At 38.7% G+C, this 70,640-nt stretch overlaps 6 protein-coding genes and 2 pseudogenes across 8 annotated transcripts; 4 read left to right on the top strand and 4 right to left on the bottom strand.

Moving 5' to 3' along the window:
* Positions 1-11,323: 11,323 nt before the first annotated feature.
* On the bottom strand, positions 11,324-15,791 carry LOC110752722 (TMV resistance protein N). The gene is made up of 5 exons (XM_021953441.2): positions 15,094-15,791; positions 13,852-14,953; positions 13,457-13,732; positions 12,433-13,359; positions 11,324-12,350 (listed from the first exon to the last, which is right to left on the bottom strand). The coding sequence occupies exons 1-5, from the start codon at positions 15,591-15,593 to the stop codon at positions 11,667-11,669; spliced, it is 3,489 nt and encodes a 1,162-aa protein (XP_021809133.2). The 5' UTR covers positions 15,594-15,791; the 3' UTR covers positions 11,324-11,666.
* A 6,455-nt stretch (positions 15,792-22,246) lies between these two features.
* On the bottom strand, positions 22,247-30,998 carry LOC110752727 (cytochrome P450 CYP749A22-like). The gene is made up of 7 exons (XM_088246193.1): positions 30,620-30,998; positions 29,564-29,947; positions 29,265-29,491; positions 28,941-29,173; positions 28,324-28,412; positions 22,782-23,068; positions 22,247-22,675 (listed from the first exon to the last, which is right to left on the bottom strand). The coding sequence occupies exons 2-7, from the start codon at positions 29,832-29,834 to the stop codon at positions 22,247-22,249; spliced, it is 1,536 nt and encodes a 511-aa protein (XP_088102319.1). The 5' UTR covers positions 29,835-29,947; positions 30,620-30,998.
* On the bottom strand, positions 24,729-27,870 carry LOC110746108 (uncharacterized). Its single transcript, XM_088245315.1, has 3 exons — positions 27,825-27,870; positions 24,967-27,503; positions 24,729-24,867 (listed from the first exon to the last, which is right to left on the bottom strand). Exons 1-2 carry the CDS (start codon positions 27,868-27,870, stop codon positions 25,594-25,596), a joined length of 1,956 nt encoding a protein of 651 aa, XP_088101441.1. The 3' UTR covers positions 24,729-24,867; positions 24,967-25,593.
* An 11,405-nt stretch (positions 30,999-42,403) lies between the features above and the next one.
* VIP1 (VIRE2-interacting protein 1) lies at positions 42,404-46,491 on the top strand. Its single transcript, XM_021953454.2, has 4 exons — positions 42,404-43,278; positions 43,608-43,740; positions 45,668-45,752; positions 45,913-46,491. The coding sequence occupies exons 1-4, from the start codon at positions 42,698-42,700 to the stop codon at positions 46,152-46,154; spliced, it is 1,041 nt and encodes a 346-aa protein (XP_021809146.2). The 5' UTR covers positions 42,404-42,697; the 3' UTR covers positions 46,155-46,491.
* Positions 46,492-48,925: 2,434 nt separating this feature from the next.
* On the top strand, positions 48,926-50,617 carry LOC110752731 (pentatricopeptide repeat-containing protein At2g20710, mitochondrial pseudogene; annotated as a pseudogene).
* A 3,061-nt stretch (positions 50,618-53,678) lies between these two features.
* Positions 53,679-55,516, top strand: LOC110752733 (pentatricopeptide repeat-containing protein At2g20710, mitochondrial pseudogene; annotated as a pseudogene).
* Positions 55,275-58,998, top strand: LOC110752732 (abscisic acid 8'-hydroxylase 3-like). 3 transcript variants are annotated; one of them, XM_021953451.2, is made up of 10 exons: positions 55,275-55,414; positions 56,473-56,629; positions 56,758-57,076; positions 57,173-57,325; positions 57,446-57,712; positions 57,799-57,885; positions 57,965-58,043; positions 58,138-58,244; positions 58,335-58,453; positions 58,679-58,997. In XM_021953451.2, the coding sequence occupies exons 1-10, from the start codon at positions 55,330-55,332 to the stop codon at positions 58,767-58,769; spliced, it is 1,464 nt and encodes a 487-aa protein (XP_021809143.2). In that variant the 5' UTR covers positions 55,275-55,329; the 3' UTR covers positions 58,770-58,997. The 3 variants fall into 3 exon arrangements, with proteins under 3 accessions (XP_021809143.2, XP_088102384.1, XP_021809144.2); XM_088246258.1 differs by lacking the exon at positions 55,275-55,414 and adding an exon at positions 56,156-56,219; XM_021953452.2 differs by lacking the exon at positions 55,275-55,414 and having other exon boundaries at positions 56,286-56,629; positions 58,679-58,998.
* Positions 58,999-59,859: 861 nt separating this feature from the next.
* Positions 59,860-62,564, bottom strand: LOC110752735 (serine decarboxylase). The gene is made up of 5 exons (XM_021953455.2): positions 62,082-62,564; positions 61,758-61,989; positions 61,457-61,650; positions 61,208-61,344; positions 59,860-60,630 (listed from the first exon to the last, which is right to left on the bottom strand). The coding sequence occupies exons 1-5, from the start codon at positions 62,392-62,394 to the stop codon at positions 60,064-60,066; spliced, it is 1,443 nt and encodes a 480-aa protein (XP_021809147.1). The 5' UTR covers positions 62,395-62,564; the 3' UTR covers positions 59,860-60,063.
* Between the last annotated feature and the right edge of the window lie 8,076 nt (positions 62,565-70,640).

Raw genomic sequence — 70,640 nt, 5'->3', positions numbered from 1 at the left:
ACATTCCTTCAAAACCAAAAGAACTACAAGCTTCAATTTACACACTACAACATTCAATTTACATAACAGATGGGAATGGTGCCAAAGTTCAATTTTTTACCAACTTCATAGCCACAATCACAATCAACAACACAGAAATTAATACTAGAAATCCACAAATCAACAACAACAAATCCCTAATTCCATTTAATGAATTTACGGTAGAATCTCGCAACTTTTTGGGCTTCTGCAATTCATCTTCCAAGCAGCCATTAATGCCTTCGCCTCTTCTCACTGCTTCATTCTCTCTGCTTGCTTGATTGAATGTAATTGGTTCATCATCCCATATAAATCCAGCACAATAAAGTGTTCCCTGCATAGCACAATTCCAAAATTAATAACACAAAACCAGATTCACCATTTATACCCAAAAATTGACAAAAATAAATTTGCACTTACATAAGATCTAGTGCATTTCCAGAAACGTCTCCCACGAGTCCTATCTGTCTTGGAGATTCCCAATCTCATTTCGCCATTACAGAATTGACACCTTGGAGCTTGGCCAGAGTTCGTCATCTCCTAACTTCCCCCAAATTTGCCTAATTCGAATGGGAAAGGCTGAGCCATCGTTTTAGGTTTATAACATGGCTCGATTTGACCGTAATCCCCCTCCATGTGAGGGGCACATGCTGATGCCCTAACAGAACTAAAAGAGATTTGACGGAAATTGAGAAGTGTCCTCGAATTGCTTGGAATCTTAAACCATAGTGGCAAAAGTGATGAAATCGAAACCACAGGGACCTTAGTGGTAAAAGTTGGAAACCACAGGGACCACATGTGTCGTTTTGCCAACAAATAATGGAAGAGAGAAGGGAGGGCCCTTAAAATTGGGATTGTCCACGGGTTAAGGTTTTTGGGAAATTTTCCGGTATGATGTTCGGGGCGAGGCAGGAACGGTATTCTAATCTCAACTAAGGTCTAAAATATTGATGGTATCGAAAATATCGGTAATTTAAAAACATGGAAATTTCGATGAAAATATTGGGATATTATCGATATCGATAAAAATTGAATAAAAACCACGAAAATTGTAAAAAAAAACTTTGAAATTTTTATAAAAACTTTGGAGGATGTTTATTTAATCAATTATTTATTAGTTTATCACAAAAAATTGGAAAGAAATGCATTGCATGATGGGTTTAACTGATTTAAGTTGATTATATAGCGAGCTGACAAACACTGTGAGTGTAGAAAATATGTAGTAATTAATAAAAGAAGATTAAACACACCATCATCATTTATATATAATGATTTACTACAATATTTTACACTTTATACGTTACATGATAAGATACATGAGTGACTTAGTACCACATAGAGTTCCTATGAGATTCAAAATTTTCACTCTCTTCATCATCTCTATGTGCAGAGTAAATGTATTGTGAAGAGTAGTCATCAAATGATAAATCCCCAAAATAGTTTTGCATGTAATTATTAACATGGCACCCATATGGATCCGAGAGATTGGTTGACGTTGTCCATAAGCAAAATCATTTGAAGATTGGTTCTTGAATTCTTTCCATGAGCCTTGAAAAGGAAAGGTCAAACATTCTCATGTGAAAATCTAATTCTTGCAAAAACAATTCAATACAAAACAAAATAAATATACATATTTTAGCATAGCTGTGACCCCAAAAAATGATAATATTCTCGATATTTTGTCGATATTATCGATATTTTAGACTATGTCCCAACCAAACTCACTGAATTTGGAATATTTATTTATTTATTTATCATATGAATACATTATTAAGTGACTTCTAGTTTTGTAGGATGACTCCCACCAATAGTTTATAATATAACTTTTTTCCTCATTTAATATTATTTTCTATTAGTTTTTTTTTAATGGGACATAATGGGGAATCACCAATTCAAATATTACTAGCATGAAGGCGGGAATTGGAAAAAACCTAAAGGAGTTGGTTGCGTTAATGAACCCTAAAATTAATTAAGTACACCCTACTACCAAACTATTTATTGAATTACTAATTTACCCTAATATAAAATGACCAAGGAGGATATAATGAATAGTGAAATAAATGTAATTTTAATAAGTACACTGTACTCAATTAATTTTAGGGTTTGTTTAACAACACCTCTTTTTTCATTTCATTGTGTTGAGGCCCAAAAAAGTCACGAGAAGCCCAAAGATATTTAAAGCCCAATATAACATATAATGTTGGTCATGCGTTAATCCAAGCTATATTTTGGGAATTAATTCATTAAATAAATATAGAAATAGTGTTCATGTCATGCCAAGCCAATAATACATTTTTCATATGTCAATCACCTACCAAGCTCACATGAACCCAAGTCATGTGGTTTACGGGGCTTGCACAAGGGAATGTGATGTGGAAGGTTACGTTGGTCCACAAGGCCCACGGAAACTCTTGGATAATGGAGACTTTGGGCTAGCTACTTGGGAGCACCAAAGTCCAAGCCCATTACTTAGAGTTCTCCAATGTGGGTAAGCAAATGAGATATTTTCCAAGCATTTCCTTTTATCCATAGGAAATAGTCATTTTCCAAATGCCTAGCTTTACCCGTTGGAAATAAGCATTTTTCAGCACTCCCTATTACCCATTGGAAACAAGCCAATTCCGACACTTCCCTTTACCCGTTGGAAATAGTCATTTTCCAATGCCTAGTTTTACCTATTGGAAAATAGCATGCCCCAATACTCCTTTTCAACCATTGGAAATAAGCTGGTTCCAGCACCTCCCTTTACCTATTGGAGATAAAGGAAAACCCTCACCCTCTATAAATTGGGAGGCATTTGCCCAGCCAAAATCAGTCTCTCTTGGTTGCTGGAAGCTTCTCAGCAACCATGAGAACTCATCTTCCTTCCTCCCTTTGGCCGCTGCAAGCATTCCAGCGGTTATCCCAGCCCTTCTTCAACCATCGGCCCTTCCTTCAGCTGCTGGAGCAGCACAACAACTTCTTGTTTTGGCTACTGCAAGCATCCCAGCAGCCAGCAACCTCCTTCAACCATCACACCTACTTCCTAGTTGTTGCAAGCACCCTAGCCATAACCTTCTCTCCTTGAAATCCATCACCTTCTCTATAAAGCCCCACCAAGCATAACTCCAAGCTTTTCCTTTCCTTCCTTCCAAGCTATAAACATCATAACCTTCAAATCTCAAGTTTTTCCTCTCATCCTCCTCTTGAAACTCTTAAATTCCCATAGCCATAGCCACAAACAACAAATTATCAACATCCAAACTCAAGCATATCCAACACCAAGCCAAGCACATGCATTCTCATTTGCTAAACTTGTGGGTTTTTAGCTCCCACACTCCAAGCTCTCATGCCAAGCTTACGTAATCTCAGTTCAACATCATGTTCAAATCTTCGTCAAGCTGCCGGAAACGTCAGCGCAAAACACACAGCCACTGGAAGAAAAACAAAGTACTCCCCTGGGACATGCTTTTCCCTCGGGATGCTTTGGGCCTAGTCCTCGCTGACAGGACCCATCCCGAATTCCTCGAAACTCGAGACGAATCTTGTGGAAATTCCGACATCACACCGATGCCAAGCCCACTAATTAAAAATTTAGTTTCTTTTCCAAATTAAGAGAAAAGAGCACGAGACTTTCTACCAAAATTTCGGCAGTCTCCCCTATAAATTGAACATTCCCCAAAAATTCCAACCTGCATAAAACACATTTAACAATACCAACCGACAGCATGCACAATATAATCTCATGCAAATCACATAATGTTCTCAAGTCAATTAATACATAAACTATACCATTTATGATCTCAAACAATCATACGATTACTCCCAAAATCATTAAACCGAATTCAAGTCCCTAAACCACAATAAAATCCATTCATAAATTCAGAACCGTTCAAACCTTTTACACGCAATATAATTCGCGGCTGCACCTAGGTGAGACCCCAGGCTGCCTACGTACCCTTGGACGAGGGATCAAGCCACACGTAGTTCTCATCATCAACGGTCACAACTCCGGTAATAAACCAATATTTACAATAGAACCAACTATACATTTAAGATCAATCACAATTCCAAATCCGACAAAAACACATTGAAACATTATCAAATTCTTCCCAAGGCATCGTATTAAGAAGACATCCGAAGGGCCTAGACAAACTCCGACGGGCCTGGGCAAAATAAATCAATCTCCGAAGGGCCTGGGCAAACTCCGACGGGCCTGGGCAAAATAAATAAATCTTCGAGGGGTCTAGGCAAACTCCGACGGGCCTGGGCAAAATAAATAAATCTCCGAAGGGCCTGGGCAAACTCCGACAGGCCTGGGCAAAATAAAGCAATCTCCGAGGGGCCTGGGCAAACTCCGACTGGCCTGGGCAAAATAAATAAATCTCCGAGGGGCCTGGTCAAACTCCTACGGGGCTGGGCAAAATAAATAAATCTCCGAAGGGCCTGGGCAAACTCCGACGAGCCTGGGCAAAATAAAGCAATCTCCGAGGGGCCTGGGCAAACTTCGATGGGCCTGGGCAAAATAAATAAATTTCCGAAGGGCCTGGGCAAACTCCGACGGGGCTGGGCAAAATAAATAAATCTCCGAAGGGCCTGGGCAAACTCCGACGGGTCTGGGCAAAATAAATAAATCTCCGAAGGGCCTGGGCAAACTCCGACGGGCCTGGGCAAAATAAAGCAATCTCCGAGGGTCCTGGGCAAACTCCGACGGGCCTGGGCAAAATAAATAAATCTCCGAAGGACCTGGGCAAACTCCGACGGGCCTTGGAAAAATAAATAAATCTCCGAAGGGCCTGGGCAAACTCCGACGGGCCTGGGCAAAATAAATAAATCTTCGAAGGACCTGGGAAAACTCCAACAGGCCTGGGCAAAATAAAGCAATCTCCGAAGGGCCTGGGCAAACTCTGACGGGCCTGGGCAAAATAAATAAATCTCCAAAGGGCCTGGGCAAACTCCAACAGGCCTGGGCAAAATAAAGCAATCTCCGAGGGGCCTGGGCAAACTCCGACGGGCCTGGGCAAAATAAATAAATCTCCAAAGGGCCTGGGCAAAATAAAGCAATCTCCGAGGGTCCTGGGCAAACTCCAACGGGCCTGGGCAAAATAAATAAATCTCCGAAAGGCCTGGGCAAACTCCGACGGGCCTTGGCAAAATAAATAAATCTCCGAAGGGCCTGGGCAAACTCCGACGGGCCTGGGCAAAATAAATAAATCTCCGAAGGGCCTGGGCAAACTCCAACAGGCCTAGGCAAAATAAAGCAATCTCCGAGGGGCCTGGGCAAACTCCGACGGGCATGGGCAAAATAAATAAATCTCCGAAGGGCCTGGGCAAACTCTGACGGGCCTGGGCAAAATAAATAAATCTCCAAAGGGCCTGGGCAAACTCCGACGGGCCTGGGCAAAATAAAGCAATCTCCGAGGGGCCTGGGCAAAGTCCGACGGGCCTGGGCAAAATAAATAAATCTCCGAAGGGCCTGGGCAAACTCCGACGAGCCTGGTCAAAATAAACTCTCAAACATAAAACCCATAACCGGGGAGGTACCTAAGGTAGTGCTAATAACACTCAAATTAACCTTCTAAGTACTCCATACAAAATCAACAAAGATAGCACTTCCTCAATTATTGTAAATCTACACTCAAGATATTCAAATGTATCCAAACCCAAATATACAACACAAATACTTCATACTACATCAAATCCATTAATCAAATATATAATATAATTCAAATGAATTATTAAAACAATATGCATAAACTTTCCACATTTGGTCAACTGGGCCCGCGGGGCCCACGACCTTCGTTTTACGATCCAAACGTTCCTATGGATTCCTCAAGGTTTAGGGAACACGTCCTACATGTTTGGTTCAGATCGGATAGTCGGATCGCTCACGATCGCACGATCGGACGGTTATCGTAAAACACAAACTTTAAGTTATTGAATCGGAACATCCAGGGCTCCGATTCACGATCCATCGAATCCTACACAATCGTAAGAATACCTAGATCAACATATATTAAATGGGAAGCGATCCAACGGTTCTAACATATCGAACCCGGAATTCACACAATATGTAAAATCCGTTCGGGGTTCAAACGTTATCCAAATTGAGATCCGTAAAATCCTACGCGCTCATGACAACCAGGGGATCCAATTGGGACAAAATGCCCCTTTGAAACAGTACCCACGCGCCACCACACGCGCTGGCAGCGCGTGGGTGTCCAAGCGATATCGCATCGCTGGAAAATCTCAAAATCACGGCTCCAAACTCCTACCCTAGGTAATACACCTAATTTGGAGTCACTTTTGTTCTTAGGCTATGGCCAAAAAGTGGCCGGAAGTGGCCGGAATCGGAAGTCGAAACTGGCAGATTTTTCAATTCGAAAATCGGACTAACAGCGCTCAAAATTTATGAAATCCTACCCAACCAGCAGCTAGAGCTCGAGGAATAGATGAATTTCCATACCTGGATCGCCAAAAATGGCGGCCGGACGACGGAGAACGGAGCCGGCGAAGTTTCTGTCAAAACCGGCGCATTTCTCTTCGTTTTCTGGGGAAATCACAGCGGTTGGCGGCGGGGCCTGGCTGGGGTTGGAAGAGGACGGCGGTCTGGTCATTTTGGTACCCTGCCTCGTCAACTTTGGTGGCCGGATGTGGTGGTGGCGGCCCAAAATCCGCTCGGATGAACAGTGCCGGGGGGGGGGGGGGGGGGGGCGCGCGCAGATGGAGAGGGGAGGAGGAAGAAGAAGAAGAAAAAGTGACCAAAATCCATATACGCCCCTTTCGTTTTCAGACTTTTCCTCCTTCGTTACAAGTCGGAATTGGGCATGCCACATGTCTACGAACTCGTATTGACGAGCTCTACGCAATGGTACCACTCATTTTCCCAAAATCCTTCCGAATTAAAAAGTGACCAAAATACCCCTATCCCCAAGGGTAAAATTGTAATTTCTTAATCTAATTAATTAAATAATTAATTGGATATAAAAATTAGGGTCGGGGTGTTACACTCGCTAACTCAGAAAAGGGGCAACGAAGGCTTGATCCACCACTCTGTGGCGGTCCGAGAATCAACAAGCCTGAACGAGCCTTTCGACGAAAAAAGACCCTAACACATTGTTTTTCTTTTTCTAATTTTTTTAAAAGACCTTTTTTTTTCGTTACAATTCCTCAACAACCTTTCTTTGGGGTCTTCTGGTGGAAGAGTTAAAAGTGCCTTCGGATTCGTAACAAGACGCAAATTATGAGCTTTGCTCAACTGGGTTTGATGAACATTATTCGTCAATCCCTTTTGGGTTAAGACAAAAGTCAAATAAAGTTGGAGTTTTTACACTTTGTTTTCAATATTTTGACTTTGAAATTGCGTACAGTTCATGTCCTCCTCCGTTCTTTATTTATTTCTTCCCATGTGTATAATCTTTTGGGAATTTCCTTTTAACACGTGAATGATCCTATATCTAAGTGATATTAATTTTTTTTTTCTTCCTATTTTCCTTGGGATCTTTTCCTGCCCCTGCCAAATTCTGCTTTGAATTTAAAGAGTAAAGGATTGCTTTTCTTTTTATTTTTCTTTGTTTCTTGCTTTTTATTTTTCTTTGTGTGATAGAGTGTATTAGAGTGCACCATGGTATTTTTGATAATTAAATAGGGTGTACTTAGTTAATTTTATATTTTTTTATTTAAAATATTAAGGTATACTCAGCTAATTTTAGGATTCGTTTAACTACACCCTTTATTTTTTGAGTACAAACATATACCAAGTACGACCACAATTTTGGCCTTTGGATCTTCTAATTTAAATCCATTGGTTGAGAATAAGTCTTAAGAAGAAAAAAAAACCAAATATGCAAATTAAATCTATGTGTGTGTCATTTTGTCTTTTTTTAAGTAAAGCAATATTGAGGGTGGATGGTTTTCACACACACTGTTAATGTGCCATGGGGGTTCGAATTTGAGACCATTGCTTTGTAAAGTCAAGTCCCTTTCTACTGAGCTAGACCCCGTTGATCATTTTGTCTTATTTAAGAGCATTAATCCTTGCATCCAAGATTCTAGGTTCAATTCCCCCTCTCTCCATATCGCTTATATCAAAAAAATAAAAAATAAAATTTTAAGCATAATATCTTTGAAATTGTGTACAAATAAGGTTGGTTGATGATACTAAGCTCAAGTTCAGGACCTATTAGTTTGGAAGTAAAATTAAGGCTTTTTATCACAAAACGTCCCTAACGTTTGCGAAACTATCAGATTGCATCCTTAAAGTTTTTTTGTATCACTCATGGTCCCTAACGTTAATATAGGTGCTCTTAAATAGTCCCTCTGTAAAAAAAATTGTTAAATCTAGGGATATAATCGTCAAATCAATCCAAAATTATAAAATATATATTTTTTTTTTATTTCCTTCCCTTCTCTCTTTCTTTTCTTCTTCTTCTTCTTTCTCTCCGCCAGATTCCTTATCTCTTTCTCTCTCTGTTTCTCTTTTTTTCCCCCTAACCTCTGTCACTCTCTCCTTTTTCTTCTTTCCTAGCAAGGTGGAAGAAAACAAGCACTTTTTGTCTGACGTGAGAAATCCAATCTGGATTCTCATATCAGAAATTTATCGATCAAACAACTGGATGACATAAAATCCGACTTTGTTATTTTCGATTTTTATTATGTGTGGCTGCAGCTCAAAATGAAAAAGACCAAATTGTGAGAAATCTTGGGTTTTGAGGTCTAGGAATGGATCAGTTTATGGTGGTGTGAAGAAGAGGCACGACGCACCAAAAAGGAGAGAAATTTTGTTTCTGAAACTGGTTTCTCTCGGCCATGGCAGATAAGCTTTGTTTGATGGCTTCTCATGGCTACCCTCACGGCCTTGTTTTACAACAATAGCAGGGCATGGGTATTATCAAGGTAAAGTAAAGGTTTTGAAGCTTTAGCTTATTGGTTTTCATTGGTTTGATATTTCGGTTGCAGATGAGATTTTTGTATTTGCATTCGAATTTGATTCATTTGGGTTTAATTTTCATTTCTAAATGTTATTTGGGTTGCCTTCATATTAATCAAATTCGGTTCCTTGAGTTTGTCTGGCATGTTTAGCTCTCTCTGGGGCTTCAGTTTTTCTTGTTTTGATTTATTGTTCTGAATGGAATTGAAGTTCTAGCCGACGTCGTGACTTTTTGCCCCAAACCAACCCCAGCACATTGTAGCCAAATCATTCTCAGAGAATGAAGAAAAAAAATGAAAGATAGAGGGGAGAGAGAGAAGGGGGAAACGCCCAGTTTTCCAGCTGAGAGAAGAAGAAAAAAATCACCCATGACAACAGGAAGAAGAAAAAAAGAAAGAGAGAGAGAGATAAGAGTGAACTCGGGGAGAGAAAGAAGAAGAAGAAAAGAAAAGAAAGAGAAGCAGAAGAATAGATAAGAAAGAAGAAGAAGAAAGAAAGAGAGAAGGGAAGGAAAAAAAAAAGATATATTTTATAATTTTGGATTGATTTGACGATTATATCCCTAGATTTAACAGTTTTTTTGACAGAAGGACTATTTAAGAGCACTCATATTAACGTTAGGGACCATGAGTGATACAAAAAAACTTTAAGGATGCAATCTGATAGTTTCGTAAACGTCAGGGACGTTTTGTGATAAAAAGCCTAAAATTAAATTTGAGACACTATTTTTGAATCTCACTAAGTCACTACTTGGATGAACGTAACATTTAATGACTCTAAACTACTCGAAGGGAGTGGTACATGGTCCAATATATTATTGTCTCTCCCTAGGGTAGTTATTTTTTTTATGACAAAGTAATATTGTAAATTACTCTAATGTATTGAAAGGGAGATCAAACTCAAAGTACAATAGGGCGGACTATGACTTGGCCGACTGGCTAACCTAGGCACCTAATGTAAGACCCGTGTCTTGGGGAAACAAGAACGGTGAGCAATCCCACATCGCTTGGGGAGGGAAAGGTAAAGTGCTTTAAATGTGTGGGCACTTCTCTTCCTAGCACGAGGCCTTTTGGGAGCTCACTGGCTTCGGATTCTTAGGAACTCCGAAGTTAAGCGAGTTGGGGGGCTAGAGCAATCCCAGGATGGGTGACCCACTGGGAAGTTGCTCGTGAGCTCTCCGAAACAAAACCGTGAGGGCAGAGAGGGGGGCCCAAAGCGGACAATATCGTGCTAGGGGAGTCAGGTCGTGACACCTAACGTCTCCTCATAGTAGTTAAGTTGGCCAAAAGAGTATATTTTCAACCGATTTACGAATTAAGCAAAAGTAGCACATGGTGAGTGAATGTAATATATGATTAGCCAAGAAGACCAATACAATGTTATATTAGACTCTTGAAGTGGCTTATACAACTCAGTATGCTTCCTCCTATTTTGCACAAATAACATTTTGACCCTATAAGCATTAGCTCATACTTACAAAACTATGAATTTGAAAACATCTATTTATATAATAATGTACTATTTTATGTTACCCCTTTTAGTACAGCCACACCCTTGCATCTTGTCACCTAAACAAGACTCACAGAGACTAGACAACTCCTATGTAGAAAAAGTGATCTTTGAATCTTTGCGCATTTGAGTCAAACTGGCATTAGAAACATGTTTCAATCGAAGATGTCACAGTGAAGATTTAACTTCTTGTCCAACTAAAGCCTTTGGAGTAAAAGAATCTGGTGGAGATTTCTGCCAACCAATCTTTCCTTGGTATATAAGTGTATTGTTGCCTTGCCCTGCATATACACATTAGAGCAAGTCCACCCTTGCTTCAAAGCCGAGCAAAAGGCAGCCCAGGGGGGAAGGAAGCAGCTCCAGCGCGCAGGAAGAAGCCCAGGCAAGGCTTGGGTCCCACCAGCCCGGGCTAGCCCAAAGGCAAAATTCGACTGGGCTTCAACCCGACGTCAGCGATCGTAAATTCAAATTTTTTTTACATTCACGCGCCAACAGTAAAAAAAAATTGATTTCACCGCGCTGACAGCTCCCAACGGGAAGATGCCACGTGGCACTTCCCGGATGCTTTGATCGTTTTTTGTCCAGAAATCCGACGGACTCGATTTTTTGGGTAAAAAAATTTCAAAAAAATCCGAAATTTTTTATAAAAAAAACCAAAAAATTCTGGATTTTTTCCCTATAAATACATAACCATTTTATTCATTTTCGACACCAAATCTTCATACCAACTCTTCTCCTTCCAATATTTTTTACTTTCCACTCACATTTTTCTATTACAAAATTCCATTTGTGCAAAAATATAAATGGCCTCTTCCATTGAAGCCGGAGGCTCGTGGACAAACTTTCGAAGAGGGCAAAATCTTGGCGACGAGGTAAAAAATAATAATTTCCTTTTTATTCAATTTAATGTCATATATATATATATTCTTTCTTGCATTTCTAATTCCATTTTTTAAAATAAATTATTCAAGGCAAAACAAAAAAGAGGAAAACCATTACACATGGCTCCTCAAGTGAGCAATGCCCGCAATCGGTTCCAGTGGTGCGTTCCGTGTCTGAAAGAATTGGCACTATTACGTCCTCCGAAGGAAAATACTCCCCCACGTCGTGATCCGATGGAACCACCTCCGCCAATGATTAATTCGTCCTTGTACTCGATTAACTCAGACTATGAAGACCGGGAGTGTTAGCAATACCAACCTTTCAAGTCTTCCTTTGAGGCACTGGACAGTTAGTCTTCTTTCATTCTTTTGCAGAGTGATTCTTTGCCAAGGTTACCAATACCGCTTGGTCCTGCCTCATTACAGTACTGTTCACGTGTTCGCTTAGTGATGGCACCTTGTACCTTGTCTGATTTGTCAATATCACAATCTGTAACCTCCTCATAAAAAGAATTCTTTCTGTTGGAATATTGTTGCATTGTTCGGTTGAGCTCTTCCGCGTCTTGTTCGTACAGTGCGCGGACTCCACACCCCTTCACCTTCACCCATGTCTTCTCTCCTCGACCAGATCTTGTGTAGAAACGAAACCGAATCTTATGATCGCAGCATTTCTCCCTCCAATAGGTCCCACATCTCCCTCCTGGTCCCCTAAAGCAATGTTGCCTAGACAGGAGGATCAACCAAAGGTGATCGGACGACGCTACAGCGTCTACGATCATACTATAAACCGGGCCCGCAAGGGTGTTTGAAGTATAAAGGCAACGAAAATCGATAAAATTACGTTTCGTAGCAGTAGCTGAAATTTCTTGAACAGGTACAAATAGAGCACAAATAGCAAACCCCATCCACTTGCTATTAGAATCCGAAGGTAGTGTCTCAATTACTGAGTCTCCCACACTTTGATTATTGAACCACTCAGGAATTTCACTTCCAGGAATTACAATAGTGAAGAAGCTCAAAGAACGAGGACTTTCCTGCACCAAAGGAAGGATATAAATAGTACTACACAACTAAAGAGGGAAGGAGGGAGAGAGGGAGAAGGAGAAGGAGATGTACCTGAAGGAATTTCTTCAGCGTTGAATATATTACGAAACTGGAACCTTGATCGTCAACCAAACTGAAGCAATTGAAAGAAGTAATCCAAGTCTCAGTTACGCCGCACATCCTAGATGAATCTGGGAATATTTTCAAGGAAGTACAATTATCAGTGAATACATAAAAATCTAGTGGTCCGTTTGATGGAAGGCTTGGCAATTTTTGAAGCCTTTTGCAATTCTTCAATGTGAACATCCTAAGCTTAGAAAGCCCGCTGATGCTTGCAGGAAGGCTAACAAAAAGGTTTCCCTCAAGATTTAATGTCTCTAAAGAGGACAATAAACCGATATCTTCAGGTATTGCTCCTTCACAAAGATTGCAGTCCTTCAGATTTAGATGCTTCAAAAAGCGTAAATCTTTTAAGGAAGCTAACACCAGACTCAAGGGGTCAGGATTCTTTCTTGGAAATAAGCCAAAAGTGAAGAAAGAATGCCATGATCTAGGCAGTTCGATATTTTTCACTGAAACCAGGGAAGATGGGGGATCTCTCATAGAAATTCCACTCATATCAAGCTCCTTCAAACTCGCCATGGAATGTATATTTGATGAAGGCATTTGCTCAACAGCAGTGAAGCTTAAAGAAAGCTTCGAAAAATTCTTCATTTCTCCCACAAATTCTGGAATCTTTTTCAATTTTGAGCACCCAGAAAGATCAAATGTTTCAAGAGATTCCAGTTTTACTTCACTTGGGAGACTCTTAATGCTTTTACAGTTTTTAAAATTCAAAACTCTCAGTCTTTTGAGAGAGGCAATGGATGGATGAATCTTAACAAGATTAGTACAACCTTCAAAAGCCAGCCTCTCAAGATTCTGAGTACCTGTGAAATCTGGAGTCCTTGTCAAGTTCTCGGAGTAACTAAGATCAACAGATTTCAACTTCACCATGTACTGTACAAAACATGAAAATGGTAGATTAAATTAATTAACTTCCAAGAACCGTACAATTTATTGAGATTGAAAAGAAATAGCTCTGCAAAGGTCTTACCTTTATTCCATTCCAAAGGTGATCAATTTTGCTATGCTGCAGACGAAGTTCAGCAAGCTCAACAGGTTGAAAACTTGGTGGCAAACATTTGGAGGGATACCAACTCCACTCCAGAAACCTTAAGGAATTGGGAAGATACTTTGGGCCCAAAGAAAGGCACAAATTATTAATCTGGAGCAACTTTAGTTTACACATCTTAGTGAATGCTTCAGGATTCCAGTGTGCAGCTTCAAATTCATGCAAGCGTAGGACTATGCCTTCAATGGCTTCCGTTCCCTTGTAAATAGGAATAAAAGAAAAGTTAATGTCATAATCAAGTCTCTCTATTCATGTTTAATGGAATTATAGTATGTTATCCAAGGCTTTGGTATTTTATTTTTTGCGCAACTTCTTACCGCATTGTTCGTGAGTACATGAACGATGTCACTGTAAAGCCACAAGCGACTGCGACCACCTGGCTCGTCAAAAGACTCTTGACGAACAATCTCCCATGCCATTTCTTGTATCAAATCATGCATATACACATACTTGTCACTTTTAGACAAGAGAGATTTCTCCATAAGAACATGTATCACAATACGAGTGCCAACAAAACCACAACTGTCTAGTATTTCAATCACTTCTTCCTTGTCACCAAACTTATGGAAACATGCAACATCAAGAAAAATTTTCTTCTGCATTTCCTCTAGTCCATCATAGCTTATTTTCAAAATTTGAAAACTTTTTCTGTCAGGAGCTTGCTTCAGTTTATCTAGTGCACTCTTCCATTCATCTCGACTTCTTTTGTACAAAAAAGACCCCAAAGTTTGAAGAGCTAATGGAAGACCTCCTGCATAGTTTATGAAATTTTTAGACAGTTCTAGATAATCTTCTTCAAGGTCATCTTTTCTAAAGGCCTTCCTACTAAAGAGATAAAGAGCTTCGTCTTGGGTTAATGGCATGACCTTATATACTTTCTCTATCCCATGTTCGACCAACAAACGTTCATCTCTAGTTGTAATGATGATTCTACTTCCCAAACCAAAGCAGTCTTTTTCTCTGATCAACATTTCCAGTTGGTCTGAATGATCTACATCATCAAGAATGAGAAGAACCTTTTTATTACATAGACACCTCTTTATCATAGTAAATCCACTATAAGCATCATAAACTTGTATATTTGTTTGGCCCAAGATATTGGAAAGAAGCTGTTTCTGTAAAGGAACTAGACCATGTGTTGCATAAACCTCCCTGACATTTGCAAGAAAGCTGCTACCTTCAAAACTACGAGAATTTCTCTCATAAACTAATCTAGCCAGGGTTGTCTTACCCATTCCGCCCATCCCCCATATCCCCACAAAGCACACATCATTTGCGCTTGTATCTAAATGCAGATCTATTTCCTTTAGTTTAGTATCAAGTCCGACTAATATCTCTGAGGAATCTAACAATGAAAATGTGGGATACACTTTATCCCACACTGCATCAACAATTTTTGTGATAAGCTCTGTATCATACCTAGAAGTAGAAGAAAAAAAAAATCATCAGATGAGGTTATATGAATATATCGTAGATAAAGTGCATGGCAAAACTGAAATGCAATATTCAAGAATTGGTCTTTTTAGCTATGTGTCTGTTGTTGCTTCATGCTTGCTTACCTATAATCCTTTGAATTCCAGCCAGCGAGATTAGCAACTTTTTTTAAAGAATTTCTCCACTCAAGCACCTCCTCTCTGTCTTCCCCACAATTCCTTTCATGGTTAACGAGGGCTGTCCCAAAACTTCCCCGTTGATGTCGTACATCAGAGGGATCCACATCATAAAAGATTGGGAAAATTCTCTCCTTCTCTTTCATGGACTGAACAATATGGGTTAGTTCACGCAAACACCAACTTGACGTAGCATAGTTTGTTGAAAGAACTATGATTGCAAACCTTGATTGTTCAATCGCGGTCAGAAGCTCCGGATTGATATCTGTCCCTCTTTCAAGATCTGGATCATACCTGAAAGTTCTAATTCCTCGCCAGTCCAACTGTTTGTATAAATAGTCTGTAAAACCCCTGCGAGTGTCTTCACCCCTGAAACTCAAAAACACTTTGTATTTCCATGGACAAACTGCAGTAGCAGAAGTGAAGGCCCTTTGGCTGCTCAATGCCATTGGAAAGTGGTTCAAAGAAATCTTCTCTCAGCACCGAATTGCAGAACAAGAATGATTAGAAAGATGAAAATTCAATGGCACCAATTGAAATATGGAAAAGAAAAATCAGCACAGAGAGAGGTGCCAGGCAGGCAAAGACAAAGATGATAATGAAACTGAAAAACAAAATAAAAATAGTGTTGAAAGGGGCTTCAGCAATGTTTCTTCATGGTGTGTTGCGAGGAAAAGATGCCTTTGACGTTAACTAATGAAGAAGAGGATGATATGTAGAGAAGAAGACAGAGGTAGTAGTTGGAGTTGGAGAATGGCGCCATGACACAAACCAATGTTGTTCTTTAATTTTTTTATTTGAAAGGCTGATGACAAGTAGATATGTTTAATTAATTTTGTGTTAGTGTCGTTTAGTGTATTGATTTCAATACCTGCTACTAATTTAAAATTTTCCCTGATCACAATTCACCGTCCTTAGATAATATGTTAAACTCAAGGAGGGGAGTATACATCAGAGACGACGCAGATTTCAAGTAGGGGTGGCCCTGTCATGGTGCAAGTGGATTTCAAGTAGGGGTGGCACCAGTAGGGGTGGCCCTGGCATGGTGCAAGTGGATTTCAAGTAGGGGTGGCCCTGGCATGGTGCAAGTGACACCTTTGCACAGGCCCCAAAATATTTTTATTTTAGAATCAAAAAAGATAATGGGTAGTTATGTTCCATAAAAACAGAATCCATTATTTGATTTTTCTTTTAATTTTAAATTTTTTTAATATGAAAAAGTGTGAATTTACCATATTATCCTCATTTAATTAATAATTCAATTCCTAATGTTTGCATTAATCAAGGGTATTTTCTGGTATTTTGAATGTTTCACCATTCTCTGCCTTTTGCTTTATATATATAGATAAAACAACATTATATATCACACCCAAACAAAAAAAATGTACTTTCTTCCACTCAAAACAAAACCAAAAAAATTTTCATGACTTCTTCTTACTTTTGAACTCTTATTTGTTTTTACCGAATATACTAATATTTAACTTTATCAAATAAAAACATTTTAAAAAATTATGAATTTGATTTGTGATTGTTATTACATGCTAATTGATGATGAATTACAACTCGATGACTAGTGAGTAAAGGAAACTTGACAGAAAAACCAAAAAATTAAACCTACAACTTAATTAGAACCTTAAACTTAACAACTCTTCTAGGGACTTTAGGCTCTGATACCAGGTACTGGCCCAGACTCTTAAGAGCAAAAATTTTTCAATCAATTTTAAGCTTTCGTGCGGAAGGTATTGTGGAGACGTAGAGAATAAACATAATTATTATGATGAATTCAAACATACAAAGCCAAAACCAAGGATAACAATATAGAGAAATTAAATACGATATCAAACGTAATATCATTAATATTTAGCAAACTTACATAGAAGCAGGGAAAGCAGTAGTGCTTAACAGAAGCTTCGCAGAAGCAGCACTTGAAAACACTCAAAAACAATCCAAAACACTCAAAATACAAAGTTTATTTTCTGCTTGAGAGGCGATCTTTTTCGGTGCTCCACCGAGGAGGAGAAGGCCTTCATTTAAAGCCTCCTGGCTGTTGACGTGTCAATTAGAGACAGAAGATCACAAAGCAGCCTACAGTAGAGCGGCATCTTCACTTTAATGATTCTGGCTGAACTTTCACACAAACGGCCAAAAAAAGGAAAAAGACAAACTCTTACAAAAGGAAAGTAAAGACAGAGTAAAAGCAGGAGCATCTTGCTTTTACCAGAGGAAAAGTAAAAGTAAAAAGCTTTATCGAAAATTACAGTAAACACAAATTGTCTTCTTATCAGACATAATATTACTGAGGCCCACCATAAAGATCCGAATGGAGATCCGGATGAAAGTGGTCAAGCATGTCTTCATTAGCAAAAGGGTCCACCTCATCTTCAGGTTGAGTGGCGGAAGCTGATGCCATCGACTCATCATCTAAATCCAGGATCACGAGGACTTTCTTTTTCAAATCTTCTTTTGATGAAGAAGAGCCTGGCTGGTCTATCAGCATCTGTAGCCTTTGTGAAACACTTAGACTGGCAGAAGAAGTGACCAAAGGCTGAGCAGCAACAGGATCAAAGGAGGGAATAATTGCTGGGGTAATCTTGACAGGAACTAAATGGTCTCTTGTGAATTTATCCCACCAACGAATTAAGATACTTCGGACTAAGTTAGGAATATAGGTCCATTCTTCATCAATGTCTTCCGAGATAACATATTCCCATTTTAATATCCAAGGTAGTTCATACATTATCATGAACCACATGAACAAAGTCCTCTGATCAGGATGATTCTTATTCCATTTACAAAATTTCATTTGAAAAGGCTCCTTAATTTCAGGAGAAAGGTATTCCATAGTAGGACCCCAGATAAGGAAAAAGCTCTTAAACCAATTCGGGAGTTCTTTCAGAGCTCGAAGCTTAAATTGGATAAACCAAGTATGAGAATAGTTTTGATTTTGAAAACATGAGACATATTCCCATGCTTTTTTATAATCCCAGAAATTATATGAATATGGCCTAATTTCAGGATGGATAAATCTTTTAGCCCTTTCAGGGCTAGGACCCCATTCTTCCAAGGAAATAACTTTTAGAATTTGGATTTTGGAAAATGCTATCATGTTGGTATCTTCACCTCTATGATGATGAACTATATTAACAGATTTAGTTTCAATTAGGAGAGTTTCATAGAATATATATATATATATATATATATATAGTATTTTCATATTAGATTATGTGAGGGCTCCAGTTTAAGTTTCGGATAGGGCCTTCCAATTCTTAGGACCGGCCTTGATTTCAAGTCTTGCAACCTCTGTCCTGTAGGGACTTTGAGGATTAGTTATGTTGTAAATGTCGAACAAAGTAGGGCAAATATTCAGATAATGGTCATCTATGCTCATATTATTAATCTTCTCCAATATGGAGATATTTATACAAGCACAAAGATGTGTTAACCCTAAATAAAATAGAAAATATATCTAAATTACAATAGGAAATAAATCTCTATTACAATAGGATGAAATAATAATTGGTAAGTAACCAAAATTCTAACTAAATAAGGAACCAAAATCCTAACTAAGTAAGGACTCGGCAACACGCCCCATCAAGTTGGGGCAAAGATATTTCGCATGCCCAACTTGACAAGCGAGTCATAGAACACCATACTCGACATTGACCAATCGAACAACTGTAGAGAAGGCCTTGTCATAAATCCTGAGTGAAACAACTGACAAACCCTAACAAATAGGGCACATAAAAGAACACATAAAAGCAGAACACAGAAACCGTGTGAGCACGACAGTATGTAAGGTAGAACACAGAAACCCTATGAGCACAGCAGTAGGTAAGGCAGAACACAGAAACCCTATGAACACGGCAGTAGATAAGGCAAAACACAGAAAACCCTGTGAACACGACAGTAGGTAAGGCGAACACAGAAACCTTGTGAGCACGATAGTAGATAAGACAGAACACAGAAACCCTGTGAGCATGGTAGTAGGTAAGGCAGAAAACTGAAACCTTCTGAGCATGACAGTAGATAAGGCAAAACACAGAAACCCTATGAACACATCAGTAGATAAGGCAAAACATAGAAACCCTATGAGCACGACAGTAGGTAAGGTAAAACACAAAAACCTTATGAGTCTGACAGTAGATATGGCAGAACACAGAAACTTTGTGAGCACGACAGTAAGTAAGGCAGAACACAGAAACCTTGTGAGCACGGCAGTAGATAAGGCAGAACACAAAAACCTTGTGAGCACGGCAATAGATAAGGCAAAACACAAAAACCATGTGAGCACAGCAATAGGTAAGTATGAAACATATTCAACAAACTAGGTTCCATAGTGCACACCATCCAACTTTTCACGGTAGCATAATCAATTTTCCACTTTCCAAATTGTGGATTTTTGGAATCTAGGGCATTAGAGTCACAAGTTAGGTAACCCAATTTTTCTTGTGAAGTAGCATAGAGTTCGATCATCAAAGCCCAAATCGCATAGCAAGATCCATTCAATTTGAATCCCAAGAGTAGGTTTGTGGATAATTCAGTATGCACCACCTTATTGTATGAGAAGCTATAGATGAAGTAGAACCAGAAGCAAGTGAAGAAATAAAGGCATCAACATTAGGCATGGTGATGATGGCGGGGTGGCCGCAACTGCGATGGTGGCAAGGTAGACTGTGGTGGCTAGCTAGGATTATGGGCTAGGTGTATAGTGCATCGGAAATAGGTAGTGTTTAGGGTTAAGGTTTTTTTCTGTTGTAGAGACGGATCAAAACACAGCAACATCATCAGTAATGACCATAACAACGGAAAGCGAAGCAAATAAAGGCAACATTAATGGCGTCAGCAGTGGCCACGGCAACGACCACAGAAACGGTAGCTGAAAACGATGACAAATTCTTCCATATCAACTTTAGCTAATTCATGCAAATGCAACTTCTCTTCAATCCTCCTCTCCCTTTGAAGAGAAGGGATTGTCGAAGTCAAGAAAGAGGTAATATCTCCATGCGAAAGAGAAACACATCATTTCACTCCCCCTACCCCCCTTGAAGAGGAAGGGAGGAGAGCACTTAAATTGCAAGGAGAACGCAAGCAAATGTCACAAGAGAACCTGGCTTTGATACCATGTCAAACAAAGTATGACAAATATTCAGATAATGCTCATCTATGCTCATATTATTATTCTTCTCCAATATGGAGGTATTTATACAAGTACAAAGATGTGTTAACCCTAAATAAAATATAAAATATATCTAAATTACAATAGGAAATAAATCTCTATTACAATAGGACTAAATAATAATTGGTAAGTAACCAAAATTCTAACTAAATAAGGAATCAAAATCTTAACCGTAGTCTAAAATATCAATAATATTGACAAAATATCGAGGATATTATCGTTTTTTTGGGTCAAGGATATTTCAGAACCTATCTATACACATATCGTATAAATATCAATAATATCAACAATAATATCGGAAAATATCGATGTCGATAATTTCGCTCACACTTCAGCAATATTTTGTCAAAATATCGGTACAACATTGAAAATATCAAAAATATCGATGTAATGGAAAAAAGGAAAAAACACAAAGCACACACGCAAAGGGGATTCGAACCATTGTCATTTCACTCTTCCAATCCCTTAACCACCATGTTGCTTATGTTTTTGTGATAATACGCAAAGGGGAACTCTATGTGACACTAAGTCACTCATGTATCATACCGTGCAATGCATAAAGTGTAAAATATTGTAGTAAATTATTATATATAAATGATTATGGTGTGTTTAATTTTCTTTCATTAATTACTACATATTTTTTACACTCACAGTGTTTGCTAGTTCGCTATATAATCAACTTAAATCAGTTAAACTCATCATGCAATGCATTTCCTTCCAATTTTTTGTGATAAACTAACAGATAATTGACTAAATAAACATCCTCCAAAGTTTCAATAAAAATTTCCAAGTTTTTCTTACAATTTCCGTGGTTTTTATTCAATTTTTATCGATATCGATAATATCCCAATATTTCCATCAAAATTTCTGTGTTTTTGAACTACCGATATTTCTGATACCATCGATATTTTAAACCTTGATCCTAACTAAGTAAGGACTCGCCAACAAATTCCTTTTCACATATCATATTTTCGTTGGTTTGTTCAATACTTGGGAGAGTTCAGATGATAGTAGAAATTTGCAGCCTCTGTCCTGTAGGGACTTTGAGGATTAGTTATGTTGTAAATGTATCTGCAGGTTATGAGACCATGAGAGGATTAGTTATGTTGTAGCATCTACGCTTTCTTTAAGCCCTTATTTGCTCTCACAATCAGTGTGCAACCGATATATATGGAAATAAGTCACTTTCTATTACAGTGGCTTCCCCCACCACCATGGCCTCTCCCTCTTTTTCATCCTCTTCCGCCAGTCTGAGCCCGCCATTTCAATCTTAAATCCCTCCATGATTACTTTGTTCCAAAGCCTAAACAACTCGATCAAAGTCAAAGTGAGAGAGATATCAATAGAAGGGAAAGAGGATCTCAAGAAGGAAGAAGGGGTTGAAGGGAAAGATGGCAGCATTACAATCGAAGTTTATTGAAATGACCACTAGTGCAACGCGGTACCTATTTTAAGGACGACACCAACAATTTAGCCTTTATTCAAGGTTTCAAATATTCAAGCCCATTTCTCCCTATGGAGGTAATTGGAAAAGTCAAGCTCAATGAACAAACAGTCAATATTCTGGAAGTTCTGATGCTTCTATTAATCAATACATGATTCTATTAAGCAATCTGTCTACATATAGTTATACAGAGCTATGCAATGCAGCCTCCAACTAAAAAGGAAAAAGAACTAAAAAGAAAAAGCAATCTAGATTACAAAATTGGAGGCAGCAGCAAAGGATCTATTAGTGAGTACACTATGGACTAATACAGTTGTGCAGATGTTTCTTATTTAATTTTAAAACACTTCAGGACAATCAATCAGTTGTTCACTTGCACTGTTAGTAAGCTAGCAGTATATCCAAAGGCATTAATGTCCGGGTACTTGATACACCAAGCTCAAGAATCATGGGTGCAATCGATACATCAATGTCTTTGCAATTCAAAGTGAGTGTAGCATTACCTGAACTCCATGTTGTGGCCGAATTGTAAGATAATGCAAGGGAAAGTGAACATAACCCGGGGAAAGGGTGAAGGAGTAGCGTTGTAGAATCATTGACAAAGCAATCTTTGCTTCAGTAGTGCCAAAGTTTAAGCCCACACAAGTTCGAGGTCCCAATCCAAATGGTATAAATGCACCTATGTTGTTGTTAGTTTCTTTAGCAACCCCTTCCGAGAATCTCTCTGGTTTGAAAAGATGCACATCCCGTCCCCAGATTTCAGGATCATGGTGAATTGCTATAGTTGAGATAACCAAATCAAGATTCGGAGGAAGAGTGAGCTTTCCCAATCTAACTTCCCTTTCAACTTTCCTTATAATAGAAACAGGCGGCAGATATAACCGTAGAGACTCATTAATGATCATACTCATCTGCATGAAAATGAAAAAAGAGATAACAAATCAGGATTTCAAATTTAATTGAGAAAATATTTTTGCCACTTACAAAAGCAATTGATTGTGTTCTTGGCTTTCTTACTGTTTTCAGTTTGGCAATCCCATCGGGATGTGGAGTCTGTTTGCCAAATAATTGTATGAACTCCTTTCTTGCTTCCTCTTGCCAATCTGTATGGACTGCCAGAAGTAAGACAGTCCAAGAAAGCAAAGTAGTAGTAGTTTCTTGTCCGGACATGTAAAACGTCTTGCAATCATCAACAACTTCGTCCACTGAAATCCTCTGGTTGTCATCGGCATCATGTTGAGCCTCTACAAGTAATCCAAGATAATCACTTCCAAATCTGTCTTCTCCTCCAGTCATTGCCTTCTCTTCTCTTAAATTTTCTTAGGGTTAATTACTGTAGACGTCCATCAACTATGGCCCCAGTTGCAATTGGGTCCGTGAACTAAATTTTGTGGCAATTTCGTACTTTAATTTGACAATAGGGTGCAATTAGGTCCTGCCGTCCAATTCTGTCAATTTGTCCGTCAAAATGAGGGGTAAAAACGTCCTTTCGAGTCTGAAGACTCTCCTTCGAATCTGAACACTCGCCTTAAACCCTTGGCTTCGACCCCCAAATGAAGACTGAAGAACTGAAGACCTGAGAAGGGGCTGCGAGGGAAGGAAAAATGTCGGAGAGTTCGACAGATTCAAATTGTAGGCGTCGTTACTGCGAGTGTGGGTCGGAAATCAAACAGCGGACTTCATGGACAGATCTGAATCCCGGTAGAAGATTTGAGGCATGTTGCAATAATCGGGTAAGTTTTTGTTTGAATTGCATAAGGGTTAATTGGTTTTTCATTTTTTCGCATGGTTGGAGAAAGAAATTGGTGGTTTTTTGGGTCTAAAATTGGTGTTTCGTTTTGTTTGAATTGCAGAACAGTAAGAGGGGGGGTGCATTTTTTCGAATGGCTGGAGAAAGAAACATGCGCACAAGGAAAGGAAATCTTGCCTGGGTTACTTAGAAGAGTAAGAGCAATGGAGGACGAATTGAGAGCAACGGCGAAGAATTTCAGAAAGATGGAAGAAGAGAAGAATAAATTAGAGCAAAAACTGAGAGAAGAGGAAGAAGAAATCAAGATTTTGAAAAAACAGAATCTGGGAATGGGTCAACAAGTTGTTGTACTAGAAGGGGAAATTTTGAGTTATTGACAAAGACAAAGGTGGTTCTGGGTTGTTATTCTGTTTTGTTTAATAATTGTGATATTGTTCATCAATATGGATGATTTGGTAGTGTAGAAATGGCAGAAAATGGGCATAATGTTGTATATACTCTTGAACAGCTTTTGATGGTAGTGCAGAAATGGGCAGAAACCTGGGCTAAGGTTATTTTGTGCCTATTTGGCAATGTATCAGATTTTTGCTATATAAGCTGATTTTGTGCCGAATTGGCAGTGTATACCAAATGAACAGGGGCACATTACATACAATCCAAAAGGCTTCAATTACCAATTAACATTCACCAACTGCACATTACATACAATCCAAAATACACCTGAACATTACATAGAATAGGCAAAAGAGCCTTCAAAATAACATTACCAAATAGCATACTTGAGTTTATAATTGTTCACCCAAAATACACATCCACATAGTACGTACATAAGAGTCCAAAAATAGGTCTTAAAAGTCCACAAAATCAGTCTTGACAGTCTATACTTGTGCTCCTCTTTTGACAGTGTGTTTGAACTTTCCTTGCAAGGGCACTTGTGAGAATGTCATTGGCGGATTGACCCTTCCTTGACTGATATCCCTTACCACCTAAGATAAAAAGCACAAACAAAATATATTACTATATAGGGAAACATAAAAAATCTGAGTTGGGCAAGAATAATAGGCAACTAACTGGTTGTGAAGATGACATCCTTGCAGCTGGATTCCATAAGCCTCTTCCTCTTCCTCTTCCTCTTCCTCTTCCTCTTCCTCTGCGCCCAATAACTTCAATTTGGGCTGGGGCAGTGTCAGTTTGAGTTGGGGCAGCATTAGTTTCAGTTTGGGTTGGGGCAGTGTCAGTTTGGACTGGGGCAGTGTCAGTTTGGGCTGGGGCAATATCATTTTGGCCTGCATTTCCATTGTCAGCTGCTTGAACTTCATTTTGGCCAACATTCCCATTTTGGGCTGCCTCAGCCTGCACAACATACAAGCACAACTATACAAAATCACAACCACAGCGGACCACAGTACAAATAATTAAAATGCATAACAAAACCCTTTTTTATTAAACAACCTATCTTCCACATCCTCTTCGATTGTGGCCTTCTTTTCCACATGCTCCACATCTAATTTTAATGAAGAGTCTTCTAAGTTTTGCTGCTGGAGCAGTGTAACCTGGAGGCAAAGGGTTTGGTGGGTTTGGGGCTGGTAATTGAACCTCAACAGCCTCCTTTGTCCTCACTCTCTTGGGTCTTCCTGGTTGCCGCTTATGAAATGGAGGTCTAATTGGAGGCAAGCCACCCTTAACCCACTGATCCATAGAAGGGATGGGGTGAACTATTGGTAGATATGACCTCATGTATGTCTCTGGGTTATAACACTCATGTACATATTCAATAGGGTTTTCATCTCTGTGGAATATAGCTGAAATAGCATGTGCACAGGGTATGCCACATAAATCCCATCTCCTACAACTACAAGACATTGCTGCAAGATCTACAACAAACTCCCCACCATACATGTGACTGACTTGATACATTTTCTCCCCAGCCAATCTAGGAATGCATTGAGAAGCTCCCATCTTGTTCTTCTCAATTATTTTGAATATCCTTGGGCCAACAGGGTGTTTCCATTTACCACAAGCAGCCCTTCAATTAGCCATCCTAAGCATCACATACATTCGAATACTCTCCAAACATGTTTAAATGGAATTATCTCTGGCATCAATTATAGCTGCATTAAAGCTCTCACAAAGGTTGTTCAGTAGAAGATCACACTTATACCTTGTATGAAAATGAGATCTGGTCCAATTATTGGGTGGTCTCTGCACCAACCATTTCCAAGCTTCCGAGTCCTCTTCCTTCATCTTGTCCATTTCTGCTTCCCACCAAGGAATAGTAGTGGCTCTTGCAGCTGCCCACAACATGTGTTTAAGAGTGAGACCAAGATGTGTTGCTCTGAAATTATTGTACAAGTGCCGGACGCACATCCTATGCTCTGCAGTTGGTAGTACATGTGCAATGGCAGGTATGAGCCCCTTTTGCTTATCACTTATGAAAGCCCAGGATAAACCATTTCTAATACCTAAATCTTCAATCAACAAAGACAGAAACCAAATCCAAGAGTCCTTGTTTTCAATCTCAGCCACAACATATGCAATTGGGAAAAGACCATTATTACCATCAACTCCTACAGCAGTCAATATTTGGCCAGGATAAGGACCTTTCAAATGGCAAGCATCAACCCCAATTACAGGCCTGCACCCTTCTAAAAACCCTCTTTTACAAGCAGCCAAACACACATAAATCCTTTGAAATATTGCTTCACCCCCAACCATATCACACTTAATTTTCACTGTACTACCTTTGTTGGTTTTCTTCAACTGCTCTGCATAGTCCCACAACCATGCATATTGCTGTATGTAGTTTCCTTCAATTTGTGCTTTAGCCAATTTCTTTGCCCTATACACTTGAGTTTTGGACACCCTCACATGATAGGACTCCAAAACTTCTCCTTGAAAAGCTTTGAGATTCCAATATGTGTTTCTCTTAATCTTGCTAGAAAATCTGTCACAAATCCATTTAGGATTAGCAAACTTCAGTTTCTCCACCCTCCCACATGTGTGTTCTAAGCTCAACTTCTTAATTACAAATGTTTGCACATTCTTTCCAATCTGTGAAGCATAAACCACAAATGGACATTTTAATCCTCCGTTGCAAATTGCCTTTACTCTCGTCTTGTCATTTTTTTCAAAGAACAGTTTCCTTCCATGAATAATGGAATATTCCCTGAGTGCCTCCTTAAGAACCTGTCTGTTTTCAAATTGCATCCCAAGCCGAAACTCAGGATTCTTTAAGTCCACCGCCCTTCTATACTGCTTAAACCGAGGCAGTTTTTTTTTCCTTCTCACCTTACTTGTCCCTTCATTATCCCCTTCCATATCATCCCCATCACCCTCACTTTCAGTATCAAAATCTGAGGTGTGCTCACCATCTGATGACACCTCTCCAGGAGCTTCAAAACCAGCCCTCCTATTGCTATCGCCTCCTTTGTCCTTTGCCCCTTCATGAACAGGTACTTCAACTGTCTTAAACCCAAATTCTTCTTCACTGAACTCGTAATCACTATCAACAAATTCTCCATCATCTTCTTCACTGTCTACAACCTCAGCTTCATCTTTATCTTCGACAGTTTCATCTTCCACCCCAGTTTCATCTTCCACCTGAACATTGTGTTGCTCTGCATAATTGTCTGCACCATCCAAACCTTGACTCCAAACTATATTAGAATTGCCCACTTCAGTATAGTACAACCCCATAATCCTATTACATGGCATTTGGCCCAGCATGTCAACCAGTTTAGCATCAGAGCTGATAAGTTCAAGCCCACCTACACCATGGGTTCCACCCTTCCTATACCATATTTCCAGAGTTGGTTTGGGGTTGGAAATGTCTACATTGTAACCAAGCCCTTTCCCTATCTTTCTTAAGTCCACCAATGACAGAAAATCCTGTACAACATTATCCAAGTAACAAACTTTTCCATTTTTATACTCCCCACTTTGCAACACACCCCCACGGTGAAGTTCTAAACTACAGTTTTCATGGTTACCTGCACAGTAAACAAGGGTCAAAACAATGCTAAAACACACACACCTAAAATCAGACAAAACCATGTTTTAATTCAATGTTCTGCACCAAAACCAAAATATACAGTACACATTTCGTTCAGTTTTTAAATTGCTATGGAATAACTTCAGTCCATTTGGTGTGAGGCATAGATAGAAGACAAGAAGGGATAAAAAAAACCTTTAGTGTTGCAGTCAACGACAGTATAAAGCAACAAAGCGTGTAAGGAATCTTTAAAAGTTATGGACCACACAGATGAAAACAAAACCAACTCATACGTATTCAAACAGGCAGAATCACTTACTATATTTAGGCGCAACACCACCCCAACGGAAGTCAAACTCTTCCATCACTATCAGCCAAAAGGACCAAAAACCCAACTACCCCCAAAATGAAACCTTAACCTTTAACTGTACCCCCGATGAACCCCAAATTTCGAAGCTTACATAGAAAATTTCTCACTCACTCAGTCACTGCTGCAAGAATTTTAACTCCAATGGCTGCATCAGAAGGGTTCGCTCACCGTATGCAACTCCAATGGCCGCCTCAGAAGGGATAGTTCACGTCCTTTCCCCTTTCTTCAGCGCTATATTCGATTTGTTTCATTCGAAACGACGAAAAGTCACTTATACCCCGACCAACAAGACCACGTGACACTCACATGGTCAATTTCGACGGATTCAGTTACGGCAGGACCTAATTGCACCCTATTGTCAAATTAAAGTACGAAATTGCCACAAAATTTAGTTCACGGACCCAATTGCAACTGGGGCCATAGTTGACGGACGTCTACAGTAATTAACCCATTTTCTTAATAATCTCTATTATAGTGTCTTGTATTCCTTTCTCAAGTTTCTCCGACTCTATCTCATCGCTGGTTTTAAAGAACTTACTGCAATTTTCAATGAAAGACTAAACATGAGAACAGAATTAATGCTCACTGCTATGGGAAAACAATAAAAGAAGATTAAAGAAGAATGGTTCTCTGCATAACAAGCCTAATGCACCAACTATACAACGAAAATGAAATAGAGTATGCTTCTCCTGGCTATAATGAAAATTTTTATTGAGTATATTTCTCCTGGCTATAATGCAAATTTGGAATTTGCACCAGTATCTCTTCTTTTTTAGGGGGAATCATCAGCATGAGTCATATTTTTTTTAAGAAGATACAGAGAGAATTGTTTAGGCATGACTCTGTGTCTGTTAACATAGTAAGGTACAGAATGTATTCTAGCAAATTCGAAGGATCCCACAATTGACCAACCAAAAGATCATTTGGATGCCATTTATATTGAGGAGTAAGAATGCCACACATTGATCAATCAATCAATCAGATATTCAATAACTAAGAGAACAGAGATTGAATGGCTATCCATGTGTGGTTTCGCAATTCGAGATTTAGTTGAAATGAAGTTACCTAATGACAGGAACCCTGATTATGAGATAATTTTTGTAGATTATGAACCCTAACTTGTTCAACATCCCATAAATGTTCTTTCCTTCAATATAGCTGCTGCCAAATGCTGTTCTTGAAATCACTTCTGAACTCAGCAACCTAAACTCTTCAAGCACATCAATCTCTTTTCCTTCATAATTTTTCCACCTTCCTAGCATTGTCTCAGCACTAGCTACCATTTCTGGAATCATACTCTGGTAAAACAATACCATCCCATCAGATTTTACTTCACTACTATACTACTCTTTGCAAGAAATTACCATTAACTGTGAAAAAAAGACTTGCTTTTAAGCTCTCTCCATGGAAGGCAAGAGTGGCCAGCTTTCTCAATTTTGCCCATTTTTCATCTTCTGTTGTTGAAACCAGGCCATCTCCTAATAGCTTCTTTACAAAGTTTTGGACTTTTTTTTTTGGATAAGCTCCATCTTTGTTATTCAGTATCTCTTTGCACAACTCAGGTTCTGTGATCACCAACTGAGCCTGAGAACCATGCCACTGCAGATAATTCTTCCCTGTTGATAAACACAGATGACCCAAAATAAATAATTTTAAAAAAAAAGTAGCTAATTGAGATGGTTTCTTACCATAAATATTGGTCCATGAGTGAATGTGAGCTTGGACTAAAGGAAGTGTGTCGTGGGATATAGTTTTGGGCATGGCCATGGCTTCCTTCATCATGTGGGAGATTTCTTTGGTGTTTCCATTGGTGAGTTTGTAAGGAGGGCCATGGATCCCCTGCAGAGCCATCTGCTTCTGTATGCGAGTTGGAGTCCACCATAGCTTGTGAAGGATCTTGATGAGAACTAAGACCAGGAACAAGCACAGAAAGCACGGAAGGCCGCCCAAAGAACTCATTAATTTGTCTCTCTTTCTTTCTTTCTTTCTCTTTGCTCCTATTTAAACCACTCTGAGTTTTCATCTTTCAGCAGTCCACAGTTTTAAAAATTTTCTTGCTCTTTGTTGTTTGTCTGTACAAATTTAGGAAGAGAAAAAATGAAAAGGAAAAATGAAAAGACATTGCAGGTGGCCACAGGTAGCAAGTTTTAATGGAAAACACTTGGCTCATTTCCTTACATGACAACAAAATTTGCTTTGTTGTTTCCTTTCTTTTAATTTTGCCATGCATGACAAAAGAATTTCCAAAAACAGAAAAATCATCTATAAATACGTTTCTAACATGTCAGAGAAAATTGACATCATGCACCTTTGAACATTAATGATTAATGCATTGTTTGAGGATTTGTTCCTATACTAATCTTTCATTCACTATGTATGTCTAGCAACTTTGTGTGTGCTTGTTTGATATAATAAAGGATGAAACATAATATAATCATATCAACGGAATGGCATTGCTTGAGAGGATTGAAGGTTTTTTTCTCAAAAACTTCAAAGCACATAGTTGGCGGTATCTCAAGCCAATCACTCACTATCATGTCGGAAAATTAAAGCACAAAGCTAAAGGAATTTCAGCTTAAATTTTAGCGGATTTTTAATCCCTACAACATTTATAAGTTCTCTTCTTTTATCAGATCAATGTTATTTTCTTAATTAGAAAAAAAGAAAATTAACAGCTACCTAACCAACAATAATAATGCCAGTCACATCTTTGTTAGTATTTTGCCATTGCCAGGTACACTTACTGAGGACATGAAGGAACATGCACAGATGAACATCAGTGGAAAATGGAAACTAGTTCCAAGCAATATGCTTCAATTAACGGTCGATTAATACAAGCGATTTGGCAAATCTTACAACTCCAAACCAATGAAGATTTTGGATTCAGATATGGGTGCGATACGCGTCGGATACGGATACGGATACGGGTGTGCGGTACGCGTCGGATATGGATACGGGTACGTTGAATGAATGGAGGCCGATGAAGCCGCCGTTATCTGAGATGGAAATTCTCGGTGACGGCGGTGCGAGGTGGCCCCTGAGTTGTACAAAAACGACGACGGCGCACCAGGCTTGCCTCCTTTCCTTTCAATTAAATGCACAGCGACAGTGCTGCTGATGCCCTCCTTTCAATGAAGTGCACCGTTTCACTCAAGGATGGGTTTTCAATCTGGAATTGGGCTTTTAAAACAAAATGCTGCTCTTAACCCGCTTCGCCTCCAACCCAATAGAACCCAATCCCCAAATCACATTATTTAACCTCTTTTTTTTCATATTTCAAAATTTTCACATGTTTTATGAAATTTATTTCTTTTGATGTTTGATTTAACATTACATAAAGCTACATTTAACAGTTTCGGAAACTGATTTTTTAAAATTAAGTAAGCTAGTCTTTTGGATTAATCAAGCTCGTCCCTTTATATATGTTTGATATGAAGAATAAATATGGTATGATGAAATTAGGATATCAAAATCATTATTTTATGTGTTATATAATTTACTTTAATATATACATATATTATTTTAGTTATTTTTAATTATCGTAATCATGATCACTATACTCGGTAAACATGGGCTTAGCCAAATTAACTAAAGCGGATGTGCTCCTCACTCTGCACCTGAGTTCAAATTTCCCTCTCCATAGTCTAGATTAGATTAAATTAGATTATTGCTTGTATCAAACATTAAAAAAATAAAATTAAAAATAAAAATAAAAACATGATCACAGTACTCATATAGCCTAACGGTGGGATCTCTAGGACATCCTAATAGTGGCTCCTTTATTTTATCTTCTTTTATTTTAAGACAAACAAAAAGTTACAAATGGAATCCCCTAGGGATCCCTAAAGACCTGATATCAAAACAAACTTTACAAGTAACAGAAGGAGAAAGATTATACCTACATACCTAATATTGGCTTCTTATTGGTTTGGCATATCTAGTCAAATTTTGACTTAATACCAAAATAATTAAACTAGACTCGTCTTTAGCTCGTATTGCAACATGCAAGTCTTGTGCCTTCAACACCTGATAATTCCATATTTATGTTTATTTTCTATACTTTATTCCTATTTTTTGTACTAGTTTCTTCTGTGAAATTTGTCATTTTGATGTGTTTAACATGAGTTTTATAGAAAATTGTCCCTAAGGGTGAGTTGGAGCTAAAAGGAGCAAAATATGGTGAAAATGAGCAAAGAAGGCAGAAAGTTGTAATTAGCAATTTGGAAGTCAAGGAATGGACTATGCAGATGGGTTGGGTTGACTTTACGAATAATGTGCTGCATATGCTGGGAAAGCTCTAGAAGTCTAGTTTATGGAAAATTTTACGATTCGTGATTTTGAGTTTTCTGGAGGAAGTTACATCAATTTTAGTACCAGTGGTTCGCTCGATTCTTGACGACTTAGCATCGCAAGTTACCATTCTTGGTAAGCAAGCTTTTGGATGGTTCTTGGGCTTCAAGCCTTCAAGTTCGAACGCAAGTGATGGTCATCATTTCCATCATCTATTTAATTCCAACTTGGGCCTGGCTTCTTCAAGTTTCAACGCAAAGGCTGATTCATGTTTTTTTTTTCATTGTTTATTCTTTTTACATGGCCCCAAAACACTTCGTTTTGGCCATGATTTAAGAAAAGAAACAAAACGACACACAGCGCAGTACCGCAGCAAAGAAGAGGAAACAAAAGGTCTCTCAAGCATTTATTCAAACAGTTGGTGTGCACCTCTAAGGCAGTGCCGAGGGGCAACCTCTGATGACTCCAAACCTTTTTCCGGCGAGGGTGCCTTTGTGGGTTCGCAACTGCCTACATCTTGTGTTAATTAAATCATAAGTCAACTATAGTTGCTGGGATGGTTGGGGTTTAGTTTGGACAAGGTAAGTGCATTGAAGGTCAAATCCTAATCCAGAGCAAACTCCCTATTCCAGATGGATTTAATTCCTATCTTTTCTCCTAACCCTGGCAGCTGGTGTATTTCTCTTTTGGGTGTTGCCTATAGATGCATCTATTCAACCAGCTTTGAGGAGGTGCCGTAGCATATTGTTTGATATCTAAAAGCATCTGACTTACACATATTCACTTTCTTCGCAGTTCATAGTCTTCAAGATCTACTGGAGAAGTAGTTCAACTATAGTGGATTCATCTAAGGGTTTTTCTATCTTAATTCAAATTTTGTATTTTATGATCATAAGTATATTGTTTCTTTCTAAGATGGCTATAGGTAACTAAATTCTTTGATGGGGATCCAATGTAATCTAACATGCAGTTCTATGTTATTGAGTTAATATTTTGTTTTTAACTAATTTAAATTCCTTGTTTCATTCATTATTATAATTGTGATCTTGATACTTGTGATTGACCATTATAGGTATTTTGGATTGTCTAAGATAAGGTTGGGGCAAGGGGTTCATCCCTAATCTTATATGCACTATGAATGAATGAGTTGTTGTTGAAGGTGGGGTTCAAGCTAAGACACTTTTTGGTTCTTGATTGTTCTTCTTCAACTTAATGGGTTCTTGGTTAATATTTGGCTATGGGGTTCATTAGTTGGGTTTAATTGAGGATACTTCGTGACGCCAAGGCCGAACGAATCATCATAATAATAAAAGAATGAATACTTGGAATTGAATTGTGAATCTATTCTCAAAATTAACTCAATACATAAAATATGATTTTTATGGTGAAATCAGAGACCTAGTATTCATCCATCGACTTTCAAAACTAGTTTTCAACTTTTGTTATTTTATTTTATTACCTTAAAATCTCAACACTTACGTTTTTTATTTCCCATTTTCTTTAAGGTATTCTTATTTGGAATTAATTAATAAACTTTATAAATCTTTGTGGGAATGACACTTGTATTTGCTTGCTATACTATCAGATTGATTTGTGCACTTGCAAGATATAACTTTTGTTCATTAGCACTCTCGTGCCCTTTGGCACTTTGTCTTGCGACATGCAAGTCATGTGCCTTTGCCACCTCATCTTGAGACATACAAGTCTTGTCATAAGCAACCTCAACCTTCGGCGTATTATCATGATCTTCGTCACCCTCATGCCTTTCGGCAATTCGCCTTGCGACATGCAAATCTTGTGTCTTCGGCACCCTCGTGCCCTGTAACACTTTTTCGTGCGACATGCAAGTCTTATGCATTCGACAGCCTTGACCTTTGGCGTATTATCCTAACCTTCAGCACTCTGTCTTGTGACATGTAAATCTTGTGCCTTCGGCACCCTCGTGCCCTTCAGAACCTTGCCTTGTGACATGCAAGTCTTGTGTTTACAGCACCCCCCGTGCCCTTTAGCTCCTTGTCTTGCTAAATGCAAGTTTTGTGCCTTCGGCACCCCCTCTCCATCCGGCTTCTCACCTTGCAACACGCAAGTCTTGTGCCTTCGGCATCACAGCCCTACGGCATGTGGAGGTAGTGCACCACACACCCTAGAAAATGAACTACGAATTTGCTCAGCTAGTGCACTCGAAATTGTAAGTCCCCAACCAAGAAGTACCTTCTTACTCAGGAACTTAGGGGACTAGTGTTGATTATCTCTTTCTTGTTGAGCTCTTCCTTATTCTCCCAACCCATAAGCCACTTCTCTATCGCCAAACCTCTTAACAAGCCTCTTTTTCATCATTGCTTTCTTGATGAGCTATTTCTTATTATCTTCTTTCAGTCTCTGTTTCTCCACTCGTTCTACCAACCTTCAAGCTTTCCGGTATGCCTTCCTCTTTAGTTTGTGCCCCGACCCACATGGGTGGGCGGATATGCATGGCACTCCATCCCCATTTTCCTATCTTTTTCGCATGGTACATTACCATGCTTACAAAGTATTGTAGAAACAGCATGTTGAAGAAGCTATCTTATTATTCTTTTGTTTTAATACAAGTGACTAACATCTGATTTAAACCGACCTAACCAAGCCTTATTAACGAGAATATAGTAACTAGATCGTGCTGACATGACTTCTAAATTTTTTTATATTTCTTTACTTTTTGGTTGCACAAATTTTTGATATTTCTTGTAGTCAATTTCCATTTTCCAAATAAGAGAAAAGGCTGATAAAGCTGTTATTAATCTTTGATTTTGGTTTTTGTATTGCGGTCCTAAGTAAATTGTGAAATGACGCCTCTTTTGGAGGGATTTAAACTCAGAAGTCTCGACCTCCAATTTCCATGATTTTTATTTCACGACGTCGTCCAACAGATTGGTAAAACGCTTGTCGATCTTGTAGACAACACCCATGCGCAACATGCGAGTCATCGTCCTACTAATAGGCAAAATCCTTGCTAACCTATTTGCAAACTCCAACGCGTAATATGTGTGACCTATCGATTGACAAGAAGCATCCTGATCTGGTTGCATACCCCTTTGTGTGACATGTGAACCCTACGTATTGGCAAGATACATGTCGATCCTGTAGCAAACTCTTACGGACAACATGTATGCCCTATGGATTGGAATGAGGCATGCCGATCCGATTGCAAACTCTTTCGCACGACACGTGCACCTTGTCCCGGGCACTGATCAGTGCATAATTACATACCATTTTGTAACCTTCTAACATATGATTTGGTTATGTTTTTTAGTTAAACTTGTGCTTTTAATATCTTTTGTGTTTGTTTTAATGTATTGAGATTTGAGACTCATTAAATGCATTTTGGAGACAAGTTAGCTTAAAACGGTGTCTGCAGATTAGTCAACTTCACGGATTGGACTGTACTAGCTCAGGAAGAACCAAATAATGAGCCATACATCATTGGAAAGTTACAGAAGTCTATTTTCTGGAGAATTTTACGGTTCGTGATTCCGAGTCTTCTAGAGAAAGTTATACAAGTTTTGGCAGCTTAAGGTCAAATTAGGCAGCGTCTGCGTTACTGGGCCAAAACTGACATTTGAAGGCCTTTCTGATTTTTCCTTGAGCTGGTGCTAGGAAAGATAAGACAAAGAGCTTCAAGATCCATATTTTTCCAGATATTTCAGTTTGGAGGAACAAGCCCAAAAGAAGACTGCAATGCATTGTCATGCATGACATATGCATGAGCTAATTGTTTGTGGTGGGATTTGTTAGTGCAATTTTGCAGCAGCCAAATGAATTAAAAGAAGATGAAGTGGGAGCTGCAACACTAAGCCTAAAGACAAGAGGAATTGTTTTCAAATGCAATAGTGTGTTAGGAGAAATGAGTGTGATTAGTGCACTCAATTGTATAATTAGATTCTTACTTCTCCTAGGCCTATAAATAGTGAGGTTCTCCAAGCTTGTAAACACACCCCAACGGGGGGAGCTGTCAAACACTTCTCTAGAGCTCCCCTCCCTTCTCTCCCTCAAATTCTCTTAGTTTTCCTTTCTAGTTCTCAATTGTTGTAACAAAATTCTTTTACTAAATTTTCCTTCAAGTTTTTAAGTTCTACTTTTATTTTTTATTGTAATGTAATTTCTTAGTTTTCAAGTTTGATTAGTTTCCAAGTTTCAATTATGGTTTTTGTTCTTATTCATTATGCTTATAAGTTAATATGCTAGTTTGAATGATTGATCACCATTAAGGATTGCATATTAGCTATCTTGGTTTGAATTAAGAGTAGACACCATGCTTTAATTCGAATTGAACTATGAATAGGAAGAGTGTGCATGAATTCGACAATCTGGATTAGATACATACTTGGTTGTTTAAAATGTTCTTCTATGCTTAATGGATTCCTAATGCTTAATTTTAGGTTAGACAACATATGATCAAATTAGGGAATTAGGAATACAAGGTTAGGACCAGACACCATGGCTTAATCATACTTTAGCTAGAATCAATCCGTTAATCTAAATTGAACTTGGGAACTTATTTGCTTGAGTTAGTTATTTTCTTTCTTTCTTGTTTTCAATCTTTGTAGTTTTCACAATTAAATCTTGTTTCCATTTCTGTTTTGTACAGGGAATCGAATTAATCAATCTATCATCAATCCTCGTGGGATCGACCTCGCACTTACATATGCTATACTACTGAACGGCTCATGCACTTGCGAGTATCACAAGTTGAGGATGTAGCTGAATCCATTTTGATGCAGCTGAATCGACGCAACAGTCACTCTAGTGCGAGCTATGACCGAAGTAACTTCTAACTTGCAAACTTGGGGGATTGGGTACTGCCTCTGGCATCTATCATGTTGAACTGTTTAGTATGATTATTCGACATTTCACAAGTTCCCCACCCAGAAGCCACTTCTCGATCGGCAAACCTCTGATGTGCTCGCCAGACCTTTTAGCGAGCTTTTTCTTCATCATCTCTTTCTTTATAGGCTCTTTCTTATTCTTATCTTTTAGTCTCCATTTCTCTTCTCGTTCTACTAACCTTTAAGCTTTCTGGTATGTCTTCCTCTTTAGTTTGTGCAGCGTCCAATGTAGGGGGCTGTTATGCGTGGTGCTCCAACCCTTGTGCTAACCTTCTTTCTCATAATACCTTACCATGCTAACAAAGTGTTGAAAAAGCTATCTTATTATGCTTTTGCTTTAATACAAGTGACTAAAATCTTATTTAAATCAACCTAACAAGGCCTTATTAATGAGAAGATACCTAGTATCTAGATTGTGTGTGACATTACTTGTAAATTTTTCATATTTCTTCACTTTTTAGTTGTGCAAATTTTTGATATTTCTTAGGCTTATTATCACAAAACATCTCTGACGTTTGCGAAATTATCACATTGCATCCCTAATATTTTTTTGTATCATTAATGGTCCCTAACGTTAATACATGTACTCTTAAATAGTCCCTCTGTCAAAAAAACCGTTAAATTCAAGGGTATAATCGTCAAATCAATCCAAAACTATATAAAAAAAAATTTCTTCCCTTCTCTCTTCTTTTCTTTCTTCTTTCTTCTTTCTCTCCGCCTGCCCCGCTCACTCTTCTTCTTTCTTTCTTTTTTCCTTCCCTTCTCTCTCTCTCTCTCTCTCTCTTTTTGTCTCCTCTAGCCACCCAAACCACCACCCCGACCACCAAAGCCACCACTCTATCTGCAACTCTCTCCCTGCCCCCTCCCACAGCCCACCAACCCATCCACTCTAGCCACCCAAACCACCACCTCGACCTCCATAACCACCCCCTCTATGTACTTTCTCTGCAACTCTCTCCCTGCCCCATTCCATAGCCCACCAACCCAGCACTCTAGCCACCCAAATCACCACCCTGAGAGAAGGAAAGAGGAAGAAAAAAGAGAAAAAAGAAAAAAAAAAAAAAAGAGAGAAAGAAGGAAAGAAGAAAAATGAGGAACAAAGAAGGAAAGAAGAAAAAAAAAAGGGAGAGAAAAGAAGAAACAGCGAAGGAAAAGAAGAAGAAAAGAGGAGGAAAGAGAGGAGAAAAAAAAAGAGAAAGAGAGAGAGAGAAGGGAAGAAAAAAAAAAGAGAAAGAAGGAAAGAAGAAAAATGAGGAACAAAGAAGGAAAGAAGAAAAAAAAAAGGGAGAGAAAAGAAGAAACAGCGAAGGAAAAGAAGAAGAAAAGAGGAGGAAAGAGAGGAGAAAAAAAAAGAGAAACAGAGAGAGAGAAGGGAAGAAATTTTTTTTTTATAATTTTGGATTGATTTGACGATTATACCCTTAGATTTAACGGTTCTTTTGACAGAAGGACTATTTAAGAGTACATGTATTAACGTTAGGGACCATTAATGATACAAAAAAACATTAAGGATGCAATGTGATAATTTCGCAAACGTCAGGGACGTTTTATGATAATAAACCTATTTCTTATAGTGAATTTTCATTTCCCAAAGAAGAGAACAGGCTGATAAAGTATTTATTAGTCTTTGATTTTGATTTTTGTGTTGTGTTCCTAAGTAAATTGTGAAATGACGCCTCTTTTGGAGGGAATTAAACGTGTAAGTCTCAACCTCCAATTTCCACAATTTTTCCCGTTCGTTGTCGTCCTACTTGTCGGTAAGACGCTTGCCGATCTTGTAGACAACTCATATGCCTGACATGCGAGTCATCGTCCAACTAATCAGCAAGACATTTGCCACCCATCAGCAAACTCCAACATGTGATCTATGTACCCAACCAATAGGCAAGATGCTTACTGATACGATAGTAAACTCGTACACATGACGTGTGTTACTTAACGATCGATAAGACCGCTCCCGATCTGGTAGCAAACTCTTAAGCGTGACATGTGCGCCCTACCGATCGAGAAGATGTGTGTCTTACCGATCGGTAAGATGCCTCCTGATACGGTAGCAAACTCTTAAGCTCGCCTTGTGTACCCTATCGATCCAGAAGACGCTTGCCAATTCTGAAGCAAAGTCCTAAGCGCGACATGTGTGTTGTATCAATCGATAAGATGCATCCTGATCTAGTTGCAGATCCTTTCGTGCGACATGTGTGCCCTACGTATCGGCAAGACACCTACTGATCCGACAACAGACTTCTTCGTGCGACACATGCACCTGGTCCCAGCCACTCTAGTGCGAGGTACGACCGAAGCGACTTCTAGCTTGCAAACATTGTGGACTAAGGGCTGCCTCCGGCATCCGTCATGTCAAATTGCTCAATATGATCATTCGACATTTCACAAGTTCCCATTTCTTCATTATCTATTTCTTTATAAGCTCTTTCTTATCCTCTTCTTTCAATCTCCATTTCTTCTCTCATTTTGCCAAATCAATCTCTTCCCTGAAAAAATGAGAGAGAGAAGAAATTGAGAGGCATGAGAAAGGGGAAAGGGAAGGGAGGGAGAGAGAGAGAGAGAGAGAGAGAAGAAAGCCAACCAAAGAAAGACGATGCAGTGGAGGTTGAGCATGGAAGACGAAGAGGAGCTCGCGCTCATTGTAAACTCACGTATGGGGTTGGGTTCTAGAGTCGTAGATATTTGGAACTTGGATCCAAGGTCCAATATCCAATGTGTGAAACAATTAAGCCCATCAAACAACATATTGGACCCTTGTCCATTTTAATTGAATATATCTAATCCAGTCCAGCCTACTAAACATGGCTTAAGGGTGGGATCTCTAGGACATCCTAATATTGGCTCCTAATTGATTTGGCATATCTAATCAAATCTTTTGACTTAATACCAAAATAATTAAACTGGAGTCGACTTCACTATAGAACTCTAATTGCACTTGCACTCTAATGATTAAGATAACTTTTTACAACAACTCTAAACTTACTAACTCAATAATTGCACTTGCTCTTATTGATACTATTCCATAAACGGGGGAAAAATAAATTATGTCTTCTATCCATATTACAACATGTGTACAAGATGTACCACGTGACCATACTACTGTAGTATTCTATAATTTCTCCTCAAAGTACCAATGCTCCTTCGTAAATGCAATAAAATAATGAATATTCCTATTGCCAAACCAGTTCAGTTACATTATCTTTGAGAACATTGCTCATAATCAATTCGACAATCCAACATCATTGAATAGGCTAGCTAGGCTCCATGACGAAAACACTCAAGGGGGATAACTCCACAAAGAAGGTAAGTACTCGCACCAATTGTCTAATTAAAGCCACCAAGCATAAAACATGAGTTTACACTCCTTTCTAAATTCAGAGCTTATTACTCTTATTAGTTTTATGCATCATAATTTGACAACCTTTTAGATGATGCAATCCTCTTGATATATCAATACACTTTTATGCACTTGTGTATCAATCTAGAGCTATACACTCTAGTGTTGAGATTCACCAATCTCTTTTGGAGATTAAATTGCCAAGTCTTAATAGAAGTCGTGATATGTCTATAGCAAGAGCATTCATGACTTGTATCTCACACATATAAGACATACTCTCATAGTAACTAGTCATGTTCATCATCATTAAAGACATTACCATGTTTTCTCATTCATAACTTGTGATTAAACCTCAATTCACTAACATATATGTATGAATTCTTATCGTATTCTTGGAGAAATTGTTCATGAGGACTTACATGTCTAACAAGAGCCCAATTGGGTTGAAGCCCATTTGAAGAGTTGATGCATGAAATCCGCACAATCTTTTTGGCACGAGTGCGCTGTTCATATTTGGTATCAGCAAATAGCTCGACCAAACTTCAAGTTTCAAGTTAAAATCTTCCAATCAATTTCCAAAAGTTAATGGAGGATTAGTCGATCTTAAAATCAATATAAATGGGATTTAAATATGCTACCAACTGTAAGTTGATTTAGACTAAACATTCTCGCCAAACATTCAGGGCATGTTTACGTATCAGTAATGGAGAAAGTAAGGAATCAGAGAATTTAGGAATCGGGGAACTACTGAATCGGTATGGGAAGAATCATTCCCATTAAGTTGTTTACTAAACATATGGAATTAGCAAAGGAATGGGGTTGATTCCCATTGTTATTGTTTACTAATTTTCATGAATTAGAATCCAAATTAATTTGATTACTAAAATGCCCTGCACATTTTCACCACAGCACATATATAATTCTCAAATTGGCTAAGGAGACCAAACTAATCCGGTAGTAAACTAGTAAGGTGGTGTAAACATGAGGAATCAATATGTTGAACAAGATGAACAGCAAGTGGACAGTTCAATGATAATGTAAATAACACCTTTGTCAAGAGCCAATTTCAAATGAAAAAAACGAAAAAATAAACTCCAATAAATATGTATATCTTTCAACAATCAAATAATAATGACCTGCATAATCTTCATACTACCAAAAAAAAAAGATATATAATCTCCACAAAAGTCTTTATCTATGACCATACTATATTTTGTGATGAATGTGAAGACAGAAGATAGAAGAAGAAGATAGATAGATAGAATGATTTACATAGCACAAGGCGTTGCTGCTGCTTATGGGAGGTTGTGTCTGCAACGATAACGTGAAAAAGAAGTTGGAGCGTCTTGAAACTTCTTGGTGAGTTTTTATTTTTTTTATAGGGTTGGGGTGTTTTGGAATTATGGTAAAGTAGTAAAGGTATTTTTGGAAGTTATTAAGAGAAAACAGGAATGGGAATCGTATCGACTACTCCCCCCTAGGTGATCTGATACCCAGTTTTGAGGGGATGTGATTACGGATTTTGAGGTGGGGCCCACTTATTTTTTTCATTCCAGATTGCAAGTAAACGCAGGGGAAGTCAGGAATGGAAATCATTCCATTTCCTCCCATACCCATTACTGATACGTAAACATGCCCTCAATGAATATGATTACTAACTTAAGCATTAGTGAGTTCTTAAAAACTTGAACCCGGTAACTTTTGAACTTAGGTTTTGTCTTTGTAGATGCCCCAATCAAATTCTTCATACTATTTATCGATCTTGGCTTGCCATGTGAGTTGTACGATTTTACATTGCATTCAAATTCCTCACACCACCACGTTGTTAGTAGTTATAATTATATAATATCATGAGTTAAAATAATTATGGTAAAAAAAGGCAACGGAAACATATAAGCATCAAAATTTTCTCTTACAAACAACTTCTCATACTTCTTTTTCTACAATATTGCAGATGAATGAAAACAACTATTCTTCCATATGCATTACGTGTGTGGAGGTTATAAATAGTGGAATATAATGTCAAACTAGATATAATTGGGTTCTACTACTAACTCAGCTCGTTCGAGTCCTTCTTCCCAAAAGCACTTTTATCACTTTAGGTTCTACCAACCTCCTACTTGCTCACTTTCAACGCACTCTCCCTCTCTCCACCCCTCAAATCCCAATCTCTCTCTCTCTCTCTCCCCGTTGTTTTCAACCACTTAAAACTCCCACCACCACTCTCATCAATAAACATTAAACACCTGACCACCGTTACCACCCACCACCACCACAACCCAAAAACCCAAAAACCAAAAAAAACACAAAAAACAGAGCAAAAGACGAAAATGGATTTGAACAACAACTTCACCGGAGGTTCAAGGCCCTCACCGACATCCTCGAATGACATGGAGCAGATGTCCGAGACCCCACAGCGCGGGTCCCACCACCGCCGAGCCCACTCCGACACCTCCTTCCGCATCCCCAACTTCGACGACCTCCTCCTCTTCGACCCTTCAGACCTCGACCTCTCCTGCCTCCCCTCCCCAACCCTCCTGCCACGTAGCAGCAACCCAGTGACCCTGGACTCCGACGACTCCTCCGGCCCACCCAACCCCTTCTCCAGCTCCAGGCCCGGCGGCCCCACTTCCTCCGGCTCCACCGCCGCCGTCGCCCACCTCCGGAGCCTCTCCGTCGACTCCGACTTCTTCGATGGCCTCGGCCTCGGGGCCGGAGGAGACTCCGGGAGAGAAGCCCTTGGGGGGCAGAGGTCTGGGGCCCACCACAGGCACAGCAACTCCATGGACGGCTCCTTTACGCCATCGTTTGAGGCGGACTCGCCCGTGATCGTGGTGGACGGTATCAAGAAGTCCATAGCTCCTGAGAGACTTGCTGAGCTCTCTCTTATTGACCCAAAGAGAGCTAAAAGGTTGCCCATTTTTGGTTTTTGTGTATCTGTTTTGTTTTTCTTGTGGCTGTCTTCTTGACCCTTTCCTCAACTGGATCATCGTTTTTCTTTTTGCTGTTTTTTTTAGGGTTTTTTCTTTCTGCAGATTTCAGTTAAACTCTTTTCAATTAGTTGAGGGAATTTGGCCTTTGTTAATGTTCAGAATCTAATTTGATACGTAAAATGGGATTTCTTTTGCGAAATTTTGAAGAAAGAAAACTTGTTTTATGGAAATGTTGTTTTTTTTTTTTTGGTAGATGTTATTTATTTGGTGGAATGAGAAATTGAATTCATAATTTTGCGGTTGATAGGATTTTAGCCAATAGACAATCTGCTGCGCGGTCGAAGGAGAGGAAGGTGAGATATACCAATGAGCTGGAGAGGAAGGTGCAGACGCTTCAGACAGAGGCAACAACCCTATCAGCACAGGTCACTCTGTTACAGGTAATACCTAAGACCTTGACTTTTGTAGCTTTATGGAATAAGAAGTATCAGTTGGGCAAGACTTTAGGTACTACTTGCTAAACCAATGGAACCCACAGCTTGGTTTGTTATGAAACGGACATTACAAAAATGGTATTTTCTGCTTTGCAATGATCATCATGAAATTATTTTCATTGTTCATTTATGCGGGTGGTTTTGTTCGGGTGCACGGTTGTTTACTTTTCCTTCCATTTTCTACCATTTTTAAATTGTCAATGTTTCCATGCTTGCTTCATTCTCCAGTACGTTAGGCACATAGGGTTACATATGAAATATGGATAAATAGATCTTTCGGTTGCTAGGAAAACTCTATCAGTTTCCTTAATCACTTAACAGTACAAAGTTACTTTATTACATCAAAGTTCCTCATAATGATTCTTTTCAATCTTACGGACGTCATTTTCTTTTTAAAGATCGGGTCCTTCTGTCAGTTCAGTAAATGAAATTAATTCCCCTAATGCGGCAGGTTTTTGTGAGATTCTAGCTTTTATGTTCTAAGATACCTAAGCTTTTATTCTTTAGGAAATGTGTTTTGTTTAAGGGATAGTTTAACATTGATTATGATCTTTGTTTTGGTATGATTTTTGTATTTCCATTAACAATACAAGAAGTAAACATACACATTAATGTCAAGTATGGATCCTCAGCTTATAAATTTCAGTTGCTTATGTCCATAACTAAGTAGTTTTGTGTATCCATTTAATTATCTTTTCAATATAAACCCTCAGCTCGAAACACTTAACGTAAAATGTAAAATAACATTGTTCTGGACACAAGTTAGTATCAACAGAAAAGGAAAAAGCCACACATTGTAAATAGGGAAAGATTATGAATGGCAGAATGCAGTTTTTGTAACCTAAAATTTTTGCTGTAACTTTAAATTGGCACTAACTTTTCTGTTGAAGAACATTTAAACGTCCATGTTGCTTTAGTTACCAGAAATCCCGATCGTTCTGGAACATTAATTAAGTTTAGGAATAAGGTCAGGGCATTGGCCAGTTAGCTGGGATGTGGATTAAAGCAGGTTTATACATAGTTAGGAGATAATATGTTTCCATAACAGTTACAAACTGATGATGTTATGCTATAACTTCATAGTGAAAAAGGTCAAATCTTATAAGCTGCTACCTCCTTGTGTTCTGTGCTCAAGTCTTTTCAACTAGTGAGCTCTATTTCTCCTCTGCTGAGATCTCTTCTCTGTCTTTTTTATCCTTTTCTCTTTGCTAGATTGAAGACTCTAGAAGTTGATTTGACAAACAGATATGAGAATTTGGGATCCTTCATTTGATTCTATAGTTTCTTTTTTATGTTATCTGCAGGCCTTTGTTTCTCTTTGCTAGATTGAAGAGTCTAGAAATAACTGATTCTTTTAAAACTGTGGACATAACCCATGTCATGTCCAACCTAAAAGGAGCTTGGTGCAACCACAGCCCTTATATTATTAGAATATTCGGGCTTCCTGAGTAGGATTGAATTTTTAATGGTCACCACCTACTAGACGGTAGGTGCCAGTAATGCGAGAAACTTCATTGCCCATGGTGGATGGTCAAAAGTTACAATCAATCTTAGATGGTTTTCCTAATTTGGCAAACTTGTTTCATTTGTTTCCATTCTTTTGAATTTTAAGATTTACTGTGTAACAGTATTTTGCTAAGCAATTTTCAGAGTCATTCTGGTTCAAATCTAGGACAAACTCTTGGTTCTTGCTGGACTTCGACACCAGGCTGTCTTTATAAGGACTGACCCTATTCTTAATTATACCATATATGTTCTTGTAGCACATGCAAGTTTGTGTAGCGCATAATTCAGGTAGTTTAAGAGTCAGTTTAGGATTTTAGTTTAACAGTGTCTGCATCCTAGTCAGTCTATTAATGTATCTGTGATGCAGAGGGACACTACTGTTATAACTGCTGAGAATAAGGAGCTCAAGCTTCGCTTACAGGCTATGGAGCAACAAGCACAACTAAGAGATGGTATGCAAGTTATTTTGTATGTTTGTGCTGTTATGGAAAAGGAGTGGTGGAATTGTTTTACTTTCATGTGGCTTGAATACCTTGAGCTTTCAAGTTAGCAAACTTTTCTTTTGAGGTTATATTATAGTTGCTTTGCTTTTTGTTTATTTTACACCTACAGCCTTGAATGAAAAACTTAAGGAGGAAGTTCAGCGGCTTAAGATTGAAACCAACCAAATCCCACCTGGGAATGGAAACCCTTTCTACAGAGGGCTCCCCCCTCAATATGCCTCCCCTCAGTCGTCCTCGCATCATCAGCTTGGTAGCGGCCAGAACCAGCAGCACCATCACATGCTTCACAACCAGGCTGTTTCCAATGGACAGGCTCGCCCGAGCTTCATGGACTTCAACCAGAGGGCCTAGAAACTTTATTTTAGTTATTAACCACAGGAACGTATTTATGTTTGAGAATTTAGAGGAGGGTAGTTAATCTCAGATAGCTTCTTGTACATACTACATACCGATGTATATGTATGTGGTGCAGGACTTAAGGCTGTGAAGATTGCTGCTCACACAGTACACAGAACCCACAGTACCCTGTATCAGTTAAAAACTACAGATGAATTATGTTATCATTTCTAGGAGATAGGATCATTTAGAGCATGTTTTAGTCCTAATCTTACTGGAACACCTATTGGGTTGTATTAGCGTTTATGCTAATAAGATCTTATATTTCCTATGGAAGATTGATTTACTCTTAGTGTCCTTTGTTTTTTGTTTTGGTTTTGGGGGTGGTCTTTTTTGCTAACCAATATCAATCTGTTTTCTCTCTTATGATTGTTTCTCAAATTGTAGTTTTATATTTTTTTAGTTTCTGCCGAAGTTTGGAAGTAGGAGGGGGTTTTCTCTGTTTTTTTTTTTTTTTTTTTTGGGTCAGAAGAGAGGGAGTTTTCTCACACACGCTGTGAATGTGCTATGGAGATTCGAACTTGAGACTATTACTCTACAAATCAAAACTCGATTTTCACTAACCTAGACCCCATATTGTTGTTTTATTGATGGCTGCTTTATTGTCTGTTTGTCATTTGTTTTTTTTGTTCTTCTATTGCTTTTCTACATCCAAGGACGTGTCACTCGTCAAGGGAAGATGCCCTTCCAAATGGCGAGTCTAATCTCATCTCATTTGGTCGCATGTACAGGTATGAGTGGAGAATTAAAGATAATTAATTGTGTCGTTGTCAATGAAGAAAGTTAATTATTTATGGTGTTGTCAATAAAGAAAAATTATTTGTGTCGTTGTCATATTGTATTAGGTCCATTATTCATCATCGAGGAGGGGAAATATCACATGCAAGTTAGGTGAGCATGACATGTGCCACCCTTATACAGGCACCATTGAATAACATCATCACGACCCCTATTATATAGTTTATAAAGAAAATCGAATTGTAGATTACTTAGTATGCATACTATTATATATTACTTAATTTAGGGAGAGGGACTTACGTATCCCGAGGGGTTTGTTCTTAGGTCATCTTCAATCATAAAAGGGTTAAATTTAGAGTCTGTTTGATAACTATTTCAATTTTAATTTTTAATTTTTACTTTTTATGGAGAATGAAAGTGAGAATGAGAGCGGTATTGATCCCCCAAGAGGAGACAAAAAAAAACTTTCTTGTAACACATATAGCAATTAACAAAATTAGGATTTTGGCAATGTGAGGCCACTTTCAATTTGGCCTCTACAACCAGCCCCCTCTAACTAGGAATGGCAATGGATCGAATTGGGAGTGGGTATGTCATTTTCATTCCATTAAGCATTTTTGCCCCATCTTGCCTTCATACCCGGAATATTTAAATCAGGGATTCCCCATCGACGTCTTCAATGGGGAACGGGTTCCCCGACTTGTCCCATTACCAAGAAAAAACATATAAAAAAACTATTTGTTGAACGAGGAAAAAAAATACTATGAGTAGAAGATATGTATAAATTCAATTTTTATTAACTAAAAATCTAGAATATTTTAAAAAATTAATACATGTTCAAGACATTATCATCAATATAGAGGTAACACAACCATCACACATCTTAATAATATATTTATATGAGTATTTTAAACGGGGGGGTTTGGATTGGGGATTAGAATATCATCTTCGCCCTTTCCCGAACATACTCGAAAAATTCTCCGAACTCGTCCTCATACCCCTTTTTTTATCCTTCATACTCGTGGGGAAATTTGCCATACCTACCTCTAACTGTAGTTTTTGCCAAGTCCTTAGGGAAATAGTAAAATTCAAGGGTAAGTTTTATGTTCTTTCTTAAATTAGTAGAATTAGTTTAGTGGGTCTTATTCGGTTTAAGTGTTGATTAGTGTATTAATCTCACTTTTCAGATTGGATGGAAGGCGACAACGTTATGAAACTTGAAATTCATGGAGGACTCGGCAGGATATGTCATGATATTCTTCAGAGCCTACTGTTAAAAATATTGAAATTAAATTGTAAGAAAAAGAATACAAAATATGCAATACATAAGTTGAGCTTGGCGTTCGACCCAAAAACAAAAAAGTTGAGCTTGGCGTGGGCTCATATTGGCCCGTTTTGTGGCTAGACACAAGCCCGTGCCAATTTTATATGGGCTAGCGTTGCTAACTCAGGCCAGACTTAATAATTTTCTTAAATGGATGAACTTGGTTTGACTCGTTTATTAATTGTGTCGATTCTAAATCGATCAATCTGGCCTAGTATAGCCCTTTGGACACCTTTACTCTGCACTCAAGGTCTTAGGTTTGATTCCCCCTATCCCAATATCACTTGTATAAAAAAAAATTTTAAAAAAAAAGGAAAGAAAAAAAGGACTCATAATTTATTACATCCCAAAAAACAAATAAATGCTGGGAAAATACGAAGTGCTTTGACCCTTCTTTACTGAATAAATTGCCGTTCAATTTTGGGCTGTAGCCCAATTCCTTCTATATTTTGTGTTTTTTAAATTTATATTTTTAGTAAAAGTATCATGAATGGGTTTTCAAATTTTTTCATAATATAAAATGGTTCTTGTGTGCTTCATAATATAAAATAGTCCATCTACCCATGGGCTTGTCCGTATCCTGTTGTTCTGTTCACTCTTTTGGGCTTCTAAGAAACAATCTCCAAAAGATAATATATATATATTCAAAACCGTAAATCCTAACTTGTCGCTGGAGCCCAACATTTCTCAAGTCTCGGTGAAGGTTCGATGATGAAGCTTCTTCGTTCAAGTTCAAATCCATGGCGTGGATATGCCATTTCCAGGGTTTCTGGTGCACTATTCTACTCCACTGAGGTGCTGCCCTCCTCCTCATCACCCCCATTTGAGCTTCTGCCCAGTAGGATTTGGCAGATTGGAAACCCTAGGGATTCCATTCTGCCAGTGCTCCATCAATGGCGGGTAGAAGGGGAAGACATGAAGCAGCCCGAGCTCCAAGGTTTCATCAAGCGGCTCCGAAGGTGTCGTCGATACGGCCATGCTCTGCAGATTTCAGAGTGGATGAGCGATGAAATGAAGCATGATCTGCATCCTGGAGACATTGCGGTGCGGTTAAATTTGACCTCAAAAGTCCATGGGCTTGAAGAAGCCGAGAGGTATTTTGATAGCATCCCAGAGTCATTAAAAGTGGTTCCTGTGTATGGTGCTCTGCTGTATTGCTATGCAAAGCATAATTGTTTGGAAAAGGCTGAGAGTGTTTTTGAAAAGATGAAGGAGTTGGGTTTTGTGAAAGGATCATCGTGTTATAATACAATGTTAAACCTTTATTCTCAAATGGGTAAACATGGAAAGGTAGATATTTTAGTTAAAGAGATGGCAGAGAAAGGCATTGATTATAACATGAACACATTGAACATTCGGTTATATTCGTATGCAGCCACTTTGGATGTAGACCGAATGGAGAAGCTTTTGATGAAGATGGAAACTGATCCTCTGGTCACTTTGGACTGGCATGGTTATGCTGCCGCAGCGGATGCGTTCTTGAAAGCTGGACAATTGGAGAAGACAGCGGCATTGCTGAGGAAATCGGAACAACTCATTAACAGTAAAACAAGGAAAATTGGTTATGAACACCTGATGACTTCATATGCTGCTATTGGTAGTAAACACGAGGTTTATCGAATTTGGGAATTGTACAAGAACATGGTAGGGTTCTACAATAACGGGTATCGGTGTATGTTAAGTTCATTGTTGAAGATGGATGACATTGATGGTGCTGAGAAGATTGTGGAGGAATGGGAATCTGGGAACAAATTCTTTAACATTCGAATACCCTACTTGTTGATCAATGCTTACTGCAGGAAAGGTCTTTTGGAGAAGGCCAAATCATATGTGAAGAAGCTTTCAGAGGGTGGAAAGGAGTGTTGTCGCATATGGGCTCTTTTGGCTACCACATATCATATGAATGATCGGATGGAAGAGGCAGTGGAAACATTGAAAATGGCAGCAAGTTCGGCATCTCGACCAGGATGGAAGTTTGATAATTCAACTTTGGCTGCTTGCTTTGAGTACTTAAAAGAGAAGGGAGATGTTGAAGAAGCACATGAATTGCTGATATTATTCAGAGAAAGGGGTCATTTTACAACAGATTTGTGTGATAAAATTAGAAATTATATTGATAGTTGTGCACCCCAGGTTCTGGAGTTAGGTGAAACGGGAAATCATATGGGTAGCACCCAAATATTTAAGTAACATTACAAATCTATGAAGGGTGTTTTTTGCAGCTACGAACCAAAAGGTGAATATCTAGACAATTGCATCCTTTTTTTTTCCCTTCTTAATGCTTCATGTGACTTGTTAAGTGTTAATTACATCTAATTTCTATGGAGCAAAGTGACTTAAAGCACCGACCAGGGAATGGTTTATGGTGTTAGTAATTAACAATGTATCCAGCTTTCCTATGAACTTTCTCCGATGACAATCTACCGCTGTAATATCTGGAAAAGTAATGTGGAGCTCTCATTTTAAATTGCATAAGCACAAATCCGGATGTTGGCCACAAATAAAGTACAAATATGAACAGAAACAGAAAACTTAGTAGTAGGTATCTCTCTAGGTGCTACAATTGATTAGTACTGTTTCTTGTTGTTTATATGGAGCTGCTGCTGCTGTTGTTTTTTTATTTTTGTGAGCCTCTCTTATAAGTCTGGTTCAATAATTTCCCTCTTTCGGCCTCTTATAATCTGGGGAATGCTGGCATGACTACTAGCACTCCTTTGGTCCTTTGATCTTATGCTGCAGGAATGAAACCATATTTTCCTCTGGCCTTAGTGAGCATGCTTTGGTTGTCTCACATGTGGAAGGCTCTTACTGGACTCGACTGCCCTTCATGTCTAAGGAACAACTGGAAAATGGAATTTTACTGCATAAATTGCTCTAACTCTTCTAGGAGTTTTATCATCTGTGGAAACCTGCTTCAGAGGTCCTGCGTGACCGTCATCCTAAAGTTCCTAGGGCTAGGTTCTTTTGATCTGGATATAGTATCCCAAGGACGAGTTTGATTTTGTGGACCAATTAGAAACAAATTGATCACGTTTAATAGGCTATCATATAGAGTTGATGGACCATTTGAATGAAAAATTTAATTCAGGCCCTAAAATGTAAATAGCGTACAAATTTGGGGACCATTTGAGTAATTTACCCTCTAATGTATGATTTTTCGATAAGGCTTGAGCATTGTAATGTGTGTTACAAATTACTTTTCAAACTAGAGGTGTACTCTCACCATCACCTTCAAAGAGTGACACGTGTCCTATTATTAACCTTAGTTAACTTTGATGTGGGAATCTGAAAAAATAAATAAATACAGGGCCCACAGCCTTCTCTCTCATTCCTTCCTCCTTTTACCCTTCCTTTTTTTGTTCTTTTCTTTCTTTCAGCCTCTCCCGACCCATTCTCTCTTCCTCATTCTGTATCTCTCCCTCTCAATGGCATTGCTCTGCTGTTCTCTTCCCCGATAGTCACAACAGTGGAAGAGGACGACCCAATCAATGGCTGCACCCTCACTCAAGTGACTCGGTTTATTAAGGTGATAGGTATGGTGCGTATCTCGTTTATGGTGCTCAATGGTCATGAAGATGAAGAACCTTAAAGTATTGAAAAATTGGAGGGTAACTTGAAAATAACCCAAGAATTCGAGCGGTTTTACGTGGTTGCTGCTGAAATTAATTATCTAAAATCTTAACAAAAAATATCTTGAAGCTTCCAGACCTGTCCCCTTTATTTTTGGAGTGTTGCTAAACGAACCCTAAAATTAACTTAGTATACCCTATAATCTAAGTGCACCCTAATATTTAAATTAAAATGTAAAATTAACTAAGTACACCCTATTTAACTATCAAAAATACCTCTAGTACACCATAATACATTCTATAACACAACTCCACCCTTCTCCCTCTCTCTCTCTCTAACACAGCCCAACTTCACACTTCCCTTGCTTACCGACAGCCAACCCAGACCCCACGAACATAAGATTCTAATAAGCGCGGAATATCATGTTGGAACCCATCTCCCTTCAACTGGTGGACGAAGGAAAATGCCAAATTGGGTTCGTTTCTTTTCTTTCTTTCAGCCTCTCCCGACCCATTCTCTCTTCCTCATTCTGTATCTCTCCCTCTCAATGGCATTGCTCTGCTGTTCTCTTCCCCGATAGTCACAACAGTGGAAGAGGACGACCCAATCAATGGCTGCACCCTCACTCAAGTGACTCGGTTTATTAAGGTGATAGGTATGGTGCGTATCTCGTTTATGGTGCTCAATGGTCATGAAGATGAAGAACCTTAAAGTATTGAAAAATTGGAGGGTAACTTGAAAATAACCCAAGAATTCGAGCGGTTTTACGTGGTTGCTGCTGAAATTAATTATCTAAAATCTTAACAAAAAATATCTTGAAGCTTCCAGACCTGTCCCCTTTATTTTTGGAGTGTTGCTAAACGAACCCTAAAATTAACTTAGTATACCCTATAATCTAAGTGCACCCTAATATTTAAATTAAAATGTAAAATTAACTAAGTACACCCTATTTAACTATCAAAAATACCTCTAGTACACCATAATACATTCTATAACACAACTCCACCCTTCTCCCTCTCTCTCTCTCTAACACAGCCCAACTTCACACTTCCCTTGCTTACCGACAGCCAACCCAGACCCCACGAACATAAGATTCTAATAAGCGCGGAATATCATGTTGGAACCCATCTCCCTTCAACTGGTGGACGAAGGAAAATGCCAAATTGGGTTCGTTTCTTAGACTGTTGAGGTTGCTATTAAACCCCAAGGTATCTAATTCAAAGAAGAAATAGGTTGTATTGAAACCACCAACAGTTTTGGGTGGGTTGAATGCGTTTTCTGGGAAAACCAACTATAATGGACCAAAGCAACATACACATGGAAGATTCCGACTCATTGCAAACCTTTTAGAGCACATAAAGAGAATTTGGAGGGGGGGGGGGAGAAGGGAGGAGGAGGGGAGGGTTTGGAGGGGTTAGGTTGAATATGGTGAGTAGGGTGTACTTATTAAAATTTCATTTGTTTTACAATTCAATATATTCTTTTTGGTCATTTTATATTATGGTAAATTAGTAACTCAATAAATAGTTTGATAGTAGGGTGTACTCAGTTAATTTTAGGGTTCGTTTAGCAGCACTCTATTTTTGATTGCTCAAGCATATGTGAATAATGAAATACATAGTGATAGTGAGGTACTTTTTCTAGATTGCCGCCACAGGGACTAAAAATAAAATAAATACAATAACTACTGCTTTTTGCAAAGAGTGTAATAGAGGGAGAGATACAGAATGAGAAAGAGAAAATGGGTTGGGAGAGGCTGAAAGAAAGAAAAAAAAAAAAAAAAGGAAGGGGAGAGAAGGCTGTGGGCCCCTCATTTATTTATTTTTTCAAATTCCCACATAAAAGTTAACTAAGGTTAATAATAGTTGAAGGTGGTGGTGAGGGTACACCCCTATCCGACTGGGTGTATTCAATTAGGATTATAGAGCAGTAAAGAGCACTCACACACAACGGTCAAAATTTCTCCCCAATTGTCTGTTCAATCAATTAGGGTTTAGGGTTTGATGATGAAGCTTCTTGCCTCAAATCCATGGCGTGGCCATGCCATTTCTAGGGTTTTAGGCGCACTATTGTACTCAACCGAGGCCCTGGCCTCCTCCACCATCTCCTCCTCACCCCCATTTCAGTCCCTGTACCGTAGGATTTTGTCGGTTGGAAATCGAAATCCTAGGGTTTCCGTTGTGCCGATGCTCGCTCAGTGGGTCAAAGAAGGGAGATAATTGAAGCAACCAGAGATCAAAGATTTCATCAAGCAGCTCCGTAAATCCCGTCGCCATAGCCAAGCACTCGAGGTTTCAGAATGGATGAGTGATGTGATGAAGCACGATCTGTCTCCTGGAGATATTGCTGTTCGGCTAGATTTGATCTCCAAAGTCCGTGGTCTGCAACAAGCTGAGAGCTATTTCGATAGCATCCCATACCCATTTAGAGTTGTTCAAGTGTATGGTTCTCTCTTATACTGCTATACACGTTGTAAATCTGTGGAGAATGCTGAGATTACTTTCGGAAAGATGAAAGAGTTGGGTTTTGCGAATGGATTTCGGGATTATAATGTAATGTTATCCCTCTATTTTCGAACGGGTGAATATGAAAAACTACACGTTCTAGTCGAAGAGATGGAAGAAAAAAACATTGGTTATGACATTCACACATTGAAACTCAGAATGTTTTCGTATGCAGCCACTGGTGACATAGACCAAATGGAAAAACTTTTGGTGAAGATGGAAGCTGATCCTCTGGTCACCATGGACTGGCATGGTTATTTTGTTGCAGTGAAAGCGTGCTCGAAGGCAGGACTGTTGGAGAAGACATCGACATTGCTGAGGAGATCGGAGCAACTGATTGACAAGGACACAAGGAAAATTGGTTATGAACACCTGATGACTTCATATGCTGCTATTGGTAATAAAGATGAGGTTTATCGGATTTGGGATTTGCACAAAAACACCGTAGGATTCTACAATAATGGGTATCGATGTATGGTGAGTTCGTTGATGAAGCTAGGTGACATTGACGGTGCTGAGAAGATTGTGCAGGAATGGGAATCTGGGGTAAAATGCTATGACATTAGAATACCCAACTTGCTGGTCACTGCTTACTGCAGGCAAGGTCTGTTTGAGAAGGCCAAATCATATGTAGAGAAGCTTATGGAGAGTGGAAAGGGGAATGCAAGCACATTTCTTGTTTTGGCTACGGAATATCATATGAATGGTCACATGGGAGAGGCAGTGGAAGCAATGAAAAACGCAGCAAAAATGTCAAGTCGACCAGGATGGAAGTTTAACCATTCAACTTTGTATGCATGTCTTAAGTACTTGAAAGAGAAGAGAGATATGAAATCAGCACTTGAGATTTTGAGATTAGTGGGAAAAAAGGGTTATTTACCAAAAGGTTCGTGGGATAAGTTGGAAAATTATGTTGATGGTGGCCAACCCCAGGTTTGAAGTCCTTGATAAGGTGAAAGGGGAAATCATATGGTAGGGATTAATAAAATTCAGGATGAAGGGAGGGAGACATGTAAAAGTGGAGCTTAACAATGTGGGTAGGCTGTTAGCAACTCAAAAGCTATGTAAATGTATGAGAGGTATTTTGTTCTATCTAAACGCTTCAGATGACTTGGTAGCTACTAGTTATGCTTCAGTAAATACATGGTTAGAAAAATGGAAACAGATTGCTTCCAGCTTAATCTAAATTTTGTCAATCAAGCATTTACATGTGATTTGGTTTTGGGGAAAGGTGATATACATCCCAGACAAAGCCATTGTTTGAAACATTGTGGTGTTGTTAGTAACTATGTATCTGACATGCCGATGAACTCTCTCAGATGGGAGTGTTCCACTATAATATCTGTCTTATTTGCAACAATTAACAAGTGCTTCTTGTTGCCTTGAAGCATCTCAATCCTAATCTCAAAAGACATCAGACCAGAAAACAAAAATGCTCAAAAGACAAAAAAAAAGGGGGAAAGCACAAAGAATGTAGAACCAGTTAGTAGTGGGAATCTATCATGGCATATTGTGATCAGCATCCCCAGTTGTTTTTTACTCTGTTTTTGTTAATCCACTTGGTTTCAACTAATATTGTTTGTATTTTTGCTTGGCAAAATAAAAGCGGCAATATCTAATACTTTTCTTAATAAAATATGGAGACTTTGTAAGACAAGCAAGCCGCCGGCAATGAAATTGTCACTATCTGCCACAATTCAAGACTAATGCTTACATGCAGTTAAGCATCCACTGACAAGTGACTACTATAAGAAATTGGTTTATTAGCACCAAAGCAGATTAAAAAAAATCAGCCTAATAATAGAAACACATAAGAAAAACCGAGGCCTCCTAGAAATTCCAGCAGAGGAAAAATGTCAAACAAGAACACACATAAGCTTTCACGTATGTAATGACTTAATGATTGATTAAGTGCTAACGTTAATTACAAAGCCGTCGCATCGCATGAGACGATGGTTTTAGTACAAGTAGTGGCAGTCATGTTTAGTTACTTCCAGAATTATTTCAAGTGTGCCTTTTAATATATTTTAAAGTCAAAAGACTCAGACGATCGTTTGATAGTTTTTGGTTAGCCTACTTGCAATGGAGCTGTTCATCTTAGTCATCTTGGCACTGGTATTAATTTTTGTTTTTTCAGCTTTCTTTGTGCTGCACTCTTGGACTTCATCACCAAAGAGCTTGGCGGACATCCCAGGTAGCTTGGGTTGGCCGATTGTGGGAGAAAGCTTCTCATTTATATCAGAGTTTTCAAGTCCATCTGGTATTTACAGCTTCGTGAACAAGAGGCAGCAGAGGTAATCAATTAAATCAAAATCTGCCCCCGCATCTGCTTTTGACTTTTGCATTAAAAAATGAATTTCCAAATTTTCCAAAAGATATCATTTTGATCTTTCAATATTGAGCTTAGTAATTTATTTTGTAGGTATGGGAAAGTGTTCAAGACTAGTGTGTTGGGTAGATTCACTGTGTTCATGACTGGGAGGGAAGCAAGCAAGATGTTGTTAGCAGGAAAGGATGGGATGGTGAGCTTAAACCTCTTCTACACAGGGCAGCAGGTGCTAGGGCCTACCAGCTTGCTCCAAACCACTGGAGAAGAACACAAGCGGCTTAGACGGTTGATTGCAGAGCCCCTATCGGTTGATGGCCTTAAAAAATATTTTCAGTTCATCAATACTCTGGCAATTGAGACATTAGAACAGTGGCCAGGACGAACAGTTTTGGTTCTTGAAGAAGCTTCTACAGTTTAGTATTGTTTACCAAGTCAAGTAGAACATTTCTTAATCGTCACTGTAACACTGTTTCCAGGGAAACAACTTAATATTCTAATGTTTTTGCAGTTCACTCTCAAAGTTATCGGCAACATGATAATGAGCTTGGAGCCTGCTGGTGAAAAGCAGGAGAAGTTTAGATCCAATTTTAAACTCATCTCTTCCTCCTTTGCATCCTTGCCATTTAAAATCCCGGGAACAGCTTTCCATCGTGGTATTCAGGTATCACTTCTTCATAGCTCATCAGTTTGAAACAGTAATGAATACACACATTTTTCTTCTTCAAATGTAGTATGGACATTGTTGGAATTTATCTCTGATACTTTCGTTCTATCTTATCAGGCTCGAGATAGGATGTATGCAATGTTGGACTCAATCATTTCTAAAAGGAGAAGTGGAGGAGGCTTCCAACAAGATTTCTTAGAATCACTGATAATGAAACATAGCAAAGCAGCAGGGGATGAAGATGATAAAGATAAACTCACTGATAAACAATTGAAGGACAACATATTAACTCTGTTGGTTGCAGGTCATGATACTACAACTGCTGCTCTCACATGGGTTATTAAATTCCTTGGAGAAAACCCTTCTGTTCTGGAACAACTAAGAGTAATGTATCTAGCCACCAAGGCAAGGTTTTCATTGATATTTGATTTCCACAGGGGACTAAAATATAAAAAGTGTCGAACTTACAGGATGAGCATCGACAAATTCAATCAAACCGAGAAACTGGAGCAAATCTAACATGGGATGAAGTTAACAACATGCCTTACACCGCCAAAGTAATCAGCTCATTAATCTTCAAAGCTCTTCTGTTATAACTTATCAGCTGACAACTGATATCTAGATGTTGAACCTCAGGTAATCAATGAAACTCTTAGAAGAGCCACTATATTACCTTGGAATTCAAGAAAAGCTGCCCAGAATTTCGAGATTGATGGTACGACACTTTGTCTCCAAAAAAGAGATAACAAAAGCCAACATTTACTGCACAAGTGTGACTACATGGTTCTAACTCATTTTCCACATTACAGGATACAAAATAGAGAAAGGCTGGTCTGTTAACTTGGATGTTGTCTCCATTCACCATGACCCAGAAGTCTTTCCCAATCCTCAAAAGTTCGATCCCTCCAGGTTTAATGTAAGCTCCTTTCATATCAGCAATTTGCAGTTGATATAGGTAGCTTCCCGAAGCCATTGTATTGTTAAATAATTGTTAAAAAAAATGCAGGCACCCCTAAAGCCTTTTAGCTTTCTTGGATTCGGTAGCGGACAGCGAATGTGCCCCGGAATCAACCTGGCCAAGCTCGAAATCTCAGTATTCATTCATCACCTGGTCTGCAGATACAAGTAAGATGAAGAATGACATCTTTCAGTTTAAAATATTAAAATTATATATAAAAAATTAACAGCTATAAGCATAAGTCAAATAGAAACTATGCTTAAAACAAACATATGATTTGTCCAATTTTTCATGCAGTTGGAAATGGTTGAGATGTTTAGGATAACTTTAACCATCTGAGCTGAATTTTCAGGGAACTATGATTCTGATTCTGGATTTAATCACTATTACAGGTGGATCCCTCTGGAGAAAGACGACTCAGTCCAGCCAACTCTTGTAAGGATGCCAAAAAACAAGTATCCGATTGTAGTTGAGTCACTTTGAGACATTTACGTTAAAGAAAATCCCAAGGCACTGATAAGAATAAAAGTTACTAGATTAATCCTAGCTTGTCTTGTGTAATTTTGCTGCTTATTGGTATTAGGCATGTCTTGCTCAAATGCTACAAGTTGTCTACTTCTGTCATGGATGCATTAAGATCGATCTGTTTCAACTTACCCAAGTAGTGTACAAGAATTCTAAATAAAAATGAGAGAAGAATTAGCGTCCAAAACTGTTACAGCAAGTGATAACAAAAACTAAAAACTGAACAGGAAATGGCCGAAGTTTTTCACTAGCGCTCTACTCTCTCTCCCTCTCTTTGATACTTTAATCTAGATTCTACTCACATTTTGCATCTATTTATAACCATAAAATTAACCATTTTCGTCCTAGTTGTCAACAAATAAAGACCGAATGGTCTTCAATTAATACAACACCTTTTTTGTTTTTTGTTTTATTTTTAATATAAGCGATATTCTAAATTACACTAAATTAATCTAATATACGAGGAGGGAAATTCGACTTAGGTGTAAAAAGAACAGCCTCACTATCCTAATCGACTGGTCTAACCGACACATACATATTTTGTTGTAGCTAAGTCTACTCTATCCCATCCATACAAAGTCTTCATTTTGTTGCATCAACATTAATTCACGGGTCCCATTACATGATGTTCTTATCAACTTCCAACGGGATCACCCTTTTGCAACAAATGATTCATGTCTCATCAAGTTTCTGCTATACGGCAATGTCTCCTCAAACGTTGAGCCTCTTACAAAGTGAGGCAGAATGATGATGAATTTTAGAGTCTCTAGGAATCAAGAGAATTCCATTTTTGGTATACATCAAGAAAATTTAGAGTGAAAATGAACTGCGCCCTCTTGCTGGCAGTGTTACAGACAACTCTAAATAAAACAAAAGAAAAATAGCAATAGAGACACAACCTCATATTAGATTTAAAGGCTATTAGCTATTTAGGTAATAGTTGAGTAGGATGCTAAAATTAATCTGAGATAAGGCAAAGGTATTTCGAAATTATGTTCCAGTTTATTGGTCTGTTTTCAGAGCAGTGTGTTAAGGCCTTACAGCACAGTTGTATGACAAAACAAAAACTTGCATCTGAGGCATCAAGTAATAGTTGAACCACCATAAAAGCAGTCCACTGATACAGGAATTTTCACAAGCGTTCATAAGAACAAAAGGGAGAAAACCCATTGAAACAAAACTAGAACCTACAAAAAGCTGCAGGAATAAATAAAACAACTACCATACAAAAAGCTCAGTGCGAAAAAATTAATCACTTGTGCTGCCCACAAGCACAATTCTCAGTTCCTACATCAGCTGCAATACAGGGAGGCTGAACTTTCTCATCTTTGTACCAAGTTGAGCGTTTTTCAACTAGTTCATTTAAGAAATCATCCAATTTATCGATGTTGACACTTGGCATCACCACAACATGGGCAATATTTCCTTGGCAAGCCAACTGCCACCTGCGAACAAACTCCTCGTCCTTTGGCCGCTCAAACACAACCGTGCTACTTAGCTCATTCAGCATGGCACTGATCCCAGCATCACGAAGGCGGTCCTTCAAGTAGTGAGCATTTCTAAGACATTTCTGGACTTCTTTTTGGAACCCTTTGTAACCTTTTTTGTTGAGGGTGTACCATAGGAAGATAGGAGCATGGCCATTCCGGCTTCCCATGATTGTGGCATCTCTTGACGCAAGGTACTCTACATTCCTTGAAAGGGCATTAATGTGCTCCAGCCTTGTTATCTGAACACCACAAGGCATTGGACAGCCTACAAACTTGTGACCAGAAACGCTAACGCTTCCAATGGGCTTCTTGAAAGTAACTTTGGGTGCCTGTTTACCACAAAGTATAGTCAGAAAAGGGGAATAAAAAAAGAGATCCTTCACACAAAATACATACGCAGATTATAATGAAGAAGCAACACCAAATATTACCACAGCTATTTCAGACTAGCTTTCTCAAATATAAGATCACTCTAATCCGATTCTAATACCAACAGAGTTGGAACCAAACTTCTCCAAGGTTATTCATCTTCGAGTAAATTAATATTGTCAATCAAAGATAGTAGTTTATGCTCATTTACTATAGTATCCAATCACAGATATCAGTATCCTTCATTTAGCGCAACTTTGTAGGGAAATATTATAAACTATTATTGTCAAGATGAAATATTAGTGCCAAATCCATCCTCTCATCCAGAAAGGCTGAAAGCAGAAGAATCCAATGAGCAGGCTTTGTATAGGGTTAATTATTAGCAACAAATAACATCCAGGACAAAATTGCAGTGCGAAAACTCTTCATACAAAATACACGAAATTTTGGAACCAAAGGAGTTAAATGGGCATAAGGTGTAAGAGACAGACTCCTATCCACAACAACAACTACAAGAGTTGAAATGGGATGACATACACGTTTGACAAAAGGCATCATGAGTCCAAATAATGCTCCGTCGCAGTGAATGTAGAACCGGTCTTGCTTGAATCCACATTCTTCAAGGGTTTGTATGACAAGATCCAGGTCATCAACAGCTCCTTTGACAGTTGTTCCTGCAGTTCAAGCAATTCAGTAAATCAACCAACCAAACAAAATCACATAGGCGGGTATAATATATGGATGAATTCAGTTTGTATCAATGTGTCTCTTAACTCTTACACATACCTATATTAACATTGATGATGGCTGGTTTATCCTTGTTAAGAACAAGCTTAGCTCTGAAATCCTTGCAATCAATCTCACCAGAGATCAGACAATCAACCTTTGCGCATTCCATTCTATACATTCTCGCTGCTTTAAATATCGAATAGTGCGACTCTCGAGAAGCATACAGAATCCCATCTGGAAATACTTCTCTCCTACAAGAACGCAAATTAATTATATATCAAATCGAATTATTTTAGTTTGCTGTGCTAAAGAATCAAGAATAGATTCACACGAATAATTAATCAAACACTTGACGTACCCAACTAAAACTCCATGAAGATTTCCTTCCGTACCACAATTGGTAATGTATCCCCAATAGTCACTCTTCTCAATCTCCCATAACCGAGCGAACCAATCTAGGACACCCACTTCGAACTGTCTCGAATGGACTCCATAGTTGCTTTCGATAAATGGATCTCCCAAATTGTTGATGGAGAAATGCTGCAACTGCGTTAAAGCACCATAATCGAAGTCCAAATTGTAAGGATAACCTGCATTTCCACGCACAACCCACAATTTAGATTCAAGATTCTTGCTTGGATTTCAAAGCACTGCAATAAAAAATCACAGAAATGAAAAGTACCCAAATGGTGCTTGGTCCTTTCGACGAGGGTCTTGCGGTAGCGAGCAAGAACGCTAGCCATGTAGGCGTCTTTATCGCCGGTGAACTCGTCGTTGGCTTCGGGTTCCGTCACGGCCAGGCACGTGGTATGCACGTTCCTGCCAAGCACCATCGGTTTCTCTAGGCTGCCTTTGAGATCTTCGGCGAACTTTCCGATAAGATCGCAGTTAACGTTGCTGGTTACGACCGTAGGCAGAGGCTCTGCAACCACAGCCGTCGGATCGAAATCCTCCAACAGCAAGTCCATCGCCACGGCCTCATTCTTGCGATCCATGAAACTTGTAAAGTTGAAAGTTGAAACCCAAAAATACAGAAATTAAAATGTAATCGAAAGCAGGGAGAGTTGAATCTGCAGAAGGAGAAAAGAGAGAGTTGTCTTGTGAGGAGAAAGAAGAGGGTGAAGCCTTGGTTTTATTTATACTCTCATTTCTTTTGACCAAAAAAACATCTCATTTCTCATTTCTAAATGGATCTGTGTGTGAGTCTGTGAGAATGCCAACCTGTCATGAAAAATTAATATCGTCGAATAATTATTTTTCTTTGTTTTTTGTGGTAATTATTTTTATTTTTTATTTTTTGTGATATCAGCAGATTTGGCGACGCATGTAATAATTAGTACTTTTGGTTTGTTTAATTAGTAACTAGATGCACACATTGATGCGTGTGGAAAATGTTGGAAGTTACATGTGACATGCATGTGCTGTGGCATATTGATGCGTGTGGCATATCACGTGAATAGTAGGTAGAGGAGGATATCGGGTGAATAGTAAGTAACAGTTCTTAATTAGGGATGACAACGGGCCGGAGCCGAGTATGGCAATACCATTTCCATCCCTGTTTCCACTTAATATCTTCAATTAAAAATACCATCCCAGCCCGTCTCCCACTGGGGATTTTTACAATTTTGGGATCCTTACATTCATAAGTGTTTCTACTAGTAGTGCTTCATTAGAAGTATAATAAATTATTTATTAAATATTTAAGCACTTCCTAAGAAAGTAATCGGAAGTACTTAACGGAGAAGCATTTTTAATTATTTATGTCAATATTGCCATAAATGATTTTGGTGATCTAGAAACGTTTTTAGTCATCCCAAAAACACTCATAAACGAGTCTTTAAACTACTTTGATATGTCAACTTCTTTCATTAAAGAAAGAAAAAGGTTATTTTGGATTTAGAATGTAGGTAGTTCAGTGGTTTGGAGTATTTACTCCCTTAGGCAAGGTCCTGAGTTCAAGTCCTAACATCCGTGTAGTGTGTGTGAATTTAGTATGCTATCGCCCCTCTCAATAGAAAAGGCCCTCAAAAAAACAAGAATGTAGGTAGTTCGAGCATGATCAAGCAAAACGGTTGGTTAAGTATGGCCAACTTATGCTTTGATATCAAGTACATAAGTTGGACAAATGATTTAAAGTAATTTGTATTATAAACATTTATTTTGTATATGATTGACATAAATTATTTAATATTAGTATCGGATGAAACACACACCTACATGCACATCCTTCTCGGATACTTACTGTCAATACCTAATGTAATAAGGATATAGTTGATAATTTGTATTTTGCAATGGACAAAGAGCTCTTTTTCTTTTTGCTGAATATGGACAAGTCATTATGTTTTGACAAATTGATATTTGGTCCTTCCGTTTACTACAAGACATCAAAATCATGACGATGAGATCGGAAAGGCAGTTTTCTTTGGAAAGAGAAGGAAGGTCATTTTTCACTAATATGACAGGTTATCCATATTAGTACTTTTGTTTTTGGAACAAGTATAATTTCATTAACATACGAGAGATCTCTTGCATACCCCAAGTGGAGGTTCTTGCATACAATAAATCTGGAAAAATTAAACACAGCAAGACAGTGAGTAATAAACAATACAAGATCTAGCCCAGTTTACTCATAGTTGAAAGATGAAGGATCAAGAAGACTCCTTGCATCACCAGTGCTTCAGAGAGATCATGATAGAACAACAAGTTCTTCACTAATAGGGAACCATAAGCACCAAAAGTGAAAGGGCCTTATCGTTCGATATCCACTTGGCTCTATTTTAACAGACTAACAGCAGTGCCATGTCATCTAACTATTAGTCAAACTGGAAAACCTAAAATACCCTTAAAATAGATGGAAAATTGAATGGTATTAAAGTCAGATGAAAAATCATGGATTTTGAAAACTTAAGGTTATATTTCTCTTAAATTTTTCTTTAAGGTGACAAATTGAAACTGATGTATAAGTTCAGATGACATTTTTAAAAAAATTCTTTCTTTTTTTTGGTTCAAATAAGTGGACTTTGATTGCACACGGAATAATACAGCAATACATACAATGAAAGAAACAAAAGAGAAAATGAAAAATACAGCATGAACAAAGGCCAATACTAAGACTACTAAATCTTTGATGCTCTGTTATTGTTGAGAGAATGGGGTACAATTTCCATCTGACTCTTCTATGCCGTTAATACTCTGCGCCACTCTCGAATCCGATTCAAAGTCTCCATTTGCATTCCTGATAACCAATGGTTCAGATTTTGCTGGCTTCTTTCGATGGCTAAAACTGGTTGAGACGGGGTGACGTCAAAGACATAGGAAAAAGAAAATGCTTGTAAATTTCATACAATCCATGCATGCAAAAAAGTTCCTCATGCGAATAAATTGGAAAGATTCCATCCGACAAAACCCTGCTTCAACAAGATAAACGTCGTACTTTCCAAAAACAAAAGTGTAAATCACATGGTTGTCAAATCAAAAAATGCAAAGCAGATGGTGGTTGCGTTGTGGAGTACATGGTTATCTACTTTGCCGCAACATCCACTCAAATTGGTGGGTTAATAGCTCATGTGTACAAAATTACTTAAACACCCATATCACGTCATAATTTTAATAGACTTTCGGATGTAGTTAACAACAAGGGGCAACGTGAAATATCAAACATTGATCAAGGGTCAAAGCGGGTCACTTCAACTTATAGCCAAAGTGGAATTTGACAATAGATTCAAGAAGCACTACTGTAAATAAGCCTAATTTTTATTGAAAAAAACGAATCTTTATGAAATTTTTACTAAAGATTGACAAGTAAATTTCTTAACACTTGGTACGTCAAGTACTTTTTGTGAATATAATATGAAATTTTTTCACACTATCAAGTAGTATTACAAATTCTCATATTATAATATGGTGGACGACTAATTAATATGTTACGATCAAAATATAATTTTAAAAATTAAATACATTCGTATAATATGAGTAGAATCTTTTGTGTTTTGCTAGATCAATTATGTACGAAATTGTCATTATTGATGGGTAGGCTCAGTTGATTGGAAAACAACGCCGTGGCAGGATCAGACATAGGATGGGGCCCATTGTTGGAAAATGAATATTCAACAAAGATAGAACCGCGTGGCACCGACTTGAATCTATCTCTCGTCGTTTAGTGGAGGAGATTTTTTTGGGTTATGTGGCCGGCTATTCTTAAGAATATGAAGAGATTTGATTTTCTCCCCACATGATTTGCTAAGGCTTGGTCGACTCAATCCGGAAACGAATCAGTGATGGTCACGTGGGCATTGGGCATTGGTCCATTCAATAGAAAGGATTAGAAACAAAACAAAGCCCAAAGAGAGCCGAAGTCCAAAACAGGCCCAAAACAAAACCAGAGCCCCAATAGCAGTTGGTGCAGCAAATAGGAAAACATGTTACGACCAGAGCAAATCGAGGTGGTACGAAATGAATGGGCAAAGGTTATGACTCAGAACCCAGGAGTGATCACCATTACCTACAAATTACTATGTATTATCTGATATTAATTGAATAAGATGGTCGTTTATACACATGCATACCTCATCTTCAGTGGATTTTGATAGAAATATATGTTAGGAAAAATCAATAAATGACTTATAATATTGGATCACTATATTAATACAATAAGCAATATATTTATAAAAAAAACAGATTATATAAACTGCAAAATAAAATAAATATAATGAACACTGACTTTATTTTCAAATAGTTGCTTGCGTATTGGCAATGTCCTAAAGACAAAATTTCGGCCCTTCTTAGTGCTTGAAGTTTAATGGGTGTCTATGTCTCATGATTCAACTATCTATAAATCAAGGATCCAACACAAGATTCTTGATCTCTGGCGAAGGTGATCCAAACAAAATGCAAAGTAAAAATATGTTTTATTTTTGTACGTTGTAAGTGAGTTTTCTGGCTATTGGATATTCAGTATCACCATTTCAAACAACAACAGTTATAAACCTAATCTAATTCAAATTTAAATTGAAAGAATATATCTTATCCTTTTAATTTAAATTATGTTGCCAAAGTATTTGATTAATCTAATTACTATTAATCCAAGACAAAGCCTATAGCCAACCCCATTAGCCCAACTCTCCAAAGTTACCACACTTATCAAACCAACATAGTGCTTTGTTTATAAACATCTTTATAGAAGTGTGGATTTACGATGTGGGATAAAAGTTCCTCATTTGGCTTTCAAACTCCAACAACATAATATTATAGTGTAATATTTTCTCTCTCTTAATCTCATACTTGTAGTTTGGACATTTCACGTGAATGATAAATTGATAACACACATTCAACAAAGATGTTATGTAGAGGCTAAATTTTCAACAACTCCTCAGTCAAAAGTCACGATCCATAAGTCAAAGCCTTAGACTCTAAGTGATCATAAACTTGAGAGCAATTGTTGTCGTAATTCCCTACTAATATTTATTTAAGTTTTCTTGCTTCCATTGTGTCTCCATAAACTTTGTTACCTATTGTTTTTCTGCATATTTTTTTGCAATGTGTTTGAACCACAAATATTCCAATGGCTAACACATGAAGATACAAGTATTCTAAATGTGATTCCAGGAGAGGAGAAGCTTGATGGGAAATAAGGTACAGGTCAAAGAGAAGGGACAAGGCTTTTTTCTTTTATTTCTCTTAGTATTGAAGGCATCTCAAAATCGTCCCTTTCTACAAAAATCTCTGTTCTATTTATAGGGAGAACTAAATGACTTAATTTACAAGCCGGTTACCTCGGTTCGGAGCCGAGCCGTTTATGTCACATCAGATTTGTCAGATGATAGGCAGTCAGAGTTTGTCCACGTCCTCTGCCCATGATGACCTCCATGTTTCTACTAGGGGGTGGGCGTGGGCAGAGTAGCCTGTTGCTAACAGCAATAGTCCCATCTTGTCAGGTGGTGATTCGAGTGGTTTAGACCTGGCTCTTGAGGGAACGTGGGTACATTCTACGAGGTGTGAGGAACCTGTGGCCGAGGAGTTCTTGTCATCGACGTGGATGATTCGCATCCTCTTGAGTTTCCTAAACTCAGAGGTCGAGGCTGAAAGCGATTTATTGGGCCAGCGTGTACGAGGCCCGCGTGTCGTATTTTTATTAGGAGGATGGGCTCAGTGCGTGCCTAGCGTCAACAAGTCCCCTGACTCTCTAGGCAAGTTTCCTTGGGTGGGGAGTTGTCATTGCCCGTGTCTGCCCAATAAAAAATATGCCTTCGATGGTCCGCTCAGCCGGTTTCATCGAGTTGTTTCAAATCGAGCCATCGAGTATTTGTTCTGATCGGACGGTCTTGTCTAGTCATTTCATACTGAGTGGTCGGGTTAGTCCCCCAACTCCCCAAAGAAGAGGTATCTTGGCTCCAGCAGTTGAAACGTCTGGACATGTGTCAGGTGCTCGGGAGGTGTGCCATTTATTACACGTGTGATGATTGAGCGTCTAGGGAGACGGAAGGGATGGGACGTCTAGGTACGCGTCGTTTGAAGGAACTGAAGAGGTTACCACACGTCGCGATCGTGAGAGAGAGTTCAGACAGAGTAGATGGTGAGGATGCTCAGGCTTGGTCCTATATATAGTGCGAGTCGGAGAGATTTTCACTTCCGCCATTTTGAGTTTTCGAAGGTTTTTGGTTTTCTTGTTTTTGAGTGTGAGAACCTGAGTTGGTGCATGCAAGGAAGAAGGAAACATGAGGGAAACGTGAGCTTGTGCAAGGAAGACGTAGCAGCCAGTTGAGAGTCTCTCTCATTTCTCTTTTTCACTTCTGTGGTGAGTGAGGGAGAGAGAGAAAAAAAAAAAAAAAAAAAAAAAAAAAGGAAAATTGAGAATGGTGTCTGGAGGGGATGGGGACAATGGGCCCGATAGGGGTAGTTTAAATTTTGGGGTTTTGGCTTGGCATCGAGTGGGTGATAGGCCGCCTGTAGGCGTGGGCGTAGGTATTGGGGCCGGGCCCTCGATGGTTGAAGTGCCAAGCTCGTCACATGAATCAGAGGGGGAGGTCGAGGTAGAGCGAGTGCCAAAAGAGAGGGAGGTCGAGGTAGAGCAGAGGGCGGAGGCGTCCTTAGATGACGAGGATGATCTCGAGGGTCATCCTAACATTGAGGCACTTGACGCTGAGACGGAGGTCTTGGGAGACGGTGATGCCAAGGACCCTGATCGTCCTAGGATGGGGTGCCACTAAAGGTGAGCACTGTGAGGGGTTCAGGGGAGTCGACCTGCTTATATAGATATGGCATGCCTGTGCATCCATACTTCTATGAGGAGAGCGAGTGGTCGGGGGACGTGGTGCCAACACATTTGATGCACGACCTGTTGGAGAGGATTCAGCGGGAGTACAATGTGCCGAAGGATGTTATCTTCGCACTGCCGCAAGAAGACGACTGTTCGAGCCGACCACCGAGGGGTTGGGTGACTTTGTATTGGGAGATGTTCAAGTACGGGCTGCGTCTGCCTCTGCATCCCTTCGTGCAGAGGTGGACGACATTCTTGGGTGTTGCTTGTTGTTAATTATTATGTTAACTCGCAATTGTACGGGGCAATTAGTAGTATAGCAAGACAAGTACGAGGTCGTACCCACGAAGACTGAGAAGTTCAAATTAGTTATGTACGTAGATTACCGAATTCAAGAAGTTAGGAAGTTAAGTCTAAAACAGAAATTAAAGTGAGAGTGATTGTGATTGTGAAAGGAAGTGAGCAAACTGAAATTGCAAATGAAAGCAAATAAACAAGTGTAACAAAGAGTGGTTTTAAGAGTTGGAAAACAGATTTGGAGACTAGGGCATTCGAATCACCATAACAATTCAATTCTGGGTTATATGGAGTCAAGTAACAAGTCTAATTCAAATTCAAAGATTGATTCTAGCTAAAGTATGATTAGGCCATGGTGTTTGGTCCTAACCTTGTGTTCCTAATTCCCTAATTTGATCATTTGTTGTCTAACCTAAAATTAAGCATTAGGAACCCATTAAGCATAGAAGAACAATTTAAACAACCAAGCATGTATCTAATCCCTGTTGTCGAATGTCCATACATACTCTTCCTATTCATAGTTCAATTCGAATTAAAGCATGGTGTCTACTCTTAATTCAAACCAATATAGTTAACAAACAAGTTCTAATGGTGATCAATCATTCAAACAAGCATGTTAACTTATAAGCATAATGAATAAGAACATGAATCATGAATCAAACTTGAAACTCCAAACTTATAAACCCAGAATATTCATGTTAGGTTACATCGAAGCCCTAGTTATGGATTTAGCTACTCATAATGGAAAAGAAACTAAAATAGAAATGGGAAAACATAATGAATGCCATAAGAGTAGAAAAACCCTTTTCTGAAGTTCTTGTAGTGTCCAATGCTTCTCCAAGAGCTTCTCCACATCTAGAAGGATGTATGAAGGATATGGAGGTGATTTGAGATGAGCTTGAGTGAGTGGTGATGGCTGAGAAAGAGGAAATTCGTAGGGAAATGGAAGGGAGGTTTTCTGGAGCTGTTTTGGTGATTTTGGGGCAGTTTAGAGTATTGGGTTGATTGCTTGAGTGTTTGGGGTTGTGGGAATGTATGAGGATGATTTCTGGATGATGGAAGTGTGGAGGATGGCTGAAGTGAATTTTGTAGCTTGAAGACTCCTCTATTTATAGGGCTAAGAGGGAGGAACATCATGATGAAATCCAACACCACCATTCCTCATTTAATACAACCCATAACTCCCACTTCATCTTGTCTATGTAGTGTGGTTGGAATCAATCCCATCCCATACTTCTTTTGCTGCACCTCAAGCTTTCTTCACATGGGATCAAAGGTGATCAATTGTGGCTGCCTTTTGCTGCCAACCCATGTGGTCTTCTTTTGGTTGTTGAACAAAAACGAGTCTTCTGAACCAGACTTGGTGTAGGAAGGCCAGAGGCTTCAAAACTTATCCAATGGGGCTCAAATTTGGATATGTTATAGTAGACACCCATTGTAACAACTTCTATGAAGAAAGTATTCCCATCGGAGCAGTAGAAGTATTCGTTTTGGGCCTTGCAATTTGGCTGCCGAACAGAGACTGGAATTGACTTCATTTCATTTATGCTTTACATGCATGCACATGCTTTCTCAATAATAACTCCAGCATGTACCAACTTGATCCTTTAGACTTTCATAGCTGGAATGCCTCCCCACTTCACTCATTATGTTGGATCCAAAGTCAGTTGCAGCATGGGTGAGGCACAT

Source organism: Prunus avium, chromosome 8, assembly GCF_965620075.1.
Source record: "Prunus avium chromosome 8, drPruAviu1.hap1.1, whole genome shotgun sequence".
Classification (NCBI taxonomy): Eukaryota; Viridiplantae; Streptophyta; class Magnoliopsida; order Rosales; family Rosaceae; genus Prunus; species Prunus avium.
Note: the sequence above shows the minus strand (reverse complement) of the source record. Positions and strands in the feature narration are given on the sequence as shown.

Bases quoted from the DNA above. Each gene is read 5' to 3' on its own strand.
- LOC110752722 (XM_021953441.2), bottom strand. From the start codon at position 15,593: ATGGCATTGAGCAGCCAAAGGGCCTTCACTTCTGCTACTGCAGTTTGT. The intron at 14,954-15,093 runs GTAAGCAAGCAT...TTCTACTTCTAG, and splicing joins TGGAATTCAAAGGATTATAG to GTATGATACAGAGCTTATCA. The intron at 13,360-13,456 runs GTAAGACCTTTG...TGTTTTGTACAG, and splicing joins ACCTTTGGAATGGAATAAAG to TACATGGTGAAGTTGAAATC.
- LOC110746108 (XM_088245315.1), bottom strand. From the start codon at position 27,870: ATGGAAGAGTTTGACTTCCGTTGGGGTGGTGTTGCGCCTAAATATA. The intron at 27,504-27,824 runs GTAAGTGATTCT...TTTACTGTGCAG, and splicing joins TGGTGTTGCGCCTAAATATA to GTAACCATGAAAACTGTAGT.
- LOC110752727 (XM_088246193.1), bottom strand. From the start codon at position 29,834: ATGAGTTCTTTGGGCGGCCTTCCGTGCTTTCTGTGCTTGTTCCTGGTC. The intron at 23,069-28,323 runs GTTAATTACTGT...ATTTAAGAGAAG, and splicing joins AGAGATTATTAAGAAAATGG to AGAAGGCAATGACTGGAGGA. The intron at 22,676-22,781 runs GTAAGAAAGCCA...ATTTTCATGCAG, and splicing joins GGATTGCCAAACTGAAAACA to ATGAGTATGATCATTAATGA.
- VIP1 (XM_021953454.2), top strand. From the start codon at position 42,698: ATGGATTTGAACAACAACTTCACCGGAGGTTCAAGGCCCTCACCGACA. The intron at 43,279-43,607 runs GTTGCCCATTTT...TGCGGTTGATAG, and splicing joins GACCCAAAGAGAGCTAAAAG to GATTTTAGCCAATAGACAAT. The intron at 43,741-45,667 runs GTAATACCTAAG...TCTGTGATGCAG, and splicing joins CACAGGTCACTCTGTTACAG to AGGGACACTACTGTTATAAC.
- LOC110752732 (XM_021953451.2), top strand. From the start codon at position 55,330: ATGAAGGGAGGGAGACATGTAAAAGTGGAGCTTAACAATGTGGGTAGG. The intron at 57,326-57,445 runs GTATCACTTCTT...CTATCTTATCAG, and splicing joins CTTTCCATCGTGGTATTCAG to GCTCGAGATAGGATGTATGC. The intron at 57,713-57,798 runs GTAATGTATCTA...TCGAACTTACAG, and splicing joins CTGTTCTGGAACAACTAAGA to GATGAGCATCGACAAATTCA.
- LOC110752735 (XM_021953455.2), bottom strand. From the start codon at position 62,394: ATGGATCGCAAGAATGAGGCCGTGGCGATGGACTTGCTGTTGGAGGAT. The intron at 61,990-62,081 runs GTACTTTTCATT...GTGGAAATGCAG, and splicing joins AAGGACCAAGCACCATTTGG to GTTATCCTTACAATTTGGAC. The intron at 61,345-61,456 runs GTATGTGTAAGA...CTTGAACTGCAG, and splicing joins CATCATCAATGTTAATATAG to GAACAACTGTCAAAGGAGCT.